This window comes from Chlorocebus sabaeus, chromosome 19 (genome assembly GCF_047675955.1).
Source record: "Chlorocebus sabaeus isolate Y175 chromosome 19, mChlSab1.0.hap1, whole genome shotgun sequence".
Classification (NCBI taxonomy): domain Eukaryota; kingdom Metazoa; phylum Chordata; class Mammalia; order Primates; family Cercopithecidae; genus Chlorocebus; species Chlorocebus sabaeus.
In genome coordinates this window covers 8418940-8488629 of record NC_132922.1, presented here as the reverse complement: position 1 = coordinate 8488629, position 69690 = coordinate 8418940, and the positions used below count along the sequence as shown (strand labels likewise).

At 54.3% G+C, this 69690-nt stretch overlaps 1 protein-coding gene and 1 long non-coding RNA gene across 2 annotated transcripts in view; both read right to left on the bottom strand.

The window, feature by feature from the left end:
* The window catches only part of LOC140709078 (uncharacterized), a 4869-nt gene extending 2567 nt beyond the window's left edge, over positions 1–2302 (bottom strand). The window contains exon 1 of the long non-coding RNA XR_012089432.1: positions 1741–2302. This is a non-coding gene — a long non-coding RNA (uncharacterized lncRNA). The remainder of the gene's footprint in view (positions 1–1740) is intronic.
* Positions 2303–14048: 11746 nt separating this feature from the next.
* NFAM1 (NFAT activating protein with ITAM motif 1) lies at positions 14049–65521 on the bottom strand. Its single transcript, XM_007975970.3, has 6 exons — positions 65200–65521; positions 44665–44994; positions 42689–42801; positions 30700–30798; positions 20665–20754; positions 14049–18872 (listed from the first exon to the last, which is right to left on the bottom strand). Exons 1-6 carry the CDS (start codon positions 65324–65326, stop codon positions 18813–18815), a joined length of 819 nt encoding a protein of 272 aa, XP_007974161.3. The 5' UTR covers positions 65327–65521; the 3' UTR covers positions 14049–18812.
* Between the last annotated feature and the right edge of the window lie 4169 nt (positions 65522–69690).

Here is a 69690-nt window from a genome sequence, read left to right as displayed (position 1 = left end):
CAGTGGCCAGGCTGTGCCAGGCCTCTCCCTTCACAAGGCCTGCTGGTTTCTTTTACTTTGTTTCTGTGAACGGCAAATGGGGTGTGGAGCCCAGGACTCGGGCCAGGGAAGAGGAAAGAAAAGTTTCTGCCATCTGGATGCCTGACCTGGCTGAGCTGCTCCTGTTTTTCTGGGGAAATCCTACCCATCTTTTATTCGCTCTGCCTACCATCCACCCAGAAGAGATTTGGGTCCTGCCTTCATGGCACTTACAATCAATAGAGGGAGCTAAACATTGACCAATCAATGGCATAAAAGTGTCCATGGAGGGGGTGGTCCCATGAGATGCTATGAGAGTCCATCATAGTGGAATCATCAAGTCAGGGAGGTCAGGGAAGGCTTCCAGGAGGAGGTGACATTGGTGCTGGGGCCCAAAGGATGAGGAGTATTAATTGTTCTGACTCACTGTCATCCTTGCAGAGTCCCTCTCTGATATCCTCCTAAGGTCACCTCCCCTCCCCATACCCTGGTCCCCTTCTTGACTTTCTGTTGTTCATCCATGTCCCTGCCTTTGTCTGGAAGCCCTATGAGGGCAGAGGCCAGGCCTGTCTTAGTCACTGCTGAATTGCGCGTGGCCGGCACTTAGTAGGTGTGCCAGACAACCTGTGGTGGTCTACACTGCCTATTTGTGACTATTTGTTGATCAAAAGAATAAACGACATGTGCAAAAGGCCCTGTAGTGGGAGAAATCCCAGGACAGGAGGATGTGGGAGTAGGAACGGGGGCAAAGGGACAGAAGGTGATGGGAGATGAAGCTGAGCCTCCCCAAGAACCTCCCTAGAAATGCGGGTATCTCCTCCAGCCAAGGGAAAACCTTCTGCCCTTGTCCTGTGGCAGATTCTGTGGAAGGCTGTCTTCCTTCCCCTAGAGGAGAGAGTGTGGCATAAATATGCTGCCCCACCCGAAGCGCTCCAGGCACAGCACCCCTGGGCACAAAGCAGGTGGGCACTAGCACCCTCTGCCCAGTACTCTCTGCCACCAGCTTCCCTCCTGCGTTCATTCTCTCACCCAGTGCTGTGGGGTCACCTGGAGCCACAGAGAGGCAGTGGGATTCGCCCCCAGCAGATCCAAGGGTCTCAATCCAGGGCTTCCCTGAATCCCAGCCCCAGGTCTCACCTGCACTACCCCCATGGCTAGCACCCTTTCTCCTCACTGAGGCGGAGGTGGAAGGAGAAGAGGAGCCAGGACAAATGGGGTTTGAGTCCCCCGGTCTTATTACCAGCGTGGGACGGGTGCCAAATTGGCCTCTCCGCCCCTCAGCTTCCTCACAAGTGAGGTGGAGACTCCTCAGGCTTCCCCGGGGCCAGGGACAGAGTGAGCGCTTGGTAATCCCGTCTAAAAGACTCAAAATAAGCCCCCTCTGGTCTCGCTCTGTCACCCCAAATCCCTCTCCCGCCTCAGCTGCAGCTTCTGCAGCTCCCGAGGAAGGGGGCACCCGAATTCCAGCCGCTGAGGCTGGAGTTTGGAGTTCCCCCAAGGAGCTTCTGCCCTGGGGGGGGGGTGACTGAGACCCCACAGGTGGGTCCCGTCCCCGCCCCAGATGTGAGCCTCGCCCCTCAGAGGCGCGGCTCCGCCTACGCCCAGACCCGTCCTCCCAGCCAGCCCGCTCAGCGCGCTCTGGCAAACTTTCCGCGTCCAGAACCCGCCCGCGTCTACACCTGCTCGCGGTTCAACCGCAAGCGCACGTCTACACGGTCTCACCTGCCCCTGGGTTGCTGGAGGGTGCCTCGGTCACGGGTCCGCGTCTCCACAGGCTCAGCAGCTGCGAGTCCCCGGGACTGCCGACCTCAGCCTTGGGGATCCGTCTTGACCACCCCCGGATTCGGAGGCGCCCTGGCCGGACCACCTGTGCTGGTCTACACCTCCTCGGCAACCCCGGGTCACCGGAGATGCTTCGGCTCGAGGGCCCCACCTGCACCACCCATGGCTCTCGAGACCCTTCAGAGCGCGGACCCGGCCGAGATCCCGCGGAGCCGCTGCGCGTGGCCGGTGCCCGCGGTAGCCCCCGGGTCCCGTCCGCGGCGAAACTGCCGCGGCTGCTTACCTGGCCCGCGCCCTCACGCTCCGGTCCGGGCTGCGCCGCCGCCTCTCTCACACATTTTGCGATATCGTCGATGGCGAAAAAAAATGTTGTAAATCCTCCTGCGGCCACGTGGCTGTCCCCCCACCCCCTTCTCCCTTTCTCTGGCCCTCAGGACAAAACGGCCCCGCGGCCGGCCGCTGGCCACGGGGCTCTAGGCGGGCGACGCTGGCCGCGGCGGGGCGTGGTCTGGGGCGGGGAGGGCGGGGCGTGGTCGGGGCAGGGGCGGGGCGCGCCGGTTCCGGCCGCCCTCCCCCGGGAAATCGGGCCTGAGACTAGGGCTCCTGTTCCAGCTCTTGATTGGTCGTTCGGCCAGCAATACTGACGTCTGATTGGCTGAGACAAAGAAGAGGCTAAGGCCGTAGGGATGGGGGTTTGTGGATTTCATTCTTTGCCTTTTCTCTCTGGCGGCGACCGCTGCTCTTTCGGACCTTTCTGAACTCTGCGGCCTTTTCCTCTCTGCTTCCGTGCTCCCTATCATAACGCTACCTGCATTTCCTTGTCCTTCTCTACCAAACAGTACCTGGAGATAGGGACATGGGGTTCGTGCTGCTCACCACTGTCTCCCCAGGGCCTGGCACACAGTACGGGCTCAAAACGCGTTAGTTGAATGAATTAGTGGAAAACATGCATACAGGTGATTAGAGCTATCTTTAATGTTGGCAACATCCCTACGAGATGATATTACTATTCTCTCCCATCCCTACGAGATGATATTACTATTCTCTCCCAAGGATGAGGAAACCGAGGCGCAGAGAAATTCGGTCACCTGGGAATGAATGGCTGAACTGATGCTGGGACATGCTTACATCGCTGGATCTCAGATCCTCTACACAGCGATGCCCGGTGCAGTGTCAGAGCTCAGTTTCCCGTTTATCAAGAGTGTTGTGTTAGAGCACAAGATAGGTTAGAAGATGGATTATTACTGCCAGGCCCTGTGGCTCACGCCTATAATCCCAGCACTTGGGGAGGCCAGGGTGGGAGGAGCGCTTGCGCCCAGGGGTTCGAGACCAGCCTGGGCAACATGGCGAAACCCCGTCTCTACAAAAAAAAATTGAAAAGTTTTCTGGGCATGGTGGTGTGCACCTGTAGTCCCAGCTACTTGGCAGGCTGAGGTGGGAGGATCACTTGAGCTCAGGAGTTGGAGGCTGCAGTGTTATGATTGTACCACTTGCACTCCAGCCTGGGTGACAGAAAAAAAAAAAAAAAAAAATCTCTACTAAAAATACAAAAATTAGCCGGGCATGTTGGTGGGCGCCTGTAGTCCCAGCTACTCAGGAGGCTGAGGCAGGAGAATGGCGTGAACCTGGGAGGCGGAGCTTGCAGTGAGCCGAGATGGCGCCACTGAACTCCAGCCTGGGCTAGAGAGGGAGACTCCATCTCAAAAAAAAAAAAACAAAAAAAAAACAAAAAACACACAAAAACAGTGTTATTTCGGCAGGGCACGGTGGCTCACGCCTGTAATCCCAGCACTTTGGGAAGCCGAAGTGGGTGGATAACCTGAGGTCAGGAGTTCGAGACCAGCCTGGCCAACATGGTGAAACTCCATCTCTACTAAAAAATACAAAAATTGACTGAGCATGCTGGTGGGCGCCTGTAATCTCAGCTACTCGAGAGGCTGGGGCAGGAGAATCATTTGAACCCAGGAGGCAGAGGTTGTAGTGACCTGAGATCATGCCACTGGCACTCCAGCCTGGGCGACAAGAGCGAAACTCTGTCTCAAAAAAAAAAAAAAAGTGTCATTTCAATGAACATGCTTGAGCATGCTATACCCAGCACTGTGCTTGGCCGTATGAATGACACAGTTTCTGCTTCCTTGTTAAATTCCTGGTAACCTGCCGGGCTGTTTCCCTTCCTGGGAATCCACCCCCTGTCCCCCACTGCACCCCTATCACAGGGGAAGTTGGAAGCACTCTGCTCAACCCAGGCTGCATTGCCCACTCTTGATAGTTTGGGGCATTTGGGGTGGATTTTCCCGTGGAAGGATCTTGAAGCAGACTGCTGTTCTCTGACGGGAAGGGGGTCCTTGAGATGGCCCCCCAATAGGGTCCTTTTGATTGAGAGATGATGTATGAAATGGGATGGGGGAGAGGGCTTCCTCTGACAAAGGAAGGTGTAGAAGCTTCTCCTGGAGTTGGGCAGGGAAGGGTTAATCAACTAGAAAAATGCTGTCTGAGAGCCTGTCTCCCATAGGCAGCCAGATTGAGGCATGAAGAGGAGGAGCTGGCTTGGTGGTGTGGTGAATGAGTTCTCCCTGCATCTGTCTTTACATGGCCTTCTTACAGGGACATCAGTCATTAGATTTAGGCCCCATCCTAATCCAGTATGACCTCATCTTAAGATGATTACATCTGTAAAGACCCTATTTCCCAATCAGGTTGCATTCACAGGTATCGGCAGTCAGGACGTCAACATATCTTTCTGGGGGACACAATTCAACAAGGCTCAATGAGGAAAGAACATTTTGATTAGAAGGGAACAGCAAGAGCAGAGGCCTCAGGGCCGCCCAAGGTGGATGCCCCTGTCACTGCCCACTGTTCTCTTGGGATTCCACAGATCCTGGTGCCTGGCAGCTGCGGAAACAGAGATGGGAGGCAGCTGACCCTCTGGACATCAGGCCTTCTCAGCCAGCCCTGCCCAGCCTGGTGCCAGAGGAGGGCCCTGCCTGCTCGCCCCTCCTCCCTCTTCCTCCCTGGTCCTCACTCCTACCCACATCCCAAGATGGACAAGGACAATAAAAGCTGTTTCATAAGCAGCTGGTGATTAATTGTCAAGTTAATTAAAGAGGCAGTAATTGCAGTCTGATTTCAGAGGAAGGAGTGATGTCTTGGACAGGGGTGGGTGGTCAGCTTAGACCTCCCTGACAAGGCAGAGCCAGAAGACAGAAAGGATTTGAAAAGCCAGGAAGGAAAAACAGGTTCACTTATTTTTTAATTTTTTAAATGGTATCTTGCTCTGTCTCTCAGGCTGGAGTGCAGTGGTGGCACAATCTTGGCCCACTGCAACCTCCACCTCCCAGGTTCAAGTGATTCTCCTGCCTCAGCCTCCCAAGTAGCTGGGACTACAGGTGCATGTCACCACAGGCCACCAATTTTTTTTTTTTTTTTGACGGAGTCTCGCTCTGTTGCCGGGCTGGAGTACAGTGGCATGATCTCCGCTCACTGCAACTTCTGCCTCCTGGGTTCAAGCAATTCTCCTGCCTCAGCCTCCCTAGTAGCTGGCACTACAGGCATGCACCACCACACCCAGCTACTTTTTGTATTTTTAGTAGAGACAGGATTTCACCATGTTGGCCAGGCTGGTCTTGCGCTCCTGACCCCAGGTGATCCTCCTGCCTTGGCCTCCCAAAGTGCTGGGACCACAGGCAGGAGCCACTGCGTCCATCCAAAGCACCCTCTTTCTTTTTTTTTTTTTTTTTGTTTTTTTTTTTGAGACGGAGTCTTGCTCTGTATCCCGGGCTGGACTGCAGTGGCCGGATCTCAGCTCACTGCAAGCTCCGCCTCCCGGGTTTACGCCATTCTCCTGCCTCAGCCTCCCGAGTAGCTGGGACTACAGGCGCCCACCACCTCGCCCGGCTAGTTTTTTGTATTTTTAGTAGAGACGGGGTTTCACCGTGTTAGCCAGGATGGTCTCGATCTCCTGACCTCGTGATCCGCCCGTCTCGGCCTCCCAAAGTGCTGGGATTACAGGCTTGAGCCACCGCGCCCGGCCAGCACCCTCTTTCTAAAGGTGCAACTGTTGCTGGGCGCAGTGGCTCACCCCTGTAATCCCAGCACTCTGGGAGGCCGAGGCGGGTGGATCACCTGAGCTCAGGAGTTCAAGACCAGCCTGGCCAACATGGTGAAACCCTGTCTCTACTAAAAATACAAAAATTATCCGGATATGGTGGCATGCATCCATAGTCCTAGCTACGTGAGAGGCTGAGGCAAGAGAATCGCTTGAACCTGGGAGGCGGCAGTTGCAGTGAGGCAAGATAGCACCATTGCACTCCAGCCTGGGTGACAGAGGAAGACTCCATCTCAAAAAAAGACAAAACAAAACAAAACAAAACAAAAAAAACGAGGGGGTGCTTCAGTCATAGCTGCAATATTTCATTTGACAGAGCCAGATGGGGGACTTAGATGCTTAAGCTTATCTTTGTACTTTTCTATGTCTTTGAAATATTTCATTAAAATCCACACACAAAAATGGCAGGGGAGAGGTTAAGTGTTTCTAAATTCTAGTTTGGGATTTATAAATGGCTTCAAATACCAGTGTGCCTTACTTTACACAATGGAGAGGGTCTTAAAATTCTGTGTAAATTGAATCTCGTTGGCCCACCCAGTACATCTTAACACCACTGATGCTCTAGCTTCATTTCTGATTGATTTTCCCTGGCAGAGGTACCAAATTCTTTGCTTTAAGTGTCAGGCTCTCTCTGTCAAGTAGTTAATGACCTATAAAGCACTTAAAACGTACTGGAGGAGATGCGATTTGGAGGCACCCTGCAGTGTATCCTCTCTTATTGTCGGTAATCACCCCTCATTTATTTGCTCTTATTGGTTTGGAATTTGCTATCAGGTTTTCCTAAAGCTGAGCCCACCAAGAATGGTCCAATTCTATGCGGGCCCAGATGAGTGCCTGGATTGGAACCTAGGGGCAGTGGGCAGCCAGTGTGGCCTCTTTCCTCACGAGCCCTTCGGCTTGGGTGCCCTGGTCATCTCTTGGCCACACATTCAGCGGCTCTGCCACTTGCCAGCTGAGTGACCTTGAGCATTCAGTGACCCCCTCCAAGCCTCACTTTCCTCCTCCACACTGCCCCAGAGCTGGTGCCTGCCCCTGGGCAGCTGGAAAATGACTCCAGCCTGGTGAGGTCAGTGCTGAGAGTCAGAGAAGAAGCCCAAGGTCAGGGTGAGCACGGAGGTCATGACCGAGGCAAGCTCCCGGGTCAGAGGCCATAGGAAGCATCCCCAAGGAGCACAAAACAGGGTGGGCCACTGACCGGGGAGCAGGAGAGCCTCTCAGAGAGGGGTCCAGCCTGGGAAGCAGAATAGGCTCTTCTAGGAGGGAAAGTGTCTTCAGTTCCTTCCTTCCTTCCTTCCTTCCTTCCTTCCTTCCTTCCTTCCTTCCTTCCTTCCTTCCTTCCTTCCTTCCTTCCTTCCCTCCCTCCGTCCTTTCTCTCTTTCTTTCTTTCTCTTTCTTTCTTTCTTTCTTTCTTTCTTTCTTTCTTTCTTTCTTTCTTTCTTTCTTTCTTTCTTTCTTTCTTTCTTTCTTTCTTTCTTTTTCTCTCTTTCTCTTTCTTTCCTTGAGATAGAGTCTTGCTCTGTCACCCAGGCTGGAGTGCAGTGGCGTGATCTTGGCTCATTGCAACCGCCATCTCCCAGGTTCAAGCGATTCTCCTGCCTCAGCCTCCTGAGTAGCTGGAACTACAGGCATGCACCACCACACCCGGCTAATTTTTGTATTTTTAGTAGAGAAAGGTTTCGTCATGTTGGCCAGGCTCGTCTCAAACTCCTGATCTCAGGTGATCCACCTGCCCTCAGCCTTCCAAAGTGCTGGGATTACAGGCATGAGCCACGGCACCTGGCCTGTGTCTTCATTTTCTATGGCTGCTGAACTAATCACCACAAACCTGGTGACTTAAAACGACACACATTATCCCTACTGAGAAGCTGGGAGAAAAAAAGAAAGAAAAAAAAATTATATTTAAAAAACCCACAACACACAATTTATTTTCTTACAGTTCTCAAGACCAGAAATTCAGGATCAGTTTCAACAGGCAGAAACCAGGGTATTCACAGGGCCATGTTCCCTCCAGAGGCTTTGAGGAGTATCTGTTTCCCTGCCCTCTCCTGCCTCTAGGGCTCCATTCCCCGGCTGTGGCGTCTTCTATCTTCAAAACCAGCGGCATAGCATCTTCAGACCTCTTTCTCTGCTTCCATCATCACACCGCCTTCTGCCTTTGGTCTGTAATCTCCCTCTGCATCCCTCTTATAAGGGCATTTGTGATTGTAATGATCCAGGATAATCTCCTCGTCTCCAGATCCTTAATCACATCTGCAGCACCTTTGCAATATAAGGTACCATTCACAGGTTCCAGGGATTAGGATGTGGACATCTTGGCGAGCGTGGGATTCTTCAGCCTACCACAGAAGGCCACCAACCAAAGTGGTTCAGATCATGGATTCTGAAGCCACTGCTGGGGTCTGAATCTCAACTGCACCATCTGCCAGCTAGGTGACCTTGGGCGAGTTGTTATAGCTCTGTGAGGCTCAGTTTCCTCATCTGCGAAATGGGATCAATGCCTACTTACCACCACAGATAAAAACTCAATAGGCATTTAACTGTCAGACAGGTAGAGGGAGTTTCATGTGCCAGAGCCTGGACCTTGAAAGAGGCCCCAGCAGGGCCCTTCTGTAGGAGAAAGGGAGGAATGGCAGGAAAGGGGACGGGCAGGGCAGGTGGAGGAAGAAGCTGAACCATGTCCCAGGGAAGTGTGTGTGTGCTCTGTCCTAAGGGTAATGAACAGGGGACAACAGAAGGTGTTTAAGTAGGGCAATTTTTTTGGTTTATTTTTGGTTTGTGTTATTGAAATGTAATTCACATATTATAAAATTTACCCTTTTAAAGTGTACAATTCAATGAATTTTAGCATATTCTCGAGGTTGTCTAACCATCACTGCTGTCGCATTCCAGAACGTTTCCATTACCTCATGAAAAATCCCCATACCCATTAGCAGTTTTTTGGGGTTTTTGTTTGTTTGTTTGTTTCTTTGAGACGGAGTCTCCCTTTGTCGCCCAGGCTGGAGTGCAGTGGTGCGATCTCTGCTCACTGCAAGCTCCGCCTCCCGGGTTCACACCATTCTCCTGCCTCAGCCTCCCGAGTAGCTGGGACGACAGGCACCCGCCACCCGCGCCCGGCTAATTTTTTGTATTTTTAGTAGAGATGGGGTTTCAGCATGGTCTCGATCTCCTGACCATGTGATCCACCCGCCTCAGCCTCCCAAAGTGCTGGGATTACAGGCGCAAGCCACCATGCTGGGCCCTGCCCAGCTAATTTTTTGTATTTTTAGTAGAAACGGGGTTTCACTGTGTTAGCCAGGATGGTCTCTATCTCCTGAGCTCATGATCCGCCCACCTTGGCCTCCCAAAGTATTGGGATTACAGGCGCGAGCCACCGTGCCCGGCCAGCAGTTTTTTTTTTTTCTAGACGGAGTCTCACTCTGTCGCCCAGACTGGAGAGCAGTGGCACCATGTCGGCTCACTGCAACCTCAGTCTCCTGGATTCAAGCAATTCTCCTGCCTCAGCCTCCTGAGTAGCTGGGATTACAGGCGCCCACCACCACGCCCAGCTAAGTTTTATATTTGTAGTAGAGATAGGGTTTTATCATGTTGGCCAGGCTGGTCTCAAACTCCTGACCTCTGGTGATCCACCCACCTCAGCCTCCCAAAGTGCTAGGATTACGGGCAAGAGCCATTGTGCCTAGCCATCTGGCTAATCTTTCTATTTTTAGTAGAGATAGGGTTTCACCGTGTTGGCCAGGCGTGGGCCACTGCGCCTGGCCCTCATTAGCAGTTCTAAAGCAATCTGCAATCTTGAACTCCAGGCTTGAACCCAGGAAGAAGGCGGGGTGTCTTGAGCACCACAATGACCATCCATATTTCTGGAACTGGTCACTTGGCTGTGGGTCCTACCCTTATCCCTGAGACTCAGCTGCACAGACTTGTCCCAATGGGTCAGGAAGGACAGCAGCTCTCCTGGCTCCACGCCCGTCACATGACATGCCACGGTTCCCCACCCATAAGGGGCAGGAGATTGTGGGGCTGCTGGAGGAAGCTGCGGGGGCATTTGAGGCTGAGTGCTGGCTAAGCAGCAATGGCTCATGCCGGTAATCCCAGAACTTGGGAGGCCAAGGTGGCAGGATCACTTGAGCTCAGGTGTTTGCAACCAGCCTGGGCAACGTGGCAAAACCCAGTCTTTATGAAAAATACAAAAAATTAGCCAGGTGTGATGGTGTGCACCTGTATCCCAGCTACTCAGGAGACTGAGGCAGAGGACCACTTGAGCCCAGGAGGTTGAGGCTGTAGTGAGCTGTGATCACACCACCGCACTCCAGCCCGGATGACAGAGTGAGACCCTGTCTCAAAAAAACAAAAACAAAAACAAAAAACAACAACCAAAAAAGCAAATTAAAAAAATTTTTTTGAAAACCATCCAATCAGTTAGAGAAGGAGAAAAAATGCAGCTTCTCCAGTGCTCCCCACACACCTCTGTCACCCACCCCTGGCCAGGCTCAGTTCTGCTGGGTACTTGGGGGAGTCCCAGGCCCCGAATGGTGAGGGACATGTGGCCTAGCCTAGAGGCAGCTGCGGCAGGAGGGAGGCCATCTGGTGAGGCAAGAGGTAGCGGTCAGGACATTGCTGAGTCCGCTGAGGCATCCCCTGGCAGTCACAAGGGCTTCTGGGATCAATTAGCAGAACCACCCTAACAGGGCTCATGGCCCCTGAGGCAGGCATGTGTCCTCGGAGCCTCTTGACAGCCTTGGCAGCCAGGAATCCAAGGGAGGTGGGGGAGGGGATGCCGGCCTTTCCCGTGTGCCTGGCCTCGCCTCCAACAGCTCAGCACAGAACCTCCCCAGCTCTCCCCATTAGGCAGAGGCTGCTGGCCTTCCAGAGCCTGCACTTTTCATTGCCTTGCTTCTCCTGGTGGTGTGGGTGCAGCAACAGTCTGTCTCAATTTTCACATATCAAAATGGGTCACATACTAATTAAAGATCACTTCCTGAAAATCGAAAAAAAAATTCTCCCTTTTCACTAAGAACAGGTGTTGAATCACCAGTAAAGGAAAAGACTCCTTTATGTTTTGAACAAACAGCTCCTAAGCCCCTACTGTGAGTCAGGCACAGACAAAGAGAGACAAATTAGGTATTTGCCATGCTTGGGAAACTCGGGAATTCTGGGGGGAGATGGATGTGTGTGAATTGATTCAGTTCAAAGAGGTCAAAGAAGTAAGAGGATCGAGTAAACTGCTTGGTGTGGGAGGGGGCTTTAAGGAAGACTTCAGGGTGGAGGTAGCATTTTTATTTTTATTTTTTGAGACTGAGTCTTACCCTGTGGCTGATATCTGTGGTGTGTGCCACCACACCCGGCTAATTTTTATATTTTTAGTAGAGATGGGGTTTTGCCATGTTGGCTAGGCTAGTTTCGGACTCCTGACCTCAGGTGATCCACCTGCCTTGGCCTCCCAAAGTGGTGGGATTGTAGGCGTGAGCCACTGTGCCTGGTTGGAGGTAGCATTTGAGCAGGAATTCCTCAGGCAAATAATAGGGTTCAGGGCCTCAGGGCAGGGAGAATGGTAGGAGCCCAGGCTCAGAAGTGGGGAGCTCAGCATCTTGGGGAACAGCAGACATGGATGGAAGCATGAATGGAGCTGGGGTGACTTTGGGCCAGCAGGAGTCAGTCAGAAATGAGCTGGTAGACTCCATGAAGATAGGACTGTCCATTTCTTATTCCAGCCACAGCACTGGGCTTGACACATAGTTGGAGCAACAAATGTTGTTAAAAGAATGAAGGGATGGCCAGGCATGGTGGCTCACACCTGTAATCCCAGCAATTTGGGAGGCTGAGGCAGGCAGATCACTTGAGGTCAGGAGTTTGAGCCATCCTGGCCAATGTGGTGAAACCCTGTCTATACTAAAAATACAAAAAATTAGCCAGGCATGGTGGCACATGCCTGTGATCCCAGCTACTTGGGAAGCTGAGGCAGGAGAATTGCTTGAACCTAGGAGGCAGAGGTTGCAGTAAGCCAAGATTGTGCCACTGCACTCCAGCCTGGGTGATAGGAGAGAAACCCTGTCTCAAAAAAAAAAAAAAAAAAAAAAAAAAAAAAAAAAGGCTGAGAGTGGTAGCTCACATCTGTAATCCCAGCATTTTGGGAGGCCAAGGTAGGTGGATCTCTTGAAGTCAGGAGTTTGAGACCAGCCTGGCCAATATGGTGAAACTCCATCTCTACTAATAATACAAAAAAAATTAGCTGGGTGTGGTGGCATGCGCCTGTAGTCCCAGCTACTCGGGAGGCTGGGGCAGAAGAACTGCTTGAATCCAGGAGGTGGAGATTGCAGTGTGCCTAGATCACACCACTGCACTCCAGCCTGGGCCTCACAGACAGACTCCATCTCAAAAAAAAAAAAAAAAAAAGAGTGAAGGAGTGGTAAGAACCCTGAATGTGAGATGAAGGGGTTAAGCCCTGATCCTGTGGACAGTGGAAACCACTGTGAAGTTTGGTATAGGGTGTGAGGTAGGGGTCATGTAGAGGTTTGGCTCTCCCAGCACCAATTGTTGAGAAGACTGTTCCCCATTGAATGATGGTGGCACCCTTTTTGGAAAGAATTGGCCATTACCATAAGGTACGGCAGGCTTTTGAGAGAGGAATGATGTGGTCAGACATATGCTATAAAAAGATCAGGTGAGCCTTGTTTGGACTGGGAATGGCTGGGAGGAGGAGGGGTTGGAGGGAGGCTCTTATGGGTGGACTTGATGGCAGCGGGACAGAAGGGACATCTGAGAAGAGACATCCCTGGATCAGCCCATGGCAGGGAGCAAGGTACAGGGCTATGTCCTGAGCCAAGGCCAGGATCTGGCCCACTTGGGCCTGTGGAGCTCACTGGGGGATGGAGATGGGGCAGGCAAGGGAGAGACAGAGAAAATGCCCCCACTCCTCAGCCCCTCAAGGTCCTCAAAGTGGTAAAATAAAACCTACTCCAGATACAGCCATTTGCAAAGTCAGTTTTCAGGTAATGAGAGGATTGTAAAGGCAAAACAATGCCAATTACAGCAGCATTATCCGGGATTATAAAGCTTCTAAGAGGCGGCTCACACCTCCAGGCATGCTGTGCCTGGGAATTTCCAGGGTAGACTTGGAATCAGAGCATCCAGGCTGCCAGGATTCAGGCTTCAGAGCGGGTGTGGGCTGCTGGGGAGGCCCAGTCCCTGGGGCTCTATGGACCTACCTCCATTTCCCCAAGGAGATAGAATACCGGGAGGTAGGAGGACCCCCCAACTTACACACACACACACACACACACACACACACACACTCTGAGAAATTGGATATGAGGAATGTGAGGCTGCCAGCCTATCTCTGAAGGAAATCTGTCCTTCTATGGGCTTCCCTAGTCCTGGGGCCACCACATCCCTCCATGACTCTTTCTGCCTCCCCATCACCTCCCCCATCTGGCCTTGGGGAGAGCAGGACTGCACACACACCAAAGCAGTCCAGCATTGCTCCTTTTGGGCTGTGTGACCTGGAGCCAGTCAGCTTTTCTCTGAGTGGTAGCTTCTGCTTCAGTAAAACAGGGAGATCACCCCTGCCCACCATCACAGACTTATTTTCAGTATTAAATGAAATATTCTAGATAAAGAGTCCAAGGAATAGAAACCAGCCCAACCTCAGCGCCTGGCGATTTGGTGGTGACTGTTAAAACAGTGAACTTCTACGCACTGGGCCCCAGGAATCCCTCCGCATTTCCCATAGAGAAAGTTTTGCAGATGTGTGTGTGCACAAGGATATTCCCTGCAGCCCCTTATGTGAGGTTGAAAAAATCATAAACAACTGAAAAGGCCTTCGAGAGGGGCGTGATTAAATTACGATCCATCTGTCCTGCAGGATCCTTTGCTGTAATTGGAGTCTGGCAGCTCCCGTGTGCTGTCTCCGGCAGATCCCACCATGTGGGGCTGCATCAGCAAGGCAAGTGCAAACAACACCTACAGAATGAATCCATCGCCGCTGTTCGGAAGCCCACACGGCGCTCCAGATTTTACATGTTCACAGGTAGGCACCTAGATGCCGTGAAAGCAGTGACGAAGAAAACACTCTCAAATGACCCGATTGGTTACTACTGGAGAGGGGATAGGTATGGAGGCTGGGAGGTGGCAGGTGCATTAGAGGGAGTTTCACTTTGCTGTAGTTTTAATGTTTCACTGCAACATATGCCTCTGTCACCCACATATGTCACCTCCAGACACACACAAAATACACGCCAACACCAAGTGCAGAGAGTCTGGCTTGACCCTTCTCAGTCAAGGCTGAGGCCATCATTCTGACCACAGGTCAGGGAAGGGAGACTGGGGAAGCCCCTCAGGTGGGCAAATGACATCCCCTGGCACTGCGAGGAATGGAGTGACGCCACTCAGCCTGGCTGGACTGAGCCAACGGCCCACCTCTCCTGCAGAAGCTGTCTGCCAAGAAAACTATTGAGCTACATAAAAATCCATCCCTGAAATCCCAGAGGCATCTTTAGAATGGAGCATGGCCTTTAAATTAGAATGTGCTTTAAAAAAAAAAAAAAAGAAGAAGAAGAAAAAGAAAAAGGAAAAGCAGGTTTTGCCCGTAACTTGAGTTCTTTGAGTTCAGGTTTGTGAGAGTGGGTGGCAAGAGCACTGCCTACCCTGGCCGAGGCCACCAGGCTCAGGTCCTGCAATATTGGCTGAAAGGGAACCCCAGCCCCACTGGGTTCAGCGTAGCACTGGCACATGTTCCCATGGAAACTCTGCTGCCAGAATCCTCTGGAAATGTTTGCTGAGGAGGGGCCACCGCTTACCGCACCCACTTCAAGTTCTGAACTGGTGGTAGAGGCTGGGCACAGACTGACCTCCAGAAGAAGTCCATGGGCCCTCTGCTAGGGTGGCACCAGACTTCCCTGGTCTTACAGGACAGCCAGTGGCCTCCTAGCTTGGTTCTGGGCCTCCGCCTGCAAGCACGCATGGCAAGGAGGGCTTCAGCAGGCTCGCAGAACAGCGTGGCAAGGCCCCTGCTCCCTGAGGCTGGTTCCCCAGGATGATTTTCTCAATCAAGTGCTGATAGAGCAGAAGCCAAGTGGTGGGGGCGGGGCGGGGGTGTTGGACGCTGAAACCCACTGAAGGGGTCAATTTCCTAGAGGTGGGCAGGGAAGCCTGGGGGTGCCAGACATGGCTGAGATGTTTCTGCAGAGGGGAGGTTGGGAAGACCTAGGAGGGCAGGGCAGGCTGGGCCCGGAGAGATGGCGGGAAATCCCACTAGGCCAGGGGCCAGTGGGCAAAGGGAAGCATCAGCTGAGACCCAGAGACACGGCTGCCCTGCCGGAAGGGGAAGGGGTCTGCAGGGCTGCCTGGGGCTTCCCTTCCCCACCCTAACCCCAGTCCCCACTGAGGACTGCTCACATCCACCGGTCCTGGAAGATCCACAGCTCCCCTTCACCTGGGCCTCACCGACTCCACTCAAGCCACCCCTGCCCTTAGCTTTTCCCCTCCAGGCCCATTCACTCAGCTCCTGCTAAGCCAGCACCCTCCTCCCCTCACCTCTCTGCTTAACTTGCCCCCACCCCCAACTCTGGGCAGCCCTGGCCTGTCCACCTGATCGTGCTACCCCGTAGGCACTCCTTAAAGGCATGGCTGCAGAGAGCCCAGGGCCCCAGCTCCCAGGAAGGCCTGCCTCTCACTTAGACCCTCTGTACTGCCCCAGCAGCCTATATCTTCTGAAGGATGAATCTTGAAGGAAATGCACACCCACTGAGCTTCTGCCTGAGCCAGGGAGTCCCTGTCTGTCCTTTCTGAGACACTGAGTGGCGTTTTTGTTTATTTGTTTTTTCCTTTGGACAGAGCATGCTCTGTCACCCAGGCTGGTGTGCAGTGGTGCTGCCTTGGCTCACTGCAACCTCTGCCTCCCAGGTTTAAGTGATTCTCCTGCCTTAGCCTCCCGAGTAGCTGGGACTACAGGTGCATGCCACCACATCAGGCTAATTTTTGTATTTTATAGTAGAGACGGGGTTTCGCCACATTGGCCAGGCTGGTCTTGAACTCCTGGCCTCAAGTGATCCACCCACCTCGGCCTCCCAAAGTGCTGGGATTACAGGCATGAGCCACCAAGCCCAGCCTGAGCTGTCTTAACTGTCACTGCAAACTGAGGCTTAGTTGGCCGGTGACTCGCCCAAATCCACAAGTCTATAAGTCCACCTGTGAGAGGGGGAGCAGGGATTCAAGGGAGGCCGTGGGGCAACCCAGCCTGCGTGGCTCTCTAAAGCAATTTTCTTCTCTTCCCTCCTCCACCCATTCATAGCGGAAAGAAAGCCTGTACCCCAGGAGCTTCCATTCATGCCCTCTCTGTTCTTCCTTCTCCCGCCTGCCCCAAGCACCTCCCACCCTGAAGTTCCCTGCCACCCCTCGCCCTGCCCCAGCTTGTCTCTGCAGGCTCTCAGTCCTGGGAGCTGGGGAACAGGTGCTTAGTCCTCTTTGTCGCCCAAGAATGTCTCAGAACATTCTTACCCCACCCTCCCTTGGGTCAAAGCCCTTTAGGGTCCCGTCCTTCCACGCTGTGTCCTCTTCCTCCTCCTCCTCCTCCTAGCCTCTCTCCTTGCTCACTGAAGACTTCACCACCCACTGCCTCCCAGCCTTGCCCTGAACCAAGCACAGACGACCACCATGCTGGCAATGTCTGTGTCCACCAGAGGGGTGATGAGTCAGCCCCAAGAACCTCCTAGACCACAGGAAGGAGTTGGAATTTTATTCCAAGTGAGGTAAAAACCATGCAAAGTATGGAGCAGGGGAGGGCCAAGGCCAAGTGTGGGTTTAATCGGGGTCTGTCAGGGGCAGGGCAGCCACAGGGAGGCCGTGTTTGTGATGCCTGGGCCAGGGCACAGTGGTAAAGTTCAACCCAGGCTTCCGTCTCTACCCCTGAAAAAGACTGGAAAATGCTGAGTCCCAGCCAGAGGATCCAGGGTCCAGGAGCTGAGGTCAGAGAGGCCCAGGAGGTGGGGGAGGCAGGCCCAGTGAGGTGGCGCTCTCCTGGTCTTGCTGGCTTCAGTATTCCCAGGGAAGCTCACTGCACCCTGAGTGGCATTGTCCCCTGTTGCTCTGACCCTTGCCCCTGCCTCAGGCTGGTGGAGCCAGGAGCCTGGGAGGCCCCTGTGCACACCTGGCAGCTTCACCTCCCCAAACAGGCCTGGAGTTCATTCAAATCCAGCCTCTGGGAGCAGGGGCCTTGCCACTCGGTTATGTGCGCCTGCAAAAGCCCTCCTTGCTATGTGTGCTTGCAGGCGGGGGCCCAGAACCAAGCTGGGAGGTCACTGACTCTCCTGCGGGACCAGAGAAGTCTGGTGCCACCCTAGCAGGGCCCAGGGACTTCTTCTGGGCCAGTCTGTGCCCAGCCTCTACCACCAGCTTTCCCTTCTCTGCAGGGAGGGGCGTGACCTGCAGAACCAAAGGTGCCTCTGCGAGCTGGTAGCCCAGTGCTGCTTGGGGGCAGGGCCAGGGCCTGTGCCTTGGGTACCCCACCCTTCCTGGGCACATTTGGGGTTGGGGCAGCCCACACGGTGGGATGGGAGGATTGACCTGCCCATTTCACAAATGAGCAAAGGTGGGAGAACTCAGGGAGACATGGGGGAGCGGAGGGAGGAAGCAGAGCCTAACAGCCCGGGGCCACCCGGACCCCAGCCACTGCCTGCCTGTGGATGGGTTTCTAGCCACAGTGCAGGGCTGCTGTGAGGAGGAAGTGAGGGTGATATGGGCACTCAGAACAACAGAAATGGCTCAGGGCCAGGCACTAGGGAGCCACTGTCCCCGTGGGGCCTGAGTTTCTGCCTCAGAGGGACCTTCCGGCTGCCCTTGAGGGTCCCAGCACCAAACCCCACAGCTGGACCACTTGGGACCTCAATCCACAGGGGGACAGAGCTGGGGCCTATGGCAGATAAAGACAGAGCAGGAGGACTGGATGAGGCCGCAGGTGGTGGGTACAGGATAGGCCAGACAGAAGGAACTCTGGGGGACTGCGCGTTGGGTAGAAGGAGGGACAGCTGAGGTCCTGCAGTGGGGAAGGCCTGGAGCAGAGGGTGACCAAGGAGATGACACAGTGCGCATACAGGGTTAGACCAATGGGAGCGGGGGCCCTTGGGGGAGGGGGAACTTCAGGCCATTCATTCAGCTCCTGTTTAGCCAGCACCCTCCTCCTCTCATCCATCCCTCTGCCCTCATCCCAAACATGCCATAATCTCCTTCCTCACCAGCTTGTACCCAAGCCCTCCCTGCCCCCAGCCTGCTGACCACCTCTCAGCCATGTCCTGGGCCTCCAGATCTGTCCCTGATCCCAGTCTTGCCTCTGCGGGGTCCATCATCCTTGTCTGTCCCCCAGACCTCCCACGCCAGCCCCTGCTCCCACCCTGCCTGGCTGCCTCGTGCCTCTGGCCCAGCTGGGCAGGTAGGGGTTTGCATAGCTGCTCCCCAGCTCCTCCACACCTCGGCGCCCCACACAGCACTGCTAAGGGGCCCTTGCAGGGACCTCCCTCAGCTCAGAGGCTGCCCTGCTGGCTGAGGTGCCAGCTCTCTGGTGCCAAGAGAGCCAAGACAGCATGTTGCTCTGTAAGCGTGAGGCAGTGAGCAGGGCTCTGGGCAAGAGTGGCATCCAGGAAAGCCCTTGAAGACTGAGGGGCACTTTGCTGGTTGGGCCAGGGAAGAAGGGCCTGCCTGGCAGAAGGAACAGCCTGGGCAAAGGCCACAAGATGTGAAAGCCTTGGCGGCTGGGGCATAGAATGGGGGCAGTGGGGCATGCCAAGGCGGGAAGGGCCTTGAATGTGAGATGATGGGGTATCCCTGGGGGCCTTACTCCCAACTCAGGTCAAGTCCTTTGGTGGCAGGGGCTGCCCCATCCTCTGACCCAGGGCAAGCTCTATGGGCAGTAGAGCCCATCCTAGAGATTTTCATAGACCAGGTTAAATTCGCCATCATCTTTGAATCTATGCAGTCTCTCCTGGATAGAAAAGAAGAAAGGGAGGGAGGGAGAGAAAGAGAGAGAATGACCATTAGGTAGGAAAAGAATGAACTTGCACTAATTTAGTTTTAGCCAGAGGGCAACAGATTACTTCCTGTGTAGCTTTGATGGGGGGCCTGCCCTCTGTCTCCAAACCCACCTCCCCAGCCTCTTCCCCCACCAAGCTCCCCACCCCTGCTCGCTGCCCTCCATCCACATGGGTCTGCCCTTCCAGCCTCAGAGCTTCCCCCACAGCTCTGCCCTCTGCCTTCTGCCCTCTGTGTGGGATGCACCTCCTCCCAAAGACACATCTGTTCCATGACTGCCTCCTACTCATCCTGCCTGCGGGCTCATCGTAGGATGCGAGGGACCCCCTCCCTCCCTGTCCTGGCTGGTTCCTCCCAGAAGACCACCCCTCACAACAGGGCTACAAATGCCTCTGCGTGTCCATGGGGTCAGTGACCTCTTCCTGCAGACTATGGCTCCCAGAGTGCAGGGACATGCCTAGTTCTCCTGTCCAGCACCCTGGGGCCTGGCACAGGGTGGGCACTGCCTGAGATGGCCCAGGTATCCCTGGAGATCCCAGGGTCGGGGAAGCCCTGTTTTCACTCAGGGTCTATTGAGGGCTGAGTATAGAAAGGGCTTTGAGAATAGGCGATTTAACAAACAGTGCCGGCCTGGGCCAGAGAAGGCCAAGTGCCAGCCGCCCACACCCCCTGATGGATGCTCCAAGAGGCCTGTGGGCTCCTGTTCTGGCTGAACAACACCTCACACTTCACAGTGCTGAAAGCCCTGGTGCAGATGTTATTCAGCTTGGAACACGTTTGAATTCAGGGGCAGTTGGTATTGCAGGAAATCATTGCTCATCCACTTTACCGATGAGCAAACAGGTTTAAGAGAAAAGTATGTACCTGGTGCGGTGGGCCCGTTAATCCCACCTTTAATCCCAGCACTTTGGGAGGCTGAGGCGGGTGAATCACGAGGTCAGGAGTTCGAGACCAGCCTGGCCAACACGGTGAAACCCTGTCTGTACTAAAAACACAAAAAATTATCTGGGCATAGTGGTGGGCACAGTGGTGGGCACCTGTAATCCCAGCTACTCGGGGGGCTGAGGCAGGAGACTTGTTTGAACCCGAGAGGCAGAGGTTGCAGTTAGCTGAGATCCCGCCACTGCCGTCCTGCCTGGGTGACAGAGCAAGACTCTGTCTCCAAAAAAAAAAAAAAAAAAAAAAAAAGAGAGAGAGAGAGAAAATATGATTGGGAAATATGCCTGAGGCCCTATCATGACAATCACAGAGCCCTGACCAGGCCAGCCCAGCTTCTACTAGCTCACACTCTAACTCCAGACTTTAGCCAACACCAACCTGGGGGCAGCTGGAAGCCTAACACCCCTGTCTGATTGGCCAGTGTGGACACTGTGCCCAGTGGTAGTTACAATAGCTCACAGTGCATGGGCACAGCTGGGTTCCAGGCAGCTCTCTCAGTACAACATTCTACCCTCACTGAACATCTATGAGGTAGGCACTGTTAGGTTGCTCAGTCTGCACAAAAGGAGATTCAGACACAGAGAAGTCAGACACCTCGACTAGGGCTGCACAGTGGCTAAGGGACAGAGCAGGAACTCAGGCCCACCAGTCCTAACCAGCAGGCCAGCTGCCACCAAGAGAGGGCTGGGATTCCACAGCAGGTGGCTCACTTCCATGTCCCATTTGCCCCCCGCCCCCACTTCACCGGTGACGGGAGGGTCAGATGGAGTGAGAAGCCAGGCGTGGTGTCCCCAGCGCCTGCGTACCTGGGAGAGGGGGCTCTGCTTGGCAGTGGGTGGGCAGCCATCCTCACTCTCGATGCAGGCGTAGACCTCGGTCTCGCGGCGCTGCAGAGCCTGCAGGAGACGGGGTGCCATGATCAGGGGCAAGTGTGCAGAGGGGCAGTCCCCAGCCCCAGCAGCCGGCCCCCTGCCTGTTACACACCCCACCGTGGGACCCCAGGCAAGGGCAAAGCCCAACCACATCTTTTCACCTGTCACCCCCTTTCCCAGAGTCACCTTGCCCCTTCCCTGCCTGTACAGGGCTGACCCCTCTCTGTTCTCAGCCACCTCCCTAATCCCCCTCAAGGTCCTCCAGTAGAGCCTTGTGTTCCACCTGGAGGGTTCTATCCAGGCTTCCACCTGGCTGGCAAGAGGAAGGGCCAGGCCTCCTCCCGCTATCCCCAGGCTCTTAAGGGCCTTGCAGCCAGCAGCCCCTTGCATGATACCTGTGGCCACTGCTCCAACAGGATGCCCCCATGACCTCTGCCTTTACCCCCCTGTTCAAAGCCCTGGCCCCTATGAGGGTCCTCCTAACCCACCCGCACCCTCTAGTTCTCCCCAACCCCTACCCCAGCCTGTATTCAAGGACAACCCAGGCACCCACTGGGGTCACACTCCCTGGCCATCGAGCCTGTGCCCTGCTGGGGGATTCCAGAGTCCGGTCCTGGTTCTCAGCACACCCCTCATCCCCCTTGCCTGTCAATTTCCTTTCATGTCCCTCAGCCACACCTCCCGGCCACCTGGGCTGCCATCATCACCCATATGTGCCTCCCTGGAGGTGTCAAGCTCCTGCCACCCACTCTCTGACCACAGGCCCCCCACAGCCCAAGCCTCCTCCCAGGAAGCCCAGGTCAGTGTCGAGCTCAGCTGGGCTTGGAGGCCCTGCCCCTGGCCTCATGGCTCCTGCACTGGGTCATGTCAGAGTCCTGCTCCCATCAGCATCTCACCAGACTGGCAACCCCTTGAGGGCAGAGACTATGCCTAGTCTATCTCTAGGTTTCTGATTATACAGCTGTGCCTGGCACAAAGGGAGCAGCACCAGATGAACTACGGTGAGGCGGCTTCCCCATCACTCGGTTGTGTCCTAGGCCCACTCACTCTTGGCCCAGCTAAGAGAGGCCTAGCCAGAGACCTCAAGATGGTAGAAAGAACCGGGACTTTAAAGTTAGACAAGAGTAGGTTTGAATCTCGGCTCTGACTTCTGACAGCCTTAACCTCTCCATGCCTCAATTTCCACATCTGTAAGATGGGAATAATCACATCTATTTTGCAGGTTCAATGCATGATTAAATGAGATATTGTGCACAAAGGGCCATGCACACAGTCAGGGAAGTAGTACGTGCTTAATAAGCTGCTGTTGAACGGTCAAGAGAGGCATGATGCCTGCCCACCTCCCCTCTTGGGATCACAAACCGGACCCTCCCTCAGAACCTGTTGGGCTTCAGAGCAGAGCTCACCAACAGCCTAAGCAAGAGCAGAAGCTTTTCCTTTCTGAGTGTACGTGTCATATGGATGCCGGCTGGTTGCCAAGGAGGCGGTTTCCCTGGCAACAGGCAAGCAGGGGTTGCTGAGGCAGGCTGGAGAGACAGGTGGTGCTCAAAGGCAGGAGGAGGGCGGGAGGCGGGAGGGAAGGAGGGAGGGAGGCAGGCGCCAAGAGGCAGCTGGGCATGAAAATCCAAGTAATAAACCATTTGGCGCTTGGGAGACCCTCACTTCAAGGGCATCAGACACGGGGATGGTGGGATGGACCTGGGGACGAGTTCAAGGGGTCTCTGAGCCAGAAACAGGCTGGGTCTGGGGAGAGGGGCTTCCAACCTGCTTCCTTGTAGGAAAGGGATCAGGGCTGCCCCAGGAAGAAGCCTCATTTCCAGTGGAGAGAAACTTCCAAGGCCTGCCCTGCCTTGTACAGCCTTCGTGCCTGCCCGGAGCACCAGCCGCGGCCTGGCACCCAGGATGGGAATGTTCCTCTGTGGTCCTGTGCTCCCAACCCTCCACCCACCCAGGCCCAGCCCCTTCGAGGTCTCACAGATCTGACAGTCTCTCTGAGCTGGATGATTCTGGTCACAGACAGAAGGGAGGGGAGCACCCTCCTTGCCCATGCCTCAGCAGAGGAGCAGATCTGGGGTTCCCTCTCCCTCCTGTCCAGCTCAGCTGGGCTGCCCAGAACATATGAGCCCAGAGAGGGCAGGCGATGCAGGGCCAGAGAAGACTAGCCTGTCCTGGGACGCTGCAGGCCCCCAACCCATACAGTGGGGCATTTGGGGAATAGGCGAGTGGGCGGTGGTGCAGCGGGCAGGGCAGGAGCAGCTGCGGGGCTGAGGGCAAGGGAGGCTGTGGAGGTGGCCACCAATTAGCAGCTGCTGAGTGAGGCCTTTGACAAATCCTGACCTGCTGGAGTGCATTTATACGCAGGGTATGACCTGCATCACCAGACTGTGAAATGCAGGGTGCAGCCTTGGCAACAGGACACCCTTTGAGCCCCTGAACCATCCCCTCCTGGCCCTCCCTTAGGTATATCTGCTGGGAGATTGCACAGGCCTTGGAGTGGGCCACTTGTGGGGCTGGGGCTGGACTGGGCTGGGCTGGGGGTTGGGGGCTAGAAGCTGGGCTGGGCTGGGCTGGGTGTTGGGGCCTGGGGGCTGGGCTGGGCTGTGGCTGGGCTGGGTGTTGGGGCCTGGGAGCTGAGCTGGCCTGGGCTAGGTTGGGTGTTGGGGGCTGGGGGCTGGGCTGGGCTGTGGCTGTTTGTATGGGATCCAGGCCCTCCAGGCCCTTTGCCTCCTGCTGCCCAGTGGGTAATGGTGCCGACCCCAGTGGTCATCCAAATGGCAGAGGCGTGAAGTCAATGCCGAGGCCTTCCTCCAGGCAGGCCGGTTAGCATCCCTGGACCTGGACCTAGTCTGAGGGTCCTGGACATTGGAGGTGTTGGGTGAGATCTGGGGGTGTTGTTCGGGAAGGAGCACACTCCGTGGAGAAGCAATTCAGTTCTAGACCAGGCACTGGCAATGGGGAGCCCCTAAAGGCCTTCCTCACCAGGCATCAGAGTCATGTGTTAGAAAGGTCCCTCCGGGGGCAGCTCGGAGCAGGAACAGGAGCAGGAGGGACTGGAGGCTGACAGCAAGATCAAGGATGCTGGGCCAGGCTGGGCTGGGACAGAGTCGCCAGGCGGGTGGGGGGTCTGAGTACTGCTGCTGAAGGAGGATACAGATCACATCCTGATGCCTCACATTTGCTACTGTCTCCCCTTCCCTGTGCTGGGCCCCGTGGAACCCCGGACACCATGGGAGGTAAGAACAGGCTTCTGCCCATCATATAATAGGTGATCCCTGAGCACCTACTGTGTGCTGGGCGCCAGGAGGCTCTAGATTGACAATAATCACAGTAAAAGGTGGCCATGAAGGCACTGGAGAGACTCAGAGGCAGAAGATAGGGAGGTTGGGATGGGACAGGAAAGAGGGGAGGCTGCAATTTTGAAAGGGAAGTCAGGAAAAGGCTGCACTGAAAGGTCCCATTAGGGCAGAGAGCTGAAAGAACGAGGGAGCGGGCCGGGCGTGGTGGCTCACGCCTGTAATCCCCAGCACTTTGGGAGGCTGAGGAGGGCAGATCACCTGAGGTCAGGAGTTCGAGACCAGCCTGGCCAACATGGTGAAACGCCGTCTTTACTAAAAATACAAAAATTAGCTGGGTGTGGTGGTGGACGCCTGTAGTCCCAGCTACTTGGGAGGCTGAGGCAGGAGAATCGCTTGAACCCAGGAGGTGGAGGTTGCAGTGAGCCAAGATTGTGCCACTGCACTCCAGCCTGGGCAACAGAGCAAGACTCTGTCTCAAAATAAATAAATAAATAAATAAATAAATAAATAAATAAATAAAGTTTTTCATGAGGTCTCACTATGTGGCCCAGCTGGTCTTGAACTTCTGGGTTCAAGTGATCTTTCTACCACAACCTCCCGATTAGCTGGGATTACAGGTGCATACCACCACATCTGGTCCTTACTGATTTTTTTGGTCTGTTTTCTCAATTTTTAATAGAAGTTAGTTAAAATCTGCCAGAATAATTGTGGATTTGTCTATTTCTCCTTTTAATTATGTCAGTTCTTGCTTTTTATTCATGTGGAAGAGTGCTCATGGCATATTATGACATGAAAAAAATTAAAAAAGCTGCACTACTTCAATTTGTTTTTTTAAAAAACTTGACCTATTCTTTGGGAGGCCGAGGTGAGCAAATCTCACCTGAGGTCACGAGTTCAAGACCAGGCTGGCCAACATGATGAAACCCCGTCTCTACTAAAAATACAAAAATTAGCCAGGCATGGGGGTGCACGCCTGCAGTATCAGCCACTTGGGAGCCTGAGGCAGGAGAATCACTTGAACCCGGCAGGCAGAAGTTCAGTGAGCTGAGATCACGCCACTGCACTCCAGCCTGGGTGACAGAGCGAGACTCTGTCTCAAAATAAATAAAAATAAATAAAATGAATTTAAAAATAAAAGAAAAACTTGACATATTAAAAGCATGATTTTGGGGTGGGTTAGACAGACCCACCAAAACCCCCATCTGAGCCTTGTCCTTTTGCTTACTGGGTCTGCTACTTACACTTTCTGAGTCTTAGTTCCATAATCTGCAAAATAGGGTGAACAGTACATTACTGGTTTACAGCTTGCAAACATGCTATGATTTCTTCCATCCGAAATTCCCTGAGCCCACATCCCCCTCCAGCTCCCTGCCCTTTCTCCACAGCACCTTAGAACAGAGTTCCTCCAGCGTTGACAGGGCCCTCTCACCTTCAGCCCCTCTCCCTCTCCTTTCTGTTTCTCTTTATAGGCTTGCAGCCCTCCTCTTCACCAGAACCTTCCTTCTCAGGGTCACCATTGACTCCACATTGTTAAACCAATGGACGGTTCTCGGCCCTCACCTTCCTTGATGAATCAGCAGCATCGACACCTTTGAGCTCTCCCTCCTCCTCAACACACTGTCTTCACTTGCTTCCAGAACATTCCACACTCTCCTGATCCTCCCCTGCCTCACCACCACACCTCCTCAGTCCCTTTCACTTGTTCCTCTTCCAGAACCAGTGGAACCCTGAACTGTAAAGATTGGAGTAAAGGCTGGAGCCCATCCTGGGACTCTTTTTCTTCTTCACCCCCTTCGCTGGGTGATCTCATTTAACCACAAGCTTCCGAAGACCATCTATCCTCTGAACACCAGAGTCAACCCCACTTGAATATCTAAACAGCATCTCTCTCAAACCAAACTCAGATTTTTTTTTTTTTTTTTTTTTTGAGACAGAGTCTCACTCTTGTCGCCCAGGCTGGAGAGCAATGGCACGATCTCGGCTCACTGCAACCTCTGCCTTCCAGGTTCAAGTGATTCTTTTGCCTCAGCCTCCTGAGTAGCTGGGATTACGGGTGTGCGCTACCACACCTGGCTAGTTTTTGTATTTTTAGTAGAGATGGGGTTTCAACATGTTGGCCAGGCTGGTCTCGAACTCCTGACCTCAAAGGATCTGCCCGCCTTGGCTTCCCAAAGTGCTAGGATTATAGGCCTGAGCCACTGCACCCAGCCAAAAAAAAAAGTTTAATTAGTAAGGATCAATTATTAATCCTTAATAAATGAGAGTGCTCATTCAACAGTTTTGAATGTCTAATTATATTATGGCTATGTGGTGTTTTTTATTTTTACCTAATTCCACGGTGATCAGAGAGTACATTCTGTGTGGTTTTTAATCCTTTTGAATTTTTTGAGACTTGCTTTATGGCTCAGTTTATATTCTGTGTGCACTTGAAAATAACATGTACCATACCTGGTTGAATGAGTATTCTTTATATGTGAATTAGTTCAAGTCTGTTGATCATGTTGATAAAATATTCCATATCCTTATTTTTATTTATATATGTATTTATTTTTTGAGACAGAGTTTCGCTCTTGTTGTCCAGGCTGGAGTGCAGTGGCGCGATCTTGGTTCATCGCAACCTCCGCCTCCCGGGTTCAAGCATTATCCTGCCTCAACCTCCTGAGTAGCTGGGATTAAAGGCATGCGCCACCATGCCCAGCTAATTATTTTGTATTTTTAGTAGAGATGGGGCTTCTCCATGTTGGTCAGGCTGGTCTTGAACTCCCGACCTCAGGTGATCCACCCGCCTTGGCCTCCCAAAGTGCTGGGATTACAGGCGTGAGCCACTGCGCTTGGCCTTCCATATCCTTATTAATTTAAAATAATTTTTTTAATGGGGTCTTGCTATGTTGCCAAGACTGGTCTCAAACTCCTGGGCTCAAGCAATCCTCCCACCTCGGCCTCCCGAGTAGCTGGGATTATAGGTGTGTGCCACCACATCACATTAAGCAAATCACATTTAAGTAACCGTGAGGCAACGAAGATTTCTCAATGGAAATTTTAAACTGAAAGATGATGAAAATATGACATCAAAACTTGTGGGATGCAGCTAAAGCCCTATTAAAGGGAAATTCATGCTGTAAGTGCAGAAATTAGAAAAGAAGAAAGATAGGACATTATTTAAGTATCTGCCCAAAGAAGGAAGAATATATTTACAAAAAACCTTCCCCGGAGACTGGGAAACAAGACAAGGATGCCTGCTATCATCACCTCTATTCACCATGGTTATATCAGAGACCTCAGGCAGTGCAATAAAGTGAAAAAAAAAATAAGGTATCAGGATTGGGCCGGGTGCGGTGACTCATGCCCGTAATCCCAGCACTTTGAGAGGTGGGAGGATCACTTGAGCCCAGGAACTCAAAACCAGCTGGGGCAATATAGTGAGACCTCTTCTCTACGAAAAATTTATAAATTAGCCGAGTGCGGTGTCTTACACCCATAGTCCCAGCCACCTGGGAGGCTGAGGTGGGAAGATCACTGGAGCCCAGGAGGTGGAGGTTGCAGTAAGCTGAGATCATACCATTGCACTCCAGCCTGAGTGACAGAGAAAGACCCTGTCTCAAAAAATAAATAAACAAATAAAACAGGCCAGGCATGGTGTCTCATGCCTGTAATCCCAGCAGTTTGGGAAGCCAAGGTGGGTGGATCACCTGAAGTCAGGAGTTTGAGACCAGTCTGGCCAACATGGCGAAACCCCATCTCTACTAAAAATACAAAAAATTTAGCTGGGTATGGTGGTGGTCGTCTGTAATCCCAGCTACTCAGGAGGCTGAGGCAGGAGAATCACTTGAACAGGGGAGACAGAGGTTACAGTGAGCTGAGATTGCACCATTGCACTCCAGCCTGGGCAACAAGAGCAAGACTCTGTCTAAAAAAATAATAATAATAAATAAAAATAATAATAAAATAAAATAATGAGGATTGGAAAGGAAAAAGTAAAACTTGCATTATTCATAGATGACATGACTAGGTTCGTAGAAAATCCAAAGGAAGCCTGGGCGCGATGGCTCACGCATGTAATCCCAGCACTTTGGGAGGCCAAGGCAGGTGGATCACAAGGTCAGGAGATCGAGACCATCCTGGTTAACATGGTGAAACCCTGTCTCTACTAAAAATACGAAAAAATTAGCCAGGCATGGTGGCTGATGACTGTAGTCTCAGCTACTTGGGAGGCTGAAGCAGGAGACTGGTGTGAACCCGGGAGGCAGAGCTTGCAGTGAACCGAGATGATGCCACTGCACTCCAGCCTGGGTGATGCAGCAAGACTCTGCCTCAAAAAAAAGAAAAAAAGAAAGAAACAAAGAAAGAAAGAGAGAGAGAGAGAGGGAGGGAGGGAGGGAGGGAGGGAGGGAGGAAGGAAGGAAGGAAGGAAGGAAGGAAGGAAGGAAGGAAGGAAGGAAGGAAGGAAGGAAGGAAGGAAATAAAAGTAAAGAAAGTGAAAATGGGGACAACATCTTTACCCCAAAACCTTATCCAGAGGATTGATAAAATATAACAGGTGTAAAGTCCTGCCATGATCCCTGGCACATAGTAGGCACACAACAAATGGCTCTTGATATCATCATCATTGTTGTGACTGTCACTCTTCTCCGCCCAGGCCCAATCTCAGCTGGTAGACCCTTATGTCAAGGGCTTAGCAAAGTTCTATGACCTCTGCTCTCCAAGCTGCCTTGCAACCCTGCAGGCAGTTAGGCCTCTTCACCTCACTCCAGAGAAGTCGGCCTGAGTCCTAGAGACTTCGAAACCCAGGCAAAAAAGCAGCTCTGCTCAAAAGAGCTCTTCCATTAAAAATAATCTCACATCGAGACCATCCTGGCTAACACAGTGAAACCCCGTCTCTACTAAAAACACAAAAAACTAGCCGGGCGAGGTGGCGGGCGCCTGTAGTCCCCGCTACTCGGGAGGCTGAGGCAGGAGAATGGCGTAAACCCGGGAGGCGGAGCTTGCAGTGAGCTGAGATCCGGCCACTGCACTCCAGCCCGGGCAACAGAGCAAGACTCCGTCTCAAAAAAAAAAAAAAAAAAAAAAAAAAAAAATCTCACAGAAGGATATTTATTCGTGTGGAAAGATGTTCATGAGATGTTCATGAAAAAAAAATAGCTGCATTACTCCAATTAAAAAAGAAGTATGTGTGAATGTGTCTGGGTTTCTTTGTATATATTTATAGAAAAAATACTGGAAAATATATTAGTCAATGTTCCTAGTATTTATCCTGGAAGAAGATGGGATTAGGATGCTGGTTATTTTCTTCATATATATATATATATATATATATATATATATATATATATATATCTCACATATGTGTATGTTGGGGGAGAGGGAAAGTGAGAGTGAGAGGGAGAGAGAGAAATATTTTCATCTAACAGTTGACACCAGAATCCCTGGTAGGGAAAATACCACTATGAGATGCTGGGAGACAGGAGAGAGTATGAGGAAGTCTCCGGCCGCGTGCAAAGCCGTGGCTGACGGAAACTCCCCGGGATGGGGAAGCTGAAAGCCCTTTGAGAACCATCACATTTCACTTGGGACTGTTGGCACTGCCCCACAGGGACATTTCCTTGGCCTCACTGCCACCTGCCCCATCCTCAGCAGACAAGGCCATATCCTGGACGTCCTCTGTGTGGCATTTTGTGGCGTTATTAGAGGGAGTCGTTGTTGTGGGAACAGAAATGGCAGCACATACGAGCAGAATCTAAGTGCCAACACAACCAGGGAGCATGCACCTAGGGAGCGTGCACCTGGGGAACCTGCAGGGCCCCAGAAGGGCTGTGTGCCTTCCAGGCGTGGAGTGGGGAGCCCACCTGGTGGTGCCAGATCTCACGGGATGGGGACCCCAGCTGGCACTGGGTGGCATTTGTTCTTCACTTGCTCTACTTGGAGCATATGTTGCTTGTGGAGTCGAAAGGAACATAGCAAAAAGAGTGTTCCCAGCCCTCCCAGGCCCCAGCCACTGGGCAGAGGGCTGCATGCTGGCTGGTTGGCCGGGCTGGGGTGGCCTGGCCTCCTTTGCCCCTACGCTGCACCTCCTGTCCACTTCCTGAAGATGCACCCACATCTCCAGGAAGATTGTTTTGGAAAATGCCTATGACACAGCAGAGAGTGGAACAAACAGGGTCCCAACACGTGTCTCTGCTGTGACTGTGACCACGTAAGACAATGTCTGCATGTGCTAGGAGGGGAGGGAGAGCAAATGATTAAAAATCACTGATGTGTTAAGGGCGTGGGATGGCACCTGACCTCTTCCTCTTTTTGTGATTTTTTGTTGTTTGTGCAATAAAAACAGGAGGAAGTGGTAACGGCTGTTTGGTCAGATGAAGGAGTTTCCTTCATTCCTCACCAACCTATGCCCTCACTACCCCTTGTCCCAGAATGAGGGGCTGTGCCAAGGAGGGGAACAGGGCGTGGGGGGCACCTGACATCCATATGCCTTCCAGGGGCCCCGCACGTGTCATCTCTTTTCAGCTTCATAGAAATTCCATGAGGTGAGAATTGTACCCGTTTTACAGATGAGGAACTTGAGGCTAGGAGAGGTCACACAGCTGGTACAAGACTGAGCCAGACAGACCCTGGTACAAGACAGACCCTGCCTCAGGCCTGAGAGAAGTGGAGGGAGTGGGGCCCCGGGACTCACTGTGTAGACGGATTCTGAAGGAGGCTGCTTGGGGCTGCTGGCAGATCTTGGATCTGGGCACTTCCTGGTGGGGTCCTTCCCTGGACCCCGCATCTGCTTCTGTAGGGAGAAAGGAGTCAGGACCAGGGAAGAGTGGCTCTCATCTTCCTCCTCGCACAGATCCCACCAAGGGAAAGGATGGCAGATTGTCATGAGGTCACACAGAGATCCGTCACTCAGTCCCTCCCACTCACCCTCTCCAGGGCAACATGGCAAATGTCTACAAGACCTGCGTCAAGCCATTCCTGCACCTGGAGACACAGGAAATGGAAAAGGCCCACACGAGGTGTCCCTGGACAGAGCACCTGGCTGGTAGGGACACAAGCTACTGGGCCCAGTGCCAGTAGGGCAGGGCCCCAAGGACCGAGCCGGTAGCTGTGGGTGGGCCCCTAGTGGCGCCAGCCAGGTCCAGTGTCCAGTCCTGCTCTGCTGTCACTGGCTCTGGCCTCGAGAGAGCCACTTCCCCTCTCTGGGCCTTGGTTTCTTTTTTAATTAATTAATTATTATTATTATTATTATTATTACTATTTTGAGATGGAGTCTTGCTCTGTCGCCCAGGCTGGAGTGCAATGGTGCGCTCAGCTCACTACAACCTCCACTTCCTGGGTTCAAGCGATTCTCCTGCTTCAGCCTCCCCAGTAGCTGGAAATATAGGCGCATGCCACCACGCCTGGCTAATTTTTGTATTTTTAGTAGAGACGGGGTTTCACCATGTTGCCCAGGATGGTCTCGATCTCTTGACCTCGTGATCTGCCCACCTTGGCCTCCCAAAGTGCTGGGATTACAGGCGTGAGCCACCATGCTCGGCCATGGGTCTTGGTTTCTTCAGCAATAACCCTCCTTTGTGAGATTGTTGCAAAGATACAAGGAGGGCACAGGGAGTCGGTGCCTGGTGCTTAGGAGGTGGTGCTTACAAGGCCCTTGGTCAACCAACACACACTTGATAGCACTGGCAAGCCAGGAAGTGTGAGGAGGTAGGCACCGTCCCTACCCTCCTGGAGTTTAGGGACCAGTGAAAAGATGGAGGATGAACCAGTAGTTTTGCCAAAACCTGGTATGTGGGTTGACCGCCAGGCACAGAGACTCTGGCACAGGAGGAGGAAACCAATGCCCCACTGGGCAGAAGCAATATTGAAGGTGAAATCCTGAGGGCAAGAAGTTCATTTAGCAAGAGAGGGAGGAGGGAGCCCCAGGTAGAGGGAACAGCATGTGCCAAGGCCTGGAGGTCTCGAGGCACTTGGAGAAGGTCAGCATAGGCTGGGCGCGGTGGCTCATGCCTGTAATCCCAGCACTTTGGGACTCGGAGGCCGAGTCGGGTGGATCACCTGAGATCAGGAGTTTGAGACCAGCCTGGCCAATATGGCAAAACCCCATCTCTACTAAAAATATAAACGTTAGCCAGGTGTGGTGGTGTGCGCCTGTAATCCCAGCTACTCAGGAGGGTGAGGCAGGAGAATCACTTGAACCCAGGGGGCGGAGATTGCAGTGAGTCGAGATCACACCATTGCACTCCAGCCTGGGCGACAGAGCGAGATCCCGTCTCAAAAAAAAAAAAAAAAAAGAGAGAGAGAGAGAGAGGTCAGTGTGTGACTGGAGAGGGAATCCTGCCTGGGAGGTGCAGGCATGGCGTGGCCATGTAGGCTGTGTGAAGAGCATAGGAAACATCTGAGGACTGGAAGTAGGAACGCCAGGGTCAGAACTGTGCTGGAGAAAGCTCCCGCTGGTCACGGTGGAGGCTGCGTTGGGCCTGCTGAGAAGGTGATGGCTGGGAGAGTCAGGAGGCGGTACAGGCGGCCCTCCAGAGGCAGAGGGAGATGGCCTGGACATCCCCCTTCATTGCAGGCACCACACTGCCACTGCTGACAGTGGAGCCACAACTGCCTCATCTCAGGGCAGAAGCTAATTAAAAACCCTGGCCTCCTGCCAAACCCCAGCCCATTTACGGCGGGATTAGCTGTTGAGAGCTACTTAACTCGCAGGCAGAAGCCGGCGCCACCCCCAGTCACAGCTCATAATGGCTCAGAGCATGGAACCAGGTAGGGCTCTCAACACCTGACCTGCCTTCTCTCACACGCCCTCCGCAACCCGCAGGTGAATCTTTCCACCCTCTCTGTTCTGTACATGAGGGTGAAGGCTGACACAGGGCAGGTGACTTGCTGAGGCCATGCAACCAGGAAGTGGCAGAGGCAAGATTTGATTTGAATCCGGATCTGTGTTTCAGCAAGATATTGATGAGACAGGAGCTGGAGTTTTCACTGCTCTGCTTAGTTAGAACGTGTAAGCCTCACAGACACAGAGAAGTGCTGGCGTCTGTGTAGCACTTGATAGTTTACGAAGTCTGCTGGGACTTGTCCTTATTTTCATTTAATTCTCATAACAGCCAGAGGAGGTGGGCATGGAATGGCCCGTTTAACAGATAGGGGGCCAGGTGCGGTGGTTCATGTCTGTAATCCCAGCACTTTGGGAAGCCAAGGTGGGCGGATCACTTGAGGTCAGGAGTTTGAGACCAGCCTGGCTAACATAGTGAAACCCCATCCCTACTAAAAATACAAAAATTAGCCATGTATGGTGGTGAGCGCCTGTAATCAATCCCAGCTACTCAGGAGGCTGAGACAAGAGAATTGCTTGAACCTCAAGTGGAGGTGGAGGTTGCAGTTAGCTGAGATTGCGCCACTGCACTCCAGCCTGGGCAAAAATAGTGAGACTCCATCTCCAAAACAAAACAAAACAAAAACAAAAACAGAAGGGGGAAGTTGAGGCTTGTCCAGCTGGTAAAAGGCTGTCCTTGGATCAAACCCAGATATGTGTCCTCAAATCCGGGGCCGCCTCCCCTGCACCACCTGCTTCTTGAGGGCACCGTCACAGTCAGAGGCTGTGGTCCACCCCAGTGCACCTCGATGCCTCCTCTTGTCAAGGCAGCTGGGGACCTAGCGTTTGTCTCCTCGCTGAGCTGGCCGGCCTGGACACTGCCAGGGCTGAGGATGTGAGCTCATGGGCAGTGGCTCTCCCGGGAGGCTGACCTGGGCTCAGATCTTTGGACCTGCTGGGGCTGGAAAGCAAGGTCCCTGGAGCTCAGCTAGCTGTTGATGTCTCTCCCTGGCTCTCCTACGCGCTGGACCTGGGCTGGGCATGGAGGACCCCCTGGTAAGCAAGACCCATGCCTGGCCTCGAGGCTCTGCTAGTGAGACTGATGGGGTTGCCAGAGAAGTGAGTTCCACTGCGGGGTCCCAGGAAGGAGCCCCAAGTCTGCAGGGGACTGAAGCAGACGTCTCAGGGCCATCTTGTGCTGTCTTCTGAAGACACGGGAAGAACTTCAAAGTTCTCCCGGTCCGAGAAAGCGTCTTATGCATTGTGAACAGCTCGGGGGCAGGAGTGTCACAGACACACAGAAGAACGGACAGTTAGACACAAAGGAGGAGATGAGCCACAGGCCGGCACGGGTGGGGCCATGAAAGGCCAAATGCCATGGTGTTTCCCCGGAGGGCAGCGTGGGCCACCAGGGCAGGGAAGTGGCCGCAGTTACATTATATAAGCCTCCCTCTGCTGCCACAGACGCGGGCTGGACTGCAGGTTGGGGCTGGCAAGGGGAAGAGGCAGGATCTCCAGGAGAGAGGCCTCCTGGGGGTGCTGGGGTGGCTGGGCCAGGGCAAGGGGTCCAGTGGAGCAGAGAAGGAGCCTTCTTTTTTTTTTTGACGGAGTCTCACTCTGTCACCCAGGCTGGAGTGCAGCGGCGCGATCTCGGCTCACTGCAAACTGCGCCTTCTGGGTTCACGCCATTCTCCTGCCTAAGCCTCCCGAGTAGCCGGGACTACAGGCGCCCGCCACCTCGCCTGGCTAATTTTTTTGTATTTTTGGTAGAGACGGGTTTTCACCATGTGTTAGCCAGGGTGGTAAGGGAGCCTTCTTGAAAACTCACGTTGTACTACGTGTGAGTTGTAGGGGATGGGGCTGCTTTGCTCCCTGCCCGTCCCCGGCCATCCCTGCCCACCAAGCGCTCTGTCCTCGGGGCCAACATTTGCCCTTTCAACTGATTTTCAGATAAATCTCTATCGTGGGTTCTCCCACTGTGCCCAGCTCTCTGTGGCCCAAGTCTCCCCTCCCTGCTAGATGGTGGTGGGACAGGGAGTCACCAGGCCTGGGCTGAGATCCAGCTCTACACACCAGGGGTGCTGCCATCAGCAGCTCAGGAAGCCTGTTGGGCCTCAGTTTCCTCCTCTGTAAAATGGGAGCAATAATGTGGCTTTGCCACCTCACACCCTGGCCGCTTCTGCCTTATCTTCCAGGTCCTCGCGTGCATTTATCCTGTCATTCCTTCCACAAGCATGCACTGCGTGCCAGGCTCCCCCAGGCGCTGGGGACACTAAGTCCCCTCCACTGCAGGGGCTGTGCTTTGGCAGGACAGACAGCATAAAGACAGAAGCAGGGTGTAACAGAAGCCAGGGCGTGGCAGCAGAGACCCATATTCCAGGAGAGGGTGATGGAGCCCTGAGCCTGGGACGCCTTGGAAGCCCCAGAGAAGGGGCTGGCTCTGGGACGGATTGAGTGCAAGGCTTGCTGAGGGACAGATGTGGGGAGACAGAAGAGCCTAGCACAACTCCAAGGCTCGGGCCTGGGCATCTGGAGCACATGTGCTGGGACGCAGAGGACTTGGGGACTGAGGAGCACTGCTCTGGACGCATGAGGTGGCGGCGCCCTCAGGCTCCCACATGGGGCTGTGGACCGTGGTCTGGAGCTTTGGGAGGGATCTGAGCAGCAGCATCTGTGGACGGGGAATGCCGCCCGCAGAGCAGAGCTTTCACCGCAGGAACACAGACAGAGAGCGGAAGGGCTCGAAGGAAGGGGCCTGGGATGTGCCAGAATTTAGATGTCACCAAGAAGGGGGTGACCCAGCAAAGCTGCCCATGGGGTGGGACAGAACCAGGAGGGCATGACATACTGGAACCAAGAGGAGGAGTGTGCTGTGAGGTGGGAGGTCTGCTGTGTCCGACGCCATGAGAGGTTGAGGATGGCGACGGGCCAGCTGCAGGGGGTGCCTGCTCTGGGAAGACCACTTTGACCCCTCAAGCCAGGCAGGAGCCCCCAAACCTGCTCTCATGGCAGAAATCATGGTGATCGCTGCCTTCTCGAGAGAGAGACCTCTCCTGGTACTCAAAGCGCCTCAGACCCACACCGGCGGCCCCTCTGTGCCTTCTACAACCCCATGACACAGCTCCTCTGTTTGGCATCCCCATCGGGGAAACTGAAGCCCAGGCACCCAGCCCCAGCTTGCAGAAATTGGTAAGTGGTAGAACTGCAACTGAACAAAGGCCCGAGTCTGTGCTTTTAAGCCCTGCTGATTTCTACTTCCTTTCTGCTAGAACAGGTCATGACAGCATAACAGCTGATCTCCCCAGCCGACTGAGAGTTTAGCTTGCTGTGTTCCCCGCCTCTGTACAGGGCCTGACACATAGTAGGTACTCAGCTAACATCAATTTAAGGAATGAATGAATGAATGATTTGTTTGTTTGAGACAGAGTCTCGCTCTGTCGCCCAGGCTGGATTGCAATGGCACAATCTCGGCTCATTGCAACCTCCACCTCTCAGACTCAAGCGATTCTTGCGCCTCAGCCTCCTGAGTAGCTGGGATTATAGACATGTGCTACTGCACCCAGCTAATGTTTGTATTTTTAGTACAGGTAGGGGTTTGCCATGCTGGTCAGGCTGGTCTTGAACTCCCGACTTCAGGCAATCAGCCCACCTGGGCCTCCCAAACTGCTGGGATTAGAGGCATGAGCCACCGTGCCCAGCCTGAATGAATGAATTTAATGACAGGAGTGAAAGGGCACTATAAATGGTAAGCCCTTCAGCAGATGTTTATTGAGGGCCTACTATGTAGGGGGCCGTGTGCTAGAGGCTAGGGCTTGGGCAGGTAACAGGCTGAGAGGTACCCAGCCTCACTGAGCTGGCCTTGAGGAAGAAATGGAGTAAGCTCAGGCGACCTGCAGATGACGAGGGCAGAGGCAAGGGAGGTGTCAGCCATGGGGTCAGGGAGGGCATCTCTGAGCTGGGGACATGGGACCTGGGTCCAGAAAGCAAAGGAGGAGATCTCTGGGAGGCATCCCAGGTGCTGGAACACAGAGAACAAGAAGGGCCTGGGAGGCCTCTGCTGTTGAAGGGCCTGCGGGCAGGGCTGACTGTGCCACCTGCGGGTCATCCATTCCTGGGCTCCACCCCCATCCCTCCCGCCCCAGCCCCTCCGGGCAGACTTGATGCATCTTCAGTTCTTGCCACCCTCCAGCTCTCATCTTCCTGGGGGTGTGAACTCCATGCCCTTCCTGCCTGGCCTTTGCAGAATTCAGGTGCAGGCACTGCCCCTGGGAGGCAATGCCATTCTTCTAGACTCACCCCAGTGGGTTTGCACACTCTGCTCTGTCTTTGTCCTCACTGTCCCCAAAGCTGCCAGCTGCGGTTTGGGTCCACCCTCTGCCACTTCTGGTTGGTAGTCTCCAGCTTCAATTCATCTATCCACTACCGCAGGTGCTCCTGGGCCCTCTGTGCCTGGAGGGAACCTCTTTCTCCTGGACTGTCTCCATACCCCATTCTGCCACTGCCATCAGGGGCATCAGCAGTGAACCTGGGGCTCCCAGGGCTGCTTTAGCAATGCAAACACAGCAGCTGCTCTGGCCTCCACGTTCTCTTTCCCTACCAGCCCAGGCTCTCACATCAGCTGTCCTCCCCAGGCACAGAGGGTATGTGGGCAGCAGGAAGCTTCTATTGTGTGTCAGGCACCCAACTGGTGCCTCAGAAGTGCTCCCCTGCAGATCACCTGAGGTCAGGAGTTTGAAAACAGCCTGGCCAACATGGTGAAACCCTGTCTCTACTAAAAATACAAAATTAGCCAAGTGTGGTGTCGCACGTCTGTAATCCTAGCTACTTGGGAGGCTGAGGCAGGAGAATCACTTGAATCTGAGAGGCAGAGGTTGCAGTGAGTCGAGATTGCACCATCGCACTTCAGCCTAGGCAAAGAGTGAAACTCCATCTCAAAAAAAAAAAAAAAAAAACGTGGAATCTCCTTCCATGTTCACTTGATGGGCAGGGTCTATCCTTATACCCATTTCTAGAGGAAGAAACTGAGGCTCAGAGAGGGTCCAAACTTGACAAGAGGACTTGCTTTCACCCTGTTGGCACTTAGCCTAGTGATGGCACACACGAGACACTTTGCAGACATTCCTGGAAGCACAGGCAGGGTGGTGAGAGGAGGAGGAGGAAGAGGAAGGCAGGAGTCACTGAGGCCATCCTGGATGGGAGGGAGCTGGGACCAGAACTCAAGGCCAGGACTCTGAGCTTTGCTCCCTCCTTTACTGATACTGTGATCCAGTCCCTATGGTCCGGTCCCATCTTTGTAGGGCAGGAGCTGGAGTTGCTCAGCAAGTGGGGGGCTCAGGGTTAAGATCTCACTTGGCCCCACTCTGCCCCTTGCCCACTGTGCTTCGTGTACACAGAGGGCACTTGTGCGGGTCACTCCTGTAAGCCTGGGTGGGGGTCTGCAGGCCGGGGGGAGTCCCTTGTCACCTGTGCCTGAAGCCCAGTTTCTGTGTCCATGCCTCAGCTCCTCCCCTGGCCTCGTTTTGAGTGCCTGGGGGCTGCTCAGTAGTGAATAAATTGAGAGATACCCTACTTGCTATCATCATGGGAAAAGCAGAAGGAGGGAGGGAGGGAATATATTGAGGGCGAGAGTCAGGGGTGTGCAAGAAAGGCCCAGGCTGGGCACACGGCAGTTGCACACACGTGCTGGCTTGGGGAGGGAGGCGGCCTGAAGCCGGTGGGTCTCCGTCCTAACCCTGGGTTCATGGAAGCTGAAGGAAGTGTTTCCCACCCATCTTGAGTCTTCCCGGCTCAGCTCGTCCCTCTGGCTGGGCTGGAGTCAAGGCCAAGCACAGAGCCCTCCTGGACTTCACAGTGGCACCCAGGGCCTGCGGCTCACTTCACCCTGAAGCTCCTCAACAGGGCAATGTCAAAGTAGGAACATTCACACCAGTGTCAGACCCACAGGAAGGAGGGGAGCCAGCATCATGGCTGAGACCCTGACTTAGACACTGGCTCATAGAAGGCAGGAAATGCAGCCCCCAGGGCTCCTGGGGGTGAAAGGGGCCAAGCTCATGCTCTTTTAGCACCTCAGAGCCTTCTTGGAAAAGCGATGACACCCCCAGCCTTAAGACAAGGATGGGAAACTAAGGCGTGGGCTCCAGGCCCAGGCCTGCCACTTGCTCTGGCTCAGTCACGCTCTGACCTTCAGCTTCCTCGCCTGCTCTTCCAGTCCACAGCTCACCTGACACCTGCCCAGCAGGCCCAGATCCAAACACCCCCAGGCTCAGGCCTTCTCCTAGAGGGAACAGAGCAAACCGTTCCCCGAGTCCCTTTGGGTCCGCTTCTAGCCTTTCACCCACTTTGCTCACCACTTCCCTGAGGCCACCCTGGCCCCGGCTCCTGTCACCTCTGCCTGGACTTTGCAGTAGCTCCTCACCGGGTGTCCCTCACCCAGACAGAGGGTCCATCAGAATCTAGGTCTGATCCCACCCCCTCCCTTGTCTCACATAGAGTAAGGGCTAAAGTCCTTTCAATGCCCCCTACCTGGGTGCATCTCCTTCCACTTCCTACCCTTCTACTCTCCGTGAGCTCAGGCTACATCAGCCACATGGGCCCCCCCTGCGGCTCCTGGGACACCCCACGCCTGCTCCTGCCTCAGAGCACCTGCACCCACTGTTCTCCCGCTGGACAAGCCCAGCCCTGATGTGCAACTGCCTCCTTCATTCCAGGCACTTCTCCACTCCCATGCTGACCCCCCTTCATATGGCTGAGTTTCCCCCAACACTTATCGCATCTGAGATCTACGACCTACTCACTGGGTGGTTCATCGTCTGTCTCGCCTCAACAGGAATATCAATTTAATGAAAACAGATTTCCTTTCTTTTATTTTTCCTTTTTTTTTTTTTTTAATAAGACAGTCTCACTTTGTCACCCAGGCTAGAGTGCAGTGGTACGATCTCAGCTCACTGCAAGCTCTGCCTCCCAGGTTCAGGCAATTCTCTTGCCCCAGCCTTCTAAGTAAGTGGGACTACAAGCGCATGACCACCACACCTGGCTAATTTTTTTTATTTTTAGTAGAGACAGGGTTTCACTGTGTTAGCCAGGATGGTCTCAATCTCCTGACCTTGTGATTTGCCTGCCTCGGCCTCCCAAAGTGCTGGGATTACAGATGTGAGACACCGCACCCAGCCTTTCCTTTTTTTTTTTTAAGATGGAGTCTCGCTCTGTTGCTCAGGGGCTGGAGTGCAGTGGTGCCATCTCAACTCACTGCAATCTATGCCTCCTGGGTTCAAGCTGTTTTCCTGCCTCAGTCTCCCGAGTAGCTGGGATGACAGGCACGTGCCATGATGCCCAGTTAATTTTTATATTTTCAGTAGAGACGGGGTTTTGCTATGTTGGCCAAGCTAGTCTTGAACTCCTGGCCTCAGGTGATCCACCTGCCTCGGCCTCCGAAAATGCTGGGATTACAGGCATGAGCCACCACACCCAGCCTCCTCCTTCCTTCCTTCCTTCCTTCCTTCCTTCCTTCCTTCCTTCCTTCCTTCCTTCCTTCCTTCCTTTTTTCCTTCCTTCCTTCCTTCCCTCCCTCCCTCCCTCCCACCCTCCCACCCTGCCCTGCTTCCTTCTTTTTTTCTTTCTTTTTTTTTGAGACAGAGTCTCGCTCTGTCGCCCAGGCTGGAGTACACTGGCGCGATCTCAGCTCACTGCAACCTCCGCCTCCCGAGTTCAAGCGATTCTCCCACTTCAGCCTCCCAAGTAGCTGGGATTACAGGTGCCCACCACCACACCTGGCTAATGTTTTTGTATTTTTAGTAGAGACGGGGTTTCACCACGTGAGTCAGGCTGGTCTCCAACTCCTGACCTCAGGTGAACCACCCACCTTGACCTCCCAAAGTGCTGGGGTTACAGGCGTGAGCCACCACATCCACCTGGCCTCTTTCTTTATTGAGACAGTCTCCCTCTGTCGCTCAGGCTGGAGTGCAGCGGTGTGATCACAGCTCATTGCAGCTTCGACCTCCTGAGCTCAAGCAATCCTTCCACCTCAGCCTTCCAAGTAGCCAGGACCACAGGTGCACGCCACCATACCTGGCTAATTTTTAAAAATGTTTTGTAGAGATGGGGTCTATGTTACCCACGCTGATATTGAACTCTTAAGCTCAGGAAATCCTCCTGGCTCAGTCTTCTACAGTGCTGGAATTACAGGTGTGAGCCACCATACCTGGCAGACAGAGATTTCTCTTTTTTTTTTTTTTTTTTTTTTGAGACTTAGTCTTGCTCTGTCACCCAGGCTGAAGTGCAGTACAGTAATCTCACTACACCCTCTGCCTCCCAGGTTCAAGCAATTCTCCTGCCTCAGCCTCTGGGATTACAGGCACCTGCCAACACACCCAGCTAATTTTTGTATTTTTAGTAGAGACGGGATTTTGCCATGCTGGCCAGGCTAGTCTCGAACTCCTGACCTCAAGTGATCCGCCCACCTTGGCCTCCAAAGTGCCGAGATTACAGGCATGAGCCACCGCGCTTGGCCTCAGACAGAGATTTCTTGATTTCAGTTTGGTCATTGCTGTATCCCTGGTGCCTAGAACAGGGCTTGGAACGCTGTAGGTGTTCAGTGTTCGTTGAATGAATGAACACATAAACTCCCGTGGAAGAGAGCTCTTCTCTGGGTGTGGGTAGGGTCTCGGCCTTTGGATGCAGGGGCTGAGCCTTTTTTGACCCAGGGAAACCCTGGTGATGGTGCCAGTGCTCTCCCCTCACACCCAGGGCTGTCGCTGACTCAGCTGCCCCCAGGCTTGGCCCCAAAGGTCCCCGGAGGGTGGAGCAGTAGCCTGAGCTGCTAACAGCAGCCTCTGAGGAGCCCTGACCCATCACCTTTGCACCCTGAGCCTGGGAGAACCTGGTACCCGCTGGGCACTGCATCCTTTCACTCAGCAGGCTGCCTGAGCACCGCCATGTGCTGGGCATGGAGCCCCTGAACAAGACTGCCTCGGCCTCTGGCCTCCTGGCACTTGCTGCCAGGCAGGGAGGGTGGGCCAGCATCGAACAGGAATCCATAGGGCTGGGTGATGATGAGCATGAGGGGATCCCCAGCAGAGAGGCTCTCTCCCCAGGCAGGTGCCACCCACAGTGTGAGCAGGAGCTGTCCAGGTGAAGAGACGGACCAAGCTGCCCCATCCTGCACTCTAGCCCTGACTGCTGTACACTTAACTATGCGACCCTGGGCAAATCACAACGTCTCTGAGCCTGACCTTCCAGAGCTGTGAAATGGGAAAAAACCTCCTCATGGAACTATGGTGGAGGGTGTGTGGGAGGCCGTGCGGGAGGGTGAGTGGGAGGGTGTGCAGGAGGGTGTGTGGGAGGGTTGCTGGAGGGTGTGTGGGAGGCGGGCGGGGGATAGCTGGAGGGCATGTGGGAGGGCGTGTGGGAGCGTGTTTGGGAGGGTGTGTGGGAGGGCGAGTGGGAGAGCACCTGTGCGAGTGGCTACTGGTAGCCCCTTCATCCCTTACAGCTTGCTGGGATCAAGAAAACCTAAGCAGGGATTCCCTAATCTGCCGAGCTAGAAATGGTAGGCAGGAGGGCCTGCGGCCTTTCCCAAGTTCTCAGAGGGACCCAGGACCTGGGAAAGCCTGCAGAGCCCTGGTTTCTTGCAACAAGATCAAAAAGCGCCCCGCGGTAGCACAGGGAACGGCACAGGAGGGGTGCCCCCAGCCCCGGTGCAAGGGGCCAGGAGGGCCACTTGTTACAGATGTGGATGTGCCCTCACCAGGGCCCACCAAACGCCCTGCATAGGGCAGACAGGCAGCCCGCCTGCCCCCGGGAAGCACCGCCAGTCCGTGGTGTGTCAGGCGGAGGGGCTGCATGGCTGTGAGCATTGATCCCGTACCTTCTTCCAGAGTAGCAGGGCCGTGCCCACAACACTCAGGACACTCAGGAGGCCGGTGAAGCCAAAGAGCAGGAGCTTCCGGGGGCTCTGCGGGGGCTCTTGGTACCCTACGTCTAGGAGAAAGGGCAAGGGAGCAGAGGGGTCAGTGACCCAGGAGAAAGCAGGGCACACACACATGATGTTCTCCCTCACTCAGGACCCTGTTTTCAATGCTCCCTCGCCGACACACTCCACACCCCACTAGGCCCCCTGGGAGCCAGGCCTCAGGACTTCATTGTCACCCTTGCTCCTTTTCATGTTCACTGCCTTGATTCTCTGTAAGGACAGGAACCACTACATTTGCTCTTCTGGTGCCCCTGCCCCAGTGACCTGATTCCCCTGCAGGCTGCTTATAGGGTCCTGAGCGAGATGTCTCTCTTCTCAGGGCCTCTTGTTTTCCCTGTGGGAGGTGGTGATAATATGGGTGGATGTGGCTAGGGCTGAAGGAGGCGGGTTTATACTGGGACTGACAGGGGGCTGCACCCAGGCTAGGTGAGGCCCAGACCTCCCCCACCACCAAACCATCCCCCGGTCCCTCCTGCTGGCATTCATTTCTCCTTCCCCTCACCCCATCCATCCATCCATCTGGCTGGCAAAAACACACAGAGTGCCAACCACGTGCCAGGCACATGAGCATGATTTCGCCAACACTGCCTATTGTCAGCCACCAGCCCATATGGGCACCATCTCCTTCAACCTCATCCAAGTCCTTGGAAGGCAGAGGATCATCATGAAGACCAGGCCCAAGATCACACTGGGCAAGCAGCAGGACAGAGGTTCAAACCCAGGTCTATAGAATTCCGAAGCCCCCAGCTCCTTCTAGGGGATCACAGAGGTAGGTCAGAGAATCAGGGCTTTGGTGACGGGCTCACTCAAAACTTTTGGGATCATCACTCCTTTGAGAATGTGATGAAAACTGGCTGGGTGTGGTGGCCCACGCCTGTAATTCCAACACTTTTGGAGGCCAAGGCGGGCGGATCACTTGAGGTCAGGAGTTCGAGACCAGCCTGGCCAACATGGCGAAACCCTGTCTCTACTAAAAACACAAAAATTAGCCGGGTGTGGTGGTGCACACCTGTAATCCCAGGTACTTGGGAGGCCGAGGCATGAGAATCACTTGAACCCAGGAGGCAGAGATTGCAGTGAGCCAAGATTGTACCACTGCACTTCAGCCTGGGCAACTCCGTCTCAAAAAAAAAAAAAAAAAAAAAAACAGAATGTGATGAAAACTAAAAATCTGTCCCTGGAAAGGTGTATTATACATTAGCCAAGTGCTCACATACACGAGGCCCCCACAAATACATACATGCACATACTGAGTTCTGCAGAAGTTCCCCTACCATGATGCCCATGGCACACTGAGACCAAGGGTCCAAGTGAGCTCTTTCAGGTCACCTGCCAGTGGCGTTTAGGGGCAGATGTGCATGCCAGGCCCTGCCCTTTCCACACCCAGGTGGAGCCCTGGCACAGCCACAGGCCAGAGCTCCCTGAAGTGGCTTTGCCTGCTTTGCCAATGCTGGCAGACAAGGCAAACTATTCTCTATTTCCATTTTTTTTTTTTTTTTTTGAGACGGAGTTTTGCTCTTGTCACCCAGGCTGGAGTGCAATGGTGCAATCTAGGCTCACTGCAACTTCCCATGCCAGGTTCAAGCGATTCTCATGCCTCAGCCTCCTGAGTAGCTGGGATTACAGGCGCCTGCCACCACACCCAGTTAATTTTTGTGTTTTTAGTAGAGATGGGGTTTCACCATGTTGGCCAGGCTGGTCTCGAACTCCTGACTTCAGGTGGTCCACCTGCCTCGGCCTCCCAAAGTGCTGGGATTACAGGTGTGAGCCACCACACCTGGCCCCATTCTCTATTTCCAATCTAGAGGCCCAAACTGCCAGTTGAAACCTCCAGGTCCTTTGCCCCAGAAGAGCCACAGAGGAAGCCTCACCTCTGACCAGGATGAAGGTGCCACTGCCGCACACCGTGGCATGTGGCCAGCGGACAGAGCAGTAGTAGGTGCCAGTGGCCGACGCGCCCGGCAGCACAAGGATGACCTGGCAGTCCAGGGTGCGGGTCTGGTTCTCTGTGCCCAGTACAGGGTGGCAGTAGGTCGGCTTCTCAGGGCTCCTCTGTCCCTGGAGATCTTCATGAAAGTAGCTGACTGTGAAAACCTTGAATTGGGGGGTGTATGGGTAGGTGATCCTGCAGCTGAAGGAGACAGCTGTGTTGGCCAGGGAGGCCATGATGGGCAGGCCGGTGTGGGTTACTGACTGTCCTCCTGGAGGGGAAGCAAAGGGAGAGAGCGACCGGTCACTTGAGGCTGCCCCAGTCCCACCCACTTGCCTATTAAGTGGGTGGCTCACGCCTGTAATTCCAACACTTTGGGAGGCCAAGGCAGGTGGATCCCCTGAGGTCAGGAGTTCCAGACTAGCCTGGCCAACATGGTGAACCCTATCTCTACTAAAAATACAAAAATTAGCCGGGCTAATTTTTTTACGCCCATAATCCCAAAACTTTGCGAGGCTGGGGTGGGCTGATCACCTGAGGTCAGGAGTTCGAGATCAGCCTGGCCAACATGGCAAAACCCGTCTCTATTAAAAACACAAAGATTAGCCGGGCGTGGTAGTGTATGCCTGTAATCCCAGCTACTCGGAAGACTGAGGCAGGATAATTGCTTGAACCTGGGAGGCCGAGGTTACAGTGAGCAGAGATCGTGCCACTGCACTCCAGCCTGGGCAACAAGAGCAAGAGTCTGTCTAAAAAAAAAAAAAAAAAAAAAAGACAAGTCTCGTGCCTCCTGTGCACTTACCTCTGCAGGTCCAGCCCCTGCCTCTCCTGCACTTGCTGTGTGCCGGAGTTGTGCCAAGCATATTACACACACCACTCTACCTCTCCTAATACAGCCCAAGGCAAAGTGAGAGCCCTGTTTTATAAAGAGGAAGAGTCTGAGGGTCAGGGAGTTGAAGCACTTAGCTCTGGATCCCTCAGCAGGTAGAGAGTAGAGCTTACAATCCCATCCAGGGCCGGGGGACACCAGAGCCTGCACTCCCAACCCCTCTTCTTCCCAAATGTCAAGAGGCCACCTGGGATCAAAGCACAGGCCTGAGAAGAGAGAAAGCTGGTGATGGATGAGAAATAAAGAAGGAGGCAGGAAAACAAAATAAAGAAACCCAAGCGTTTCCTGGTGGTAGACAGAGAGGGAGGCAGGTCTGCCCACAGTTCTCCCTGTGCCAAAGTAAGGAAGCAAGCAGGCGGTGGGAGACACAAACCTCTCCTGGACTCTGGGTTCGGAGAGGATCTGTCAGCTTTTTATATAGTATAACAGGCAACATCCTGAGAGCGGTTTTTCCAACAACACAGAGGTGCTCCACGTGGGGCCATTTCGGCTGTGATCATGATGTCAATGACTATGACAAAGCCAATTTTGCAGGAGCCACCCCTCCCCCCACTCATCAGAGGCACCTCAGAAAACAGTTTGAAAATGCCCAAAGCAGCAGCCCTGCCTGGGGGGCGTCTAACCCCTGCTGCAGGTGTCTGAGATGCTGTTTGGATCCTGGGCTGGGGGCAGCAGCCATCCCCTGCCCCAGACTTCAGCTGCATATGCCCCTGGGTTTTAGCGCTCCTAGGTTCTCCAGGCCCCTCCTTCTCCAGCAGCTGAGCAGCAGACAGTTCTAAATTGAGGTCGGCAGCCAGCAGCCAAGAACATGCAGGCCGGGTTGTTAATCGGGAGAAGATCGTGTGTTTGAGAGGCTCAGAGGAGCCGCAAGATTGATTTTGTTGGGGAAAGTGAGGCGTGGACTCCGCCTGTGGTGTGGAGCTGGAGTGAGGCCAGGCTGATCTCTTCCCAGGTCTCTTCAGTTCAGCTGTGAGCCACAGCTCTGGGAAGGGGGTCCCAAAGGGAGGCCAGCCTTCTGGAAGATGCGGGAACAGAGATGGAGTTGGCCCTGAGCTTCAGTTAATCCCTCAAAACTCCGACTGCACTGATATTTTGAGCTTCCTATTGAGCCACTGAAGAGACACCCCCAGGCTGGGCGGGGTGGCTCATACCTGTAATCCCAGCACTTGGAGAGGCTGAGGTGGGTGGATTGCTTGAGGCCAGGAGTTCGAGACCAGCCTGGCTAACATGGTGAAACCCCGTCTCACCTAAAAATACAAAAACAAAAAAACATCGAGAGCTGCGGTGGCTCAGGCCTGTTGTCTTGTTGCATAAGGAGACAAGGCCAGGCACTCGAGACCAGCCTGGACAACACAGAAAGCCCTCATTTGTATAACAACAACAACAACAACAACAAAAATTTGGCCAGGCCTGGTGGCTCATGCCCGTAATCCCAGCACTTTGGGAAGCCAAGGTGGGCAGATCTCTTGAGGTCAGGAGTTTGAGACCAGCTTGGCCAACGTGGCGAAATCCCGTCTCTACTAAAAATACAAAAACTAGCCAGGTGTAGTGGTGGGCACCCGTAATCCCAGCTACTTGGGAGGCTGAGGCAGGAAAATCGCTTGAACCTGGCAGGTGGAGGTTGCAGTGAGCCAAGATTGTGCCACTGCACTCCAGCCTGAGTGACAGAGCAAGACTCCATCTCAAAAATAAAAACTAAAAAAAATTTAAAAAAGAGACACTCCCTCCCTCAAAGAACTAAAGTCACTGACAGTTCCAGGAAATCGACTCACATGTCTGGCAGTCACAGTGGGTTCGACTTGTAATTGATATAACAGGCTCACTTGTGAAATGTCATTCCAGGGAGCTGGCACCCAGGCTCCCTCCAGGGCTTCCCTCTGGTGGATGGAGCAGGAGGGATTTTACCCTGGGCTTTGTAACTCTGGACTCTACTGCAGGATTGCTGCTGTTTAATGATAACATTATATTAGTTTTGTCAAAAAACTAAGAGCCTTGCTTCAGGGCAGGGAATTATCCGAGATGTGGCAGGGGGGCAGAGCCATTACATGGTCCCCCAGGGTCCCAGGTGGGCTGGGGATGGTGGCACATGCCTGTAATCCCAGCTACTCAGGAACCAAAGCAGAAGGACCTCTTGAGGCCAGGAGACCAAGGCCAGACTGGGCATCAATATTTTTTAGAGACAAGAGGGGTAGGGTGAACCACAAATGACATCACCACTGACCCTGCCCAGCAGTCCCGCACAGCACTCACAGGTCACTGCCCGCTCTGTGCACCTACCCTGTGGCCCCCCTCGACCTGTGACCTCCATCTGCTCACCCGGGGCCTCCTGCTCCTCCTCACAGTGCATCTAAGAGGCCACTCCAGGGGGAGGACACATATACTGTCAGCACCACAAAACCTTCCTGTTTGTCCTGGGCAGGAAGACTTCAGACCAACTCTCTTTAAAAATTCTCCCTGTCTGAGGTATCCTAGAAAACGATGAACTCTGCTACTGCAATTAAGCTGATCTTTACAATTCCAGGGAAATCTATAAAAACAGACATCCATTGTTCTATGTTCTTCTAGGATTCGTTTCTTTAAGGTCACTGGGTTAGGCTCATGACAATGCATGGCTCTGACTCAGGTCTGCCACAGCGAGGAGAGGCTTTGAAGCAAGAACCTCAGACCTCTGATGAAACTGCTGTCTCCAAAAGTAAAGAGAGGAAGCCGTCTCTGACGAGCTCAGTCAATAACAACAGCCAGTCTGGAGACATCAGGTCAAAAAACCCGGGGGAGGAGAGGAGGTCTGCAGTGGCAGCCAAGGCCTCCGGTTCTGGCCTGCGGATACAGCTCACCACCTCCCCTGTACCTTCCTTTCAATGGGGCATCAGCACCCCAGAGCCGGATCCCTGCAACTGCCCAGCCCCCACCCCATCTCCTGGACCTGTGCCTCCCAGAGGCCCCTTCACGGGTGCAGGCCGTAGAGATCCAGGCCCTAGCTGGCTGCCGACTAGAAGCGGTCCTCTGTGAAGGCACAGTGCTGATAGGTTTCACGGTCAGTTCCAAGTCCACAAATTCTTTTCAGCTGTCATCTTTTTGTGCCTCCCACAAACATTGAAGGGGTACTGGTTAGGTCACAGGCCCTGCCCCAGACCAGGAGGGGCTCCTGTCCTGGCAACATCCCCAGTCCAACAGGGAAGGAGCTGAAGGAGCCTGGGGCAGAAGGGCTGGTATGGGGAGCATTGAGTTTGCCTGGGATGGGGGTGGGGTGCAGGGTTGGTGGCCCGGGAATCTAGAGGGCGTTCATGACCTGGAAGCAGGAGCCCACAGACAGAAGGAAAAGATAAAGTACAGAAATCGTAACCTGGCTTGGTGTGACACGGATCCTATGTCAATTAAACACCACGACAATCCCATGAGGCAACTATTGCAACCGTGTTCTGTAGCGGGTTTAGCTGGGAGTGGTGGCGCACACCTGTAGTTCCAGCTACTCGGGAAGTTGAAGCAGGAGGATCGCTTGAGCCCAGGAGTTTGAGACCAGCCTGAGAACATAGTGAAACCCCATCTCAAAACCAAAACGAAAGAACCAGGGGACCTTAGAGGCCCAAAGCCACAGAGCTCATGAGTGGTGGGGCCAGGCTTTGGACCCCAGGTGGTCTGGCTGTGTTGAGGAAAAAGAGCCAGCACCCAGGCTGGGAAGCTGCCATCAGATATGGCAGGGGGTGCTCATGGTGGCACTGGGCACAGTAGTCATCAGACACTAACCAGAGGTTTGGCAGAACCCTGGTGGGCGTCACAAATTTTCACCACCAGATGGCCAACAAGGGGCCACTTGGCTCCAAGATCACATGGAGACCACAGGAGTCAGAGAGGGTGGGTGTAGAGGGGGCTGGGAAGAGCTGCAGGGCATCCGGCCTGCCCTGGGGGTGCCTGCTTCTCACCCCAGGCTGAGAGGGGCTTTAGCGGGACCCTGGCTGAGCTGGAGCAGTATCCCCTGAGTGAGGACACTAGGCTGCTGTCTATCTCATGCCAGGGCGTGGTGTGCCTGCATCATGGTTTGTCCCTTTGCTGGCAAAGGCAGTGTATCCCCATGGGATAACGTGGGTTAGGGCAGTGAGCTGGCTGAGTGTCCTCCTAGACCGGCTCATGCAGCTGCCTAGAGGGGCCCACGGCCTGGCGAGGAAGACCAGGGTGGATACCAGACTCCTGGGGGCTGAGGAGTGAGAGTCACAGAATTCCACTTAGCACTCCCCTACTTCTGTGGGGGCCTCAAGGGACTCCACGCCAACACCGCAAGCACCCAGAGCCCAGGGCCAGCCTCCCCTGCACCTGACAAGGCAGGTCTTTTCTGCCTCCACCCAGGTTGACTGGTGGGGACGGACAAGGAGGGGGTCTGGATGGGAAAGAGAAGAGGGACCTCGCCTCTCACCCTCACACAGGCACCAGATGGCCTGGGGAACCACTTCAGCCTTAGAGTTTCAAGTTTTGTCTGTTACACAGGGTTAGAGATGTGAAGAACTGGGACGCATTTGTGACTTTCGGTGACCATAGAACTCTGACTTAGAGTGACCAGAGGAGCTGAGTTTTGCCGGGAGAAATTCCCCGACACCAAGGGGTCTAGAGGGCCCAGGAGCCGCTCCCAGCTGCTTTTCTGGTCATTCTCCAGGTCCCATGGGATCTGGGGCAGGCAGAGCTGGAACAGGTCCTGGGGCGCAGGGAGGAAACAGTCCTGGGGCGCAGGGAGGAAACGTCTGAAGGAGCCCCAGGTGTTTTCTGTGCAGGGAATGGATTTGATCTCTTCCATTTCGAGAATTTAGGAGGATTTGCGATTCACCCGGTGGAGAGCAAGGCCTGGAGGTGGCTGCAAGGAGCACCCCTGAGGCTCAGGGAGGGCAGAGTTGGGGCAGACGGCAAGGAGGGGCGGGTGAGGACCTGAACTCTGCACCTGGCCTGCCCTGCCAGGAGGGAAGTCTGCAGGGGCAGGGAGGGTTTGGCCCAGGGGGAGTTTTCTGAACAGGAGCGCCTTGAGCCTGGTGAATGTGGACAGGATGGTGCAGGGAGAGGGGAGAGGGCACCCATACTGAGGACCATGGGGGAGGAGGGGTCAAGCAGGAAGGCAGCAAGGCTATCAGAGGCAGGGTTGCCACAGGTTGTGTCTGGGAGGGCCCCGCCCCCGGGCTTGGCTGTTTGTTTTGAGTCTTCAGCTCCTCTCCTGTGCCTCCCCACCCCCACACAACTGCAAGCACAGACATCTCATCTGGGCAGCACCACGGATCCCTGCTCAGTCTACCCACCCCACTTTATAGGAGACTGTGTTTTCGGGGGTGACACACCCTCCATCCCTCGCTTCTCTGCAGCTCCAGGGAAGTCCCTCCCACACTGTGAGGAAGCCTTGGGCCTGGCCAGAAATAGGGGCGATGAGCGGGGGCGTTCGGGAAAAGCCCAGGTTCTGGAGGCAACAGGCCTGGATGTGGCTCCTGGCTTTGCCACTTCAAGGCTGTGCAACTTGGGAAGGTGGCTTTACTTCTGTGACCTCCGCGTCTCCCCACAACACAGGGAGAGCAACAATGCCAACCTTAAGAGGTTGGGTGGGATTGATTGGGACCTGGGACCCAGCTACTTGCCAAGGGCCAGGCTGCCTTTCCCTAGGGGACAAGAATGAGGCAGGGAGTCCTCCTTGGGGATCTACAAAGGCAAATCCCAGCCGGGTGTGGCGGCTCATGCCTATTAACCCCAGCACTTTGGGAGGCCGAGGCAGGCAGATCACATGAGGTCAGAAGTTCAAGACCAGCTTGGCCAACATGGTAAAACCCCATCTCTACTAAAAATACAAAAAATTATCCGAGTGTAGTGGCGCAGGCCTATAGTCTCAGATACTTGGGAGAGTGAGGCAGGAGAATGGCTTGAACCTCGGAGGCAGAGGTTGCAGTGAGCCGAGATCGCGCTGCGGCACTCCAGCGTGGGTGACAAGAGCTATCTCTGTTTAAAAAAAAAGAAAAAAAAGGCAATGCCAGCCCTACCCTTCTGCCTGGTTAAATGACATGCCCTCAGCACAGGGCACATAGGCCCTGATGGTCCAGGCGCAGGAGGACCTCCAGGGGCCTGTCTCTGACCCAGACTTGGGCACCATCCCTGTCCCGGGCGCTGACCTGGCCTGGTTGAAGGCCCCTTGTGTGCAGGGCTGGGGGCACGAACAACCCTCTGCCTTCAGCCTCCAGCTGCTCTTCTCCCCCCTTGTTGGGAAAGAGTTTGTCAACCACCTGCAGGTGCCTGAGTCCTTCCTTTTCTGGTTCTTCTTATGAATCTGTGGCTGCTCGAACTTGGGGTTTGAGAGCTGGGCGGAGTTGCTATCCTCCTGCACCTGGCGCAGGGACCCCATGCTGAGTGAGTCCCTGGCGGGGTGTGCCCCCATGCGTTTGTGTGCCCGCCTGGCAGCTTTCCTGTGGATCACTGATGTTCAGGATCAGACCTGCCCACCACCAGCACAACGCCCCCATCCTTCCACCTCAACAGCTCCCATCCAGTCACCTCTCCTACCCAACCAGGGCTGTCTCTGTGGCTCTGAGCCCCCAGTGATCCAGAAACTCATTCTGCTCCTACCCTGCCTGAACCAGCAGGGGCTCCCTGCTGGAGGAGACCCAGGAAGGAGTCTGAAATCAATTTACAGGGTCAAGACAAGCAATTAAAAAAAATAGAACACGAAGCATTTCATGCGTAGTAAGGGCACTGTTTGTGACCTTCTGGTTTCAGTTATATTCATACAATTGGGTTCAGACAGGGTCATGCTAAAACACGCATCTCTTAACTTTGGGCCACTGCTAAAAAAAATGGAAAGTCCCTGGCCTGGTGGATCCAGTTCTTGCCTCCCGGGACCTGCACAGCCCCGCTCAGCTGCTCTCTGGCCCTCACTCGCCCACTCCCACGTAGACGTCAGCCTGCCCACTCTGGCGCCTTCACCCGTGCTGTTCCGGCTGCATGGAATGTCCTACCCATTCCTTCCTCTCCTGTCTCCAGGACGTGCTCACTTCCTCCCTGAGCCACTCCTGTGTGTCTGGCTGCCCCGCCCAGCACAGACTCTCAGGCATCACTGTGAAGCCACGTGATCAGAAGAGCCAATGTCTCCTGGGTTTGGTGTCGCCTTTTGCAGATGACAAAACTGAGGCTCAGAAAAAGGAAGAGGTTTGCCCAAATAGTGGTGGTAGACATGGGATTTTAAACTGGGTCCCTTTGAGCCTGTAACCTCAGTCTCTTTTTTTTTTTTTTTTTTTTTTGAGGTGGAATTTTGCTCATGTTGCCCAGGCCGGAGTGCAATGGCACAATCAAGGATTGTGTAGCTAGGATTACAGGCATGCGCCACCTCACCTGGCTAATTTTGTAATTTTAGTAGAGGTGGAGTTTCACCATGTTGGCCAGGCTAGTCTCGAACTCCTGACCTTGGGTGATCTCTTGAGCTCAGGACTAAGACCAGCCTGGGGAATATAGCGAGACCCCATCTCTACTAAATAAATAAACAAATTAGCCAGGCATGATGGCATGCCTGTAGTCCTAGCTACTCAGGAGGTTGAGGCAGGAGGATCACTTGAGCCTGGGAATTCGAAGCTGCAGTGAGTTATGATCATGCCACTGCACTCCAGCCTGAGTGACAGAGACAGACCCTGTCTCAAAAAGCAAACAGGCCGGGTGCAGTGGGTCACGCCTATAATCCCAGCACTTTGAAAGGCCAAGGCAGGTGGATCACCAGAGGTCAGGAGTTCAAAACCAGCCTGGCCAACATGGTGAAACACTGTCTCTACTAAAAATACAAAAATTAGCCGGGTGTGGTGGCAGGCGTCTGTGATCCCAGGTACTCGGGAGACTGAGGCAAGAGAATCGCTTGAACCTGGAAGGCAGAGGTTGCAGTGAATTGAGACTGAGCCACGGCACTCCAGCCTGTGTGACAGAGCGAGACTCCGTCACAAACAAACAAACCAACCAACCAATCCCTTAAAGCAAGCAAGAGAAAACATTCTCAAAGGAAAGAAATATGCTTCTTTAAAGGGAGTCAAAAATTCAGAAGCTGTTTCCTTAAATTTGGATCATCTAATAGGTAGACAGGGCCAGCAACATGTAGGGGCCTGGAGACAATGGTAGTCAGAAATGGCCCTGCAGCACTGGGGGACTGTTATTGTCACCTCAGCTCAAGCAGAGCCTGTGGCTCCCAAAACAGAAGTGACCCACAAGCCCTCTACAGGCTGGCCCTGTGACAAGGCCAGTGCTGCAAAGGGCCAGACGGCATCCCTGTTCCGCAGCAGGGGTGGACGTTTTGGGAAAGGAATGCACTGTGGAAAACATGGTATGCTCTTATTGAAAATGCTCCCATGGGCCAGACGCAGTGGCTCACGCCTGTAATCCCAGCACTTTGGGAGGGTGAGGCGGGTGGATCTCCTGAGGTCAGGAGTTCGAGACCAACCTGGCCAACATGGCGAAACCCCGTCTCTACTAAAAATACAAAAATTAGCCAGGCGTGGTGGTGGGCGCCTGTAATCCCAGCTACTTGGAAGGCTGAGGCAGGAGAATCGTGTGAACCTGGGAGGCAGAGGTTGTGGTGAGCCGAGATCGTACCATTGCACTCCAGCTTGGGCAACAAGAGTGAAACTGTGTCTCAAAAAAAAAAAAGAAGGAAAAAGAAAAAGAAAGAAAAAGAGAAGAAAAGAAGAAAATGCTTCCATGGCTTCCTCTCACCCCCAGATTCTGCCACCCACAATCTCCCCCATCCCTCATACTCTGCTCCAGCTGCTGAGGCTCCTCTCACCACCAAGTCATGGGCCAGGGCTTTGGTCCCGGCTCCCCGCTGCACGGAACTCAATCCCTTCTATGGCATCAAGCACGCGTTGTCAGCCAAGGGCGTGAGGGCCCAGACAACGCTGATCAAAGGTATCCATCCTGAGTTAGGTCGATTTTAAAGGAAAACACTTTGATTCCCCAGCTACAGAAGAAAGCAGTTCCCACGGTCTTTATTTTAGGCATGGGGTTTGCCCTCCAATTTAATTCTGGCATCTCTCAGAGCTGTGCCTTTTTAAAGGCCCATCTGAAAGGCTGCGATCGGGGCTGTTGGTTTTATCACAGAGCCCCAGCCATGTGCCTGAGCACGAATCCCAGGATGCCACAGATGAGCGGGCGGGCAGGACACAGGCATCAAATGCAAAGGCGTGTGGCCAAGTGGCTGGTGAGGGAGGGGCATTTCGCAGGCCTTGGAAGGCAACCTTTGAACAGAGACTATTTCGGAGCTTTTAGCACCGTTGCCTTTGGAATGGCGCCATCGGACAGACTGTCACATCTTTCAACACCTCCAAATTACAAAGAGGTATCAAGACGTGGCCATTTCCACAGCCCGTCCACGGCTCATTTTCATGCCTCTAGACCCCTGAACCAGGGTGTACGGTGGCCGCTTGGGGACACAAACCAAGTGCAGAATGTCCAAGGTTTGAATTGGGAATAAACCTCACAAGGGTCAATTAGTGTCTTTATAGCAGTTGCCTCCTTTTTGCCTGTTTTGAAAGTCAAGGCCAGGCGCAGGTGCTCAAGCTTGTAATCCCAGTACTTTGGGAAGCTGAGGTGGGCGGATCTGAGGTCAGTAGTTCGAGACCAGCCTGGCCAACATGGCGAAACCCCGTCTCTACTAAAAATAAAAAAATCAGCCGGGCGTGGTGGCGGGCGCCTGTAGCCCCAGCTACTCGGGAGGCTGGGCAGGAGAATCGCTCGAACTCAGGAGGTGGAGGGTGAGCTGAGACTGTGCCACTGCACTGCAGCCTGGGTGACAGAGCAAGACTCTGTCTCAAAACAAAAACAAACAAAAAAAGAAGGTCAAGTCGCTCCAACTTTGGAGCTCATTTGAGCGCGGTCTCGGTCATCAGGGGACTCAGCCTCTCTTTTTACAGCCACGCCTTTACCCTCAAAGGGGCATCAGCATGGTTTGGAAGGTGGCAATAGGGCCAAAAGGGTGAGGTTGGGGTCTGCTTCTTGTCTCTGAATTGGAGTGGGCAATACGAAGTGAGGGGAACAGGCCAGCTGCGGTGGCTCACACCTGTAATCCTAGCACTTTGGAAGGCTGAGGTGGGTGGATCACGAGATCAGGAGTTCGAGATCAGTGTGGCCAAGATGGCGAAACTCCGTCTCTACTAAAAATACAAAAATTAGCTAGGCGTGTTGGTGGGTGCCTGTAATCCTAGCTACTTGGGAGACTGAGGCATGAGAATCACTTGAACCCACGAGGCAGAGATTGCAGTGAGCCAAGATTGTGCCACTGCACTCCAGGCTAGGCGATAGAACAAGACTGCCTCAAAAAAAAAAAAAAAAAAAAAAAAAAAAAGGAAATGAAGTGAGGGGAACAGATCCCCCAGAGTGCCTCCTTCAGCAGGGACTGTGTGTTCACCCAAAGTCTCAACAAGGAGGGCCAGGTCCTGCCACCAGGAAGGAGCTGACAGATGGAGACAGAAAGAGGTGGGAGAAAGGAAAGACCCTGGGCTGCAGGAGTCCAGAGAGGGAGCCCCAACTCAGCCTGGGAGGGGCAAAGCGTTCCTGGGAAGGCAACTCTTGGAGTGTGTGTCATTATTTGTTTTTTAAATTAGAATTCTTTAGGTACCCCTACCACCTCCCAGTAACAAAGTGAAACCATGTTCACTGTAGAAATTCTAGAAATGCCCAGCACTTTGGGAGGCCAAGGTGGGAGGATTACTTGAGTTCAGGAATTCAAGGCCAGCCCAGGCGACATAGCAAAACCCCGTTTCTGAAATAAATAAATAAATAAAATTAGCTGGGCAAGGTGGCAGCGCCTGCAGTTCCAGTTACTCTGGAAGTTAAGGTGGGAGGATCACTTGAGCCTAGGAGTTTGGGGCTGCAGTGAGCCATGACTGCACACCACCTTGGTCCAGCCTGGGTGACAGTGTGAAATTCATCCCTCTTTTCTTTCTTTTTTTTTTTTTTTTTGAGATGGAGTCTCGCCTTTTTGCCCAGGCTGGAATGCAGTGGCATGATCTCAGCTCACTGCAATCTCTGCCTCCCAGGTTCAAGTGATTCTCCTGCCTCAGCCTCCTGAGTTGCTGGGATTATAGGCGTGTGCCACCACACCCAGCTAGTTTTTATATTTTTAGTAGAGGCAGGGTTTCACCATGTTGGCCAGGCTGGTCTCAAACTCCTGACCTCAGGACTTCACCATGTTGGCCAGGCTGGTCTCAAACCCCTGATCTCTGAGGCAGTGATCTGTCTGCCTTGGCCTCTCAAAGTGCTGGGATTACAGGTGTGAGCCACTGCACTGGCTAGGACCCCATCTCTTAAAAAAAAACAAATGTACGAACAGGTGCAGTGGCTCATGCCTGTAATCCCAGCACTTTGGGAGGCCGAGGCGGGTAGATCACGAGGTCAGGAGATCGAGACCATCCTGGCTAACACGGTGAAACCCCATCTCTACTAAAAATACAAAAAATTAGCCAGGCATGGTTGTAGTAGGCGTGTGCCTATAGTCCCAACTGCTTGGGAGGCTGAGGCAGGAGAATGGTGTGAACCCGGGAGGCAGAGCTTGCAGTGAGCCGAGACTGTGCCACTGCACTCCAGCCTAAGAGACAGAGCAAGAAGCTGTCTCAAAAAACAAACGAACAAAAACAAAAACAAAAAAAATACAAACAACAAAAAAAGAAATTCTAGAAATGACAGCAAAATCTCAAGAAGCAAGCTGAACTTGTTCAGCTGAGCGGTTCTGCCACCTGACCTCACAGCTGTGAAAATCTTGCCATCTTTCTTCCCATCCCTTTACAAAGCTGAACTTGGAAAGCAGAGAAGAGCAGGAGGCAGACATTGGGGGAGGGGTGTGGAGAGAGGTTTTAAGTGCAAGAAAGTTCTCCGGTGAAGCTTCTCAAATTCTTGAAATGGGCACTGTGCCTTGGTGGAGTTGGAAGGAAGGATTTGTGTCTGGGAGGAGGGTACAAGGTGATGCCTCAGAGGTAGGCAGCAGCTTGAACACTGCCCTGGAAAGCTAGTGGAGCCTCTGAGGGCTTTTAAATTGGGAAGTGCCATGATCATGTTTCTTTCTTTCTTTCTTATTTATTTTCTGAGATGGAGTCTTGCTCTGTCGCCCCGGCTGGAGTACAGTGGTGCAATCCTGGCTCACAGCAAACTCCACCTCCCAGGTTCAAACAATTCTCCTGCCTCAGCCTCCCCAGTAGCTGGATTACAGGTGCATGCCACCATGCCTGGCTAATTTTTTGTATTCTTGGTAAAGAAGGGGTTTCACCATGTTGGCCAGGCTGGTCTCGAACTCCTGACCTCAGGTGATCCACCCACCTCGGCCTCCCAAAGTGCTGGGATTATAGGTGTGAGCCACCGTGCCCACCCATATTTGCATTTTAGAACAAGGACAAGAGAAATACTAGAATTCCAGTCTCCCTCAGTCTTTGAAACCCTGCCTCGTATTAGTGATTCCTTCTATGGGATCTGTTGCACTCTCACCCTCCGCCCCCTTTTAAAATATGTATGCTTCTGGCTGTCAGCACACTGACTCCTTCCCCTGGTCAACTTGGCTAGCTCACTTTTATCCTGATTTCTCTTAAATCTCTACCTCCCATAAGATCCCTCACCCTCCGGGCACACAACCTCTCCAGGCCTCCGTCCTCCCCTCCCTCCCCTTCCACTTCCTCCACCCTGCCAGCTCCCTCCTTCCCTCCCTGTCTGCCTCCTCCTGCCTGCTATGGGATGCTTTCAGCTGGCTGGCTCTGCTGCCACCAAGGAGGTTAGCAAAGATGCTGGAGGGTCCTGAGGCTTCTGGCCTTGACCATGACCCTGCAGACCCTCTCTCTTTGACCTTCCCTCCTCTTCCCCTCCACCCCCAGGCTTCCTGAGCTTGCATACTCTCTCTGCACTGTCCCTGGCTTTTCTCACACAGCCTGCCTCTTAAAGTTGGATGCTTGTTCCTTGGCTCTGCCCACAGCCTCACATGCCTCAGGCGAGCTCAGTCATGCCCCACACGCCTCTGAGTGCCTGTGTGCCCGGGACCACAGGTGAACACCTTGGGGGAGAGGGAAGGGGACTGGGTTTGTTCGGGGCGGGGAAGGCGCCAGAGGGGTACTACCGAAGAGACTATGAGTTTGACCTTGACAGACCGTTTGGATGTCACCAGGTGGGCAAATGAGAGGATACCCTCCAGGCACAGGGAGCAGTGTAGAAGCAAAGGTTCAGGGGAGTGGCTGTGGCTGGCTTCTTCAGGGGACAGGGAGTCCTCTGCCTCCAGCCAGTTTCAAAGGTGGAAATGGCCATAAGGAGTGGGCGCCCAGGAAGAAGGGGTGGCCCAGGGCCGAGGAGGGTCTTATCTGAATGCACCAGGGTTAGAGGCCTGCTGATGGCAGCGGGGCTGTTTGCAGTTATGCTCTGTGGACCCCTGGCCCCTGGCCCACTAGCAGCAAGCACAGATCTGGCCCAGGCCCTGCCCTTCCTCCACCTCAGCACCTGCAGTGGCGTGCGTGGGGAGCAGAAACAGCCAGGGTCAGCATTCTGCCTCTTCTGGGCACCCTGCACAGCCCCCAAGCCCTAGAATGAAGCCCCCAGGTGCAACCACTCATCAAATAGACCCTCAGCAGCCAAGCACATCCAAGTCCCAGCCAAGACTCTGCAGCCCCTCCTGGGTGCCTGGCCTAGTGTGCTGGACGAGGCCTCAGAGAACCAGCTTGGGCGGGGCCCGGCCCTCCAGGAGCTCTGTTTTGGCAAAGGCACCATCAGGGCTCTGGCCTGAGTGTGTCCAGGGACAGTGAATCACCCCTGCCTGCGGGAGAACTGGGGAGGCCATGGTGACCCCTTGGCCTGTGAAGACCTGAGTCTTGGAGTGCAGAGGAGTAGGCAGGGCTGGTGGCTGGGCCCAGAGGAGCCTAGTGGGCAGGACACCCACGACCCATGACCAAAGGTGAGCACTGAGTCCCCTCTCTCACTGTGCCCTTGAGCCCTGTCCCCAGGGCCAAAGCCTCAAAGACCCTTCCTGAGGGGTCCCAGGTGCCAGGCCCTGAGGCCATCATGGTGCTGGATGTGCCTTCCTGTTGTGTCTGGGAGGATGCTGAGCACCCAGGCAGTGGGGCTCATGGAGGTTCAGCATGCTCCGGAGACTTGGCCAAAGGCTCCCAGGACCCAAATCCGGGGTGCTCAGACCTCACCAGGAGCCCAGGCGCCCCACCTGCCAATTTCGTGTTCATATCCCTCCCCTCCCTCTCACCAGGTTCACCCCATCCCTTTCTCTGGCTTCAGCCCCATCTGGGTCCTGTTGCCCATGTCCCCACTAGGGTACGGCTTTGCTTAGATCCACGAGGAGCAAGCAGAGGGTCAGATCCTGCCTCCAGGTCCACATTTCCCCAGGATGCCTGTATCCTCTCTACCATTCACTATACGGGGGTCTCATTACCCTACCAACGCTGGAGAGGAGCCAGGGCTCAGGGAGGGCAGAGGGAAGGCAGCGGACGACTACCCAGCCCTTCCATCTCCTCCCCCAGGCGCCCCTCCTGTGGCATCATGTCTCCACCCTGCTCAGAGCTTAATTCATCCTTGATTGTCACCATTTCCTGAGCATCTGCTGGGTGCCGGCCCCGTGCTGGGAGTCGAGGATTAGAAGCCACATGAGTCTGCACAGTCCCTTTTGATTTTTTCAACCACTTAAAAATATAAAAACCATTCATAACTCACAGGCCATACAAGAGACAGTGGGCTGGGTTTAGCCCACCGGCCGTGGTTTCAACTCTTGCTCTATCTATAGCAACAGAAACGAACTTCAGCCATAACGTGGACTGGATCTACCTTAAAAAACATAATGCTCAATGAAAGAAGCGGGTAGCAGGAGAAGACACATAGTATCCTTCAACTATACAAAGTTCACAAACAGGCGAAGCTAGTCCATATGGTTTAGGGATGTGTACTAATGATAAAACTACAAAGAAATGCCAGGAAGTGATCTCCTGACAAGCTGGGATGGCGGTACCTTTGGTGGGAAGAGGAGAGTAGAAGGGGTTCTGAGGCACTGGGATGTTCTCATTCTTGACCTTCTTGACCTGGTGGGAGTCACACAGGACTTTGTTTTCTAGTGCTTACGCAACACTGCGTTTTTCTGTGTGATCGTTCACGATGACAGAGGAGACAGCAGTGAGACAGGACCCGCCGGGAGTGTGCCCGGACCCCTACCTGAGGGGCATGTGTGATCCACGCAACCACAGTCTGCATCCCACTGCTGTGTCAGACTTCCCTGTGGTCAAGCTGAGCCTCTCCCTGCCCTCCTGGCCCTGCCTTTTAGGCTCTCACCCCTCATTCCCTCAGCCACCTCCCGCTCTGTCCCCACTCCCCGGGCAGCCTTTCCAGCATTCCCCTGCCTCTCCCTGCCTGCCTTTGCCTGTGCCTCGAAAGCCCTTTATTGGGATTAGACAAAGATGAAAAACAGAAGCTACTCCTGACAGAGGTCCGGAGCAGCGGGAAGGGAGGCAGGAGGCCTCAGCCTGGAGCAGGCGGGAGCTCCTGAACATCTTTTATTTTTTTATTATTATTACTTTTTTGAGACAGAGTCCTGGTCTGTCACCCAGGCTGAAGCTCGGTGGCACAATCTTAGCTCAACGCAACCTCTGCCTCCCAGGTTCAAGCAATTTTCCTGCCTCAGCCTCCTGAGTAGCTGGGATTACAGGCACCTGCCACCTGGATCCAGAACAAACCTTTCTGGTAACTCCCGCCGAGGCTCATGGTCCCACCAGGCTGAGAGTGAGGCCTGTGGCTTGTTCACCTCTGGGTCCCTCTGGTGCCTAGAACCGGTCCTTCTCAATGGATATTTGAGAAATAAATACAGCCCAGAGTTCTGGAAAGGCCACAAAGAGAGAGGGGACTGACATTTGCAGAAGACACTAAGGTGCAGAGAGCTTAAGTAATTGCCCGAGGTCACAGAGCTGTCACCAGAAGGCGGCAGGCCTGAAACTCAGGTCTGTCCAGCCCCAAAGTCCTTGGGGAGGACTGAGGCCCATGGAAGCTGAGTTGCAGCTGCTCCTGGAAAAGTCAAGCCCCCAACAATTGCCCTCTTGGGGAGACCACCAGTGGCTGCCTTTGAGAAAAGCAGGCTTTGCAGAGGGGTCAAGAAGCCAGAGGGCAGGCACAAGTCCTGGCTCAAGTGGGAGGAGGAGGATGGCTGGGAGCAGGAGTGGGTACCCAGGATGAGCTGGAGGCCGTGGGCTCAGCAACTGCACCTCAAGTTTCCATGGCTCTGGTGAGGCTGGCAGGCAGCTGACTCTCACTGAGCACTAATGACATGCTGGGCACTCAGTCCTCAGGATGTGCTATGAGGCGGGCAGTGTATCACATCCATTTAACAGAGGAGACAGGGCCGGGCGCGGTGGCTCAAGCCTGTAATCCCAGCACTTTGGGAGGCCGAGACGGGCGGATCACAAGGTCAGGAGGTCGAGACCACCCTGGCGAACACCGTGAAACCCCGTCTCTACTAAAAAATATAAAAAACTAGCCGGGCGAGGTGGCAGGCGCCTGTAGTCCCAGCTACTCGGGAGGCTGAGGCAGGAGAATGGCGTAAACCCGGGAGGCGGAGCTTGCAGTGAGCCGAGATCCGGCCACTGCACTCCAGCCTCGGCCACAGAGCGAGACTCCGTCTTAATAAAAAAAAAAACAAAAAAAAAAAAACAGAGGAGACAGTTGAGGCACAGTGATAGAAGTAATCTGCCCAGGATGCCTGGGCAAGTAGCAGAGCTCAAATTCAAACTGGGCCAGGCATGGGGGCTCACGCCTGTAATCCCAGCACTTTGGGAGGCCAAGGTGGGTGGATCACCTGAGGTCAGGAGTTCGAGACCAGCCTGGCCAATGTGGTGAAAACCTGACTCTACTAAGAATACAGAAATTAGTCAGGCATGGTGGTGGGTGCCTGCAATCCTAGCTACTGGGGAGGCTGAGGCAGGAGAATCGCTTGAACCTGGGAAGTGGAGGTTGCAGTGAGCCGAGATGGTGCCACAGCACTCCAGCTTGGGCAACAGAGCGAGACTCCATCTCAAAAAAAAAAAAAAACAAAAAACATTCAAACTGAAGATAAATGCCCCTGGCCTGTACTCCTAAGCCAGCACCCTATCACAAGTTCAGGGATGCGGTGCAGAATCAGGGACGCTGGCCTTCAGTGACACCCCTGTGGATGCAGCTGAGGGATGCAAGCTGGGTTGGTACTGACAGGTGGCAGAGCTGATGGTTGCACCAGGCTGATGGTTAAGGCTGATGGTTATGGTCAGCGGAGGTTTGGAAGATGTGGGAGATGCAAGATTCCTTCCAGCAAACCCTCAAAGCTCTGAGACCAGAAAGCAGGGTGTGACGTGGAATGACAGACAGATGAAGGGGGATGCACAGGGTAGGACAAAGAGCGGGTTGGGGTCAGGCGCAGTGGCTCACACCTGTAATCCCGGCACTTTGGGAGGCCAAGGTGGGTGGATCACCTGAGGTCAGGAATTTGAGACCAGCCTGGGCAACACTGTGAGTCTCTATCTCTAAAAACAATTAAAAAATAGCTGGGTGTGGTGGCACATGCCTGTGGTTCCAGTTACTCGGGAGGCTGAGGTGGGAGGATCATCTGAGTGAGGGAGGCAGAGATTTTAATGAGCTGAGATTGTGCCACTGCCCTCCAGCCTGGGGGACACAGCGAGATCCTGTCTCAAAAAAATAACAGGACGGGCACAGTGGCTCATGCCTGTAATCCCAGCACTTCGGGAGGCTGAGGCGGATGGATCACCTGAGGTCAGGAGTTCAAGACCAGCCTGGCCAACATGGCAAAACCCTGTCTCTACTAAAAATACAAAAATTAGCTGGGCATGGTGGTGGGTGCCTATAATCCCAGCTACTTGGGAGGCTGAGGCAGCAGAATTGCTTGAACCCAGGAGGGGGAGGTTGCAGTGAACCAAGATGGCGCCACTGTACTCCAGCCTGGGTGACAAGAGTGAAACTCTGTCTCAAAAAAAAAAAAGCGTGGGTGGGGGTCTGTCTCCTGCTCCAAGGGACTCTAGGACACCATAAGGGTGTTTTCACCTCTTGTGAAAGAGCAGTTTCTCTTTTATGTAATGTTTGTTGCAACACCGGGTGGGAGGGGATGGCGCTGGGAATCTGTTTTTGTTTGTAGTTGAGGTTGTTACAAAAGAGCTTTTCCTCAGTAACACCCTGCAAAGCCTCTTTTACTGCTTGGTTACCAGGGTGTGCTGGGTGTCTTTTGGGGAGGAGGACCCACACAAAGGGAAAGGATGGGAACTGGGGGGAAATTAAGTTAAAAATGACTGTGAGTTGAGACACACTGACACTAACAGGCTGCATTTCCGGGGTCTGGCTGTGTTTGCACCAACTGTCTGGGGTGTTGGGGGAGGCATGCATAGGATTAAAGGAGATGGTGTCCTAGGGCTCTGGGCTCCAGCCTGGGGAGGTACACACAGGTCAGCCTTTGCCTCCCCAGGGTACGTTTCGGTGAAGAACATTCTTTGCAAGTAAGAGGAGCCTCTGAGCCTACTGGCCGAGGGGCCCAGCTCGGGGCTGGCCTCTCCTTACCGGCTAGGCCTTGAGCAAATGAACTGGCTTCCCTGGGCCTCCTTTTCCCTGTCCTTAAAATGGTGCAGGTGAGGACAATAGGGACCCCAAGGGGTGCTGTGAGGGTGGCCAGTGTGCCCTGCTAAGGGCTCTATAAAGCCTAATTCGCGGTAATGAGAGGGGGTGCAGCAGGACAGGGTGGGGGAAGCTCCTGGAAGCCTCATAAGCTCTAAGAGAATAGAAAGGAAGGCACCCTGTCTCCACAGTGGAGGCCACCCTTTGGCCAGAGGGAGGGCTGGCTGCTGCCCGGTCAAGGAGGAGCAGAGAGAATCTGGCAGAACACTGAGCCCTGGTGCTAGCAGCCCTGGAACGGGACCCTCTCCTGGGCCTTCCCTGGCCTAATGAACCGGCCCTGAGGCCACATACCCCACAGCCTGGCTCGGGTCCTGGCCACCCAGCTTTCGAGAGAGCCTGGGACCAGGAAAGGAGCACCGCTGGCCTGGAAAGACACACTGGCATCCTAAAACACTTGGCCTCTGGTTGTATTTCAGGAACTGGGAGGTGCGACCCTTTCTGGTGACTGACAGTTTTGTGCCTCTGGGCACAGCGCCCTGTGGTTGGACCTGGTATCCCCGCCCTCCCTGGCCAATGCCAGCAACAACCCAGAGAGTAGCCCCGCCACTTGCCAGGTTCAACACAGGCTCCACCACAGCAGCCACATGAGGTTCCTTGGGTGGGGCGCTGTCCCTCCCCACTGCCCTGCCCCCAACCCCAGCCATACCGTGCCCACCCTCCTTGTTTAAGGGCCAGGAGGCCAGACTGCTGGGGGGAAGCTGTCACAGCAGCGAGGGGGAGAGCGCTGTCCCTCTCCCCTTCAAAAGCCACCTTGGCAAGGTATTAGCTAAACATCTTCTCGGTCCCAGAAGGCTTCCCCTGTGAAGTCTGCAGCGTTCAAACGACAACCAGCAAATCCCCAGAGACAGGTCCCTGGGAATTAGCTGCGCCGGGCGGGATGAAAGCCGCTCTGATGTTCTGGAGCGAGAGAGTAGAGAGAAGGAGGAGGACAGACACTACCTGCCAGTCGTAGGGTCCCGGGCAGCAGCAGCAGCAGCAGTCCAAGGAGGAGCCGGGGGGCTGCAGGGGGCCCAGGAGGGCGTGGGGGGTCCGGCAGGGCCCGCCACCTCAGAGGCTGGCTCTCCATCTGGGGGCCTCCTTGTCCACAGCAGCTCTTTAGTTCACAGGAGGGACAGCGGGCGCTGACAGCTTCCCCTTTGCTTTCCCCACGAAGCTCCTCCCTGGCAGCCCCTGACCTTCCGCTCAGAAGCAGGCTGGAACAGCCCGGCCGGGTGGCCGCCAGATGAAGAACCTAGCACTGAGACTGGTCCAGGCCACACGGCCAGAAGAAGAGCTGGAGATGGGGACCTAAGCCTCCCCAGTCCAACTCCTGGTGGGCTTCACCCCATCTCGGCCCCTTTCCAGCGGGGGCCCCATCCAGCAGACACTGGTAACCGTGCAGAGGGGTCCCAGGATTTCCATGAGGAACTTCAGGCCTTGGTTTAGCCTCTCACTTCTGAAACACTTTTAAAACGACCACAAGCATGTTCACACAAACTTCTCTAAAATATTCCGAGAATCCCTTAATAATGTGTTTACCAAAGAGTAGGTTTTTGGGTGGGGGGCGGTAGGGAGGCTGGGGTAAAGGGCAGGAGCTTCATGTTCCCAGCCCTAGAGAGGGCCAAACACCCAGGGCGGGTGAAAGGCAGGCTGCCCATCATTCACCCAGCGAGAGCCTCTGTGGGTCCCCTGCAGAGGCCCAAGGGACGCCTCCTCCCTGGTCCATCTCTAGCGTCAGCTCTTCCCTGTGGCTTCCCTAAAGCTTAGCTCACTCAGCCTCCCACCTGTGAGACCCTCGAACTGTTTCCCCAGTGCAGCATTGCAGCATTGGCTGCAAGTCACAGCCCCTGCTCTCACTTCTAGCAGCATCAGCTGGGGACAGGAATTGTTTGCTGCCGGGACCCCCTTCCCCAGCAGACTGGGAGCCTCTCACCCTTGGCACCCTTGGCACCCACACGTCTGCCTGCATGTCTGGAGTGGCAGAGGAAAGGGGCTGGGGTGTGGTGATGGCTGGTGGAGCTGGAGGCACCTGGTACGTGGAGGACGAAGGCGGGAAGGTGGCTGAGTTTCAGCGTGTGCTGAGCGCTTACCTCCCTTCTCTGCAGGTGTCCCTTCACTCACCAGATAAATATGATGATCCCAATTGTACAAAAGAGAAGACCTCAGCCCCAGGAGGCAAAACAACTTGCCCAGGATCAGGGCAGGCCCATGGGGTGGGCATTTGAACTGCCCGTGGTGTGATGTCCGAGCCTCCCACTCCCCTGCTGCTTGCTCAGGTGTGTCCGTCCGCAGCCCCTGGTGACGGCATCGTGAGGTCCATTTCAGTTCTTTGCACACACGCTTTTCCCTGGGCTGCTCCAAACATGAACAATGAAAGCCGAAAGACGTTTCCACCAATGCCATGATCACTGCGAGGCTGGCAAGAGCAGGGGCCGCCCACTGGGTCAGGAAGACATATGAACAGGAGACGTTTCCTACCGCGCAGGGGGCAGGCGGGGACCCCAGTGGTATTGACTGTTGATCCATCACAGTGATACATGCTCACATATGTCACAGTGAGATGCAGATTGGCTGCTTCACGCTATTCCCTGCTCCTGGGGGTAGCAGGTTGTCTAAGCACCTCGATGCCATGGTGATAGACCTCATGTCAATGCCTCAGGGCACACAGGGAGCACTGGAAAAGCATCGGTCTGTGCCTCCACAAGTCTCGTTATGACTTGGCACTGGGAGGCAGCTGAATGCCAAACTGCCTCGGAACAAGGGAGCCTGCTCTTCCAATACCAGTGCTGCCTCTGCTCCTGCCCCTGTGCCAGCTCACTGCCCCTGCCTCTTAGACAAGCCCCTCAGCCCGTCACGGTGCCCCCCACACTCCAGCTCTGCACCCCGGACTCCCGGGAGTTCTGCCACCTCTGAGTCTTGGTCTAGCCTGCTGCATACCTGGTTCCCACGCTTGCCTGCCTGAGTTGGCTATCTGTCTTCCTCCCCTCTCCTCGTTGAGCTTGGCCCAGGGGGTACATGAATGGATGGATGGGTGAGCGTAAGGCAGGGCGAGGCCTTCCTCCAGGCTCGATGTGAAGGCAGGTGCCGAACATCACGCTGGTGCACAGGAAGCCTTGGGGCAGGGGTAGGGCTCTGGGAGGCAGGGTGAGAGGAGGCCTGCACACTCCCCAGGCAGGCCCTGGGCGGCGGAGCGCAGACATGACTGGACAAGAAGCGGCTGAGGGTCCCAGCTCATTGCCGAGTTTCTGAGACACTCTGCAGCCGTGCAGCCTCCTGGGGAGAGGCAGGGATAGGCCTTGGCAAGGAGCCCAGCAGCCCTGGCTGTGCTGTCAGGGCCTCATGTCTGGCCCTGATCCTCCTCGGGAGCCAGGGGGATAGAAATAAAACCACAGTGCATCCCAGAGCCTAATTTCTACCAAAACTTTCTAGCACCTCTCATGTGCTTCCTCTTCTATGCCCTCAGCCAGAGCTGTGAATAAATAGTAAAGGCCCCAAAGGCTGAAGGCGGAGCAGAGGAATGGAAGGAGGCTCTGTGGGCATCCCAGGGGCAGCTGCAGTGGCACAGCCTTCGAGCTAGGCCTTGGCAGCTGAATTTGCAGGTGAGGTCCCTGGGGGACCACACCTCTCAGACACTGGCTTTTGCCCAGGCCTCCATCCATCCACCCATTTGTCCGTGCATCTATGCCTCACAGTATACTGAACACCTGCCCTGCCCTGGGCCCTAGCCTCACAGAGGCCATAGAAGTGAAAGAGCCCAGCCTCCCTGGGAAGCCCGCGCCTGGAGTAGGGGTACAGCAACCTCAGCAGAGTGAAGCAATGACAGAGCAGTTCCGGGCAGCTTTCAAGCGCCTGACACTGCTCCAGTGGACCTGCTCTCCTTGCCAGTTTGATCCTCACTGCAGCCCTATGGGGCAGGTACTCTAATCACCTCCATTTTACAGAGGAGAAAACTGAGGAACAGGGAGGTTAAAGTAATTTCTGAGTGGCTGCCCAGGAGGGCTTCATGGAGCAGGTGGCAGCCCTGAAGGACGTGGCAGCTGGGTGGGGAAATGGGGGAGACCAGGCATCCCCTGCAGTCCCCAGAGGCCTCCTCCACGCTAAGACTAAGGCTTTCCAAATGAGACCACAGTCACTGGCCTCTGTTTGCTTTTTCTTTTCTTTTCTTTTCTTTTTTTTTGGAGACAGAGTTTTGCTCTTGTTGCCCAGGCTGGAGTGCAATGGTGCGATTTCCGCTCACTGCAACCTCTGCCTCCCGGGTTCAAGCGATTCTCCTGCCTCAGCCTCCCGAGTAGCTGGGATTATAGGCACGTGCCACCATGCCCGGCTAATTTTGTATTTTTAGTAGAGATGGTATTTCTTCATGTTGGTCAGGCTGGTCTTGAACTCCCAACCTCAGGTGATCCGCCCACCTCGACCACCCAAAGTGCTGGGATTATAGATGTGAGTCACTCCCAGCCAGTCTCTGTTTTCAGTTTAGTTCCACAAACACTTATTATGTGCCTACTGCATGCCAGGCACTGGGCAGACAAAATATAAGTCATGGTTTTGCCCTCAAGGCGCTCCATGTCTAGGGAGGAAAACAGATCCCCTACCTACTACCATCTCCAAGATTTTCTTTTCTTTTGCTTTTTTTTTTTTTTTTTTTTTGAGACAGAGTCTCGCTCTATCCCTTCATCATGCAGTGGCATGATCTTGGCTCACTGCAACCTCTGCCTCCCTGGTTCAAGCGATTCTTCCGCCTCAGCCTCCCGAGTAGTCGGGATTACAGGCGCCTGCCACCACACCCGGCTAATTTTGTACTTTTAGTAGAGATGGGGTTTCACCATGTTGGCCAGGCTGTTCTCGAACTCCTGACCTTAAGTGATCTGCCCACCTTGGCTTCCTAAAGTGCTGGGACTACAGGCGTGAGCCACCACACCTGGCCTCAATCCAGGATTTTCAAATGCCCCAGAGAGCGAGTGGCGGCTGAGGGGCCTCCAGTCGGGACACAGTGAGGTCCCGGGCTCTTCATGGTTCCTTTCTGCACAGGAAGCAGAAGTGCCATGGGAAGGGGACCCCTCTGCTCCCCGCTGCAGCTGCGGAAATCACTTCCTTCCTCCCCAAAGACTCCAGCACCGAGAGGAGTTGAACCGACCAGCAGGAGGGGACCCTCAGAATGACCCTCTGAGCTGGCTTCGCTGAGGCGAAAAGGGTTGCAGGGTACTCGGGGGCTGATCCATCCTCTCTCTCAAACACCCCCACTGTCAAAAAGGGCAGCCTCCATCCTAGGAGCAGCCGGGTTTGCCTCTGGGGCCATCTTGTGCCCCACAGTGGCCCTGCAGCTGGGTGGTGCTGACCCCACCAGAGGCAGGCAGACCCACCTGGAGGCCATCTGCCCGCAGGCTGCCTGGGCTGGAAGCCTGGCCTGGCTTGTCTCCAGAATCCCCTCTCAGTTCCAGCTGCTTGTATTTT

What these genes read in the sequence shown, in the direction of transcription:
- NFAM1 (XM_007975970.3), bottom strand. Translation starts at nt 65,326, where the DNA reads ATGGAGAGCCAGCCTCTGAGGTGGCGGGCCCTGCCGGACCCCCCACGC. An exon ending in CACCTTCATCCTGGTCAGAG is followed by an intron (nt 42,802 to 44,664) that starts GTGAGGCTTCCT and finishes CCTTTCTCCTAG; the next exon opens with ACGTAGGGTACCAAGAGCCC. An exon ending in AGCAGAGCCCCCTCTCCCAG is followed by an intron (nt 18,873 to 20,664) that starts GTACGCAGGCGC and finishes TTTTCTATCCAG; the next exon opens with GAGAGACTGCATAGATTCAA.